This window comes from Parus major, chromosome 2 (genome assembly GCF_001522545.3).
Source record: "Parus major isolate Abel chromosome 2, Parus_major1.1, whole genome shotgun sequence".
NCBI classification, from domain to species: Eukaryota; Metazoa; Chordata; class Aves; order Passeriformes; family Paridae; genus Parus; species Parus major.
The window spans coordinates 112,272,243-112,344,331 of record NC_031769.1 but is presented as its reverse complement, the minus strand read 5'-3'; the positions used below and the strand labels follow the sequence as shown (position 1 = coordinate 112,344,331).

Here is a 72,089-nt window from a genome sequence, read left to right as displayed (position 1 = left end):
TAATTCCTGAGTGAATATTTGCCTCACTGGGAGATGAATAGACACCATATGTATGACTGAAAGCAAAAGCATCTTGAACCTAAAATCTATCTCAGTTTAGCATCTATACTAGCAACCTGCTCCAAAATTATTTTTGTCTCCCACATACCTCTGAGCTTTTCCCTACCCCTCCAGGGTATATGTCTTACCACTTTTTGGAAACAATTGTGTTCAGCTTTGATGCTTCTTTTTACAAATAATTTCAATTAAATCAAGTTAAAAAGCTGTATTTGAAAGATTAGCTCTTGGGCAGGCTGGATGAATATGTCCACTACAGATAACAGGGCACTGAAGGAATAACTTTGTGTAAAGGTTATTCAAACAACCTTACTATGAACTTAAGCGTAGAAATAGAAAGCTTATCTTCAAGGAACTGGAAGTACACCATCAGTCTTCCTTTCTCACTGTGTAATTTATTTTGTTATAATTCAGGCTTGATTTTTCTCTCCTTCTGTTGTTTTTCATAGAATTAATTTTCATGTTCTCATGGACATTGTATAGATGGGTGTGAACTGAGTTCCCTGGATCATGAATTTCTCTGAACTCAGTGGTATAAAAGATAAAGAGACAAAGCAGTGAGGACAGACCATGGCTATGTGCAAATACAGTGCAGTCAGAGATCCTTTTCTCTTTCTATACATTTCAGAGTAGGTTCTCCTTAATTTTATTCAATGCTATGAATACTTGCCTAACAGGGGAATCCTAGGTTTCAAACAATGGGACTGTCCTCCATATTTTGCATTTAAAAGTCATTGTAGGTGAAATTAATTTCAGTAATAGAAAATAGCCAACAACATCTATTGTGAAGAGGGTCTTTTAATCTGTCAGGGCCTGCTTACTTTTTTTATCCACTCCTTTCAATCTGACTGGTTTGATATCACAAATGGAGAATGAAATTCTGTATCAGGGGTGCTGGATTCTTCTGAGAAACTCCATAGGCTGAAAAGGGATAAGAACTGCACTTCCTGCATCCCAATCATCTATGGGGCAATTGTGGAAAAGGTGAGCTCTTCATCAGTGCTGCCAACACCTTTTCTTAGAGGGGGAATTGCTATGCTGGATATTAATGATGGAAGCACCCATTTGTCATATGGCCCTATAGCAGACACCTGTAGACAACCCCTCACAATCCTATTTACACACTCAAGCTATGCAGATTGTGATAAGGGACCTAGTCTGGCTCACCTAAATCACTATGTTGTAAGACTGATTGAGAAGAATTTGTTTGTGTAACTGGAAGCAGAAGTAGTTTCAGATAGATTTATTACAGGCATAAAATTTGCCACTATTTCACTAAAGCAGCAGATGTTTAACAAAGTTAAAATTTCATCATAATTCCTCACTTCATCATTTAATTTTTAATATTGTAGTCCTGTTTCAAATTTGCAAACAAAACAAGTGTCTGTTGTCGTACATTTCTTGGCATTTTCTTGGGCACTATGCAAATAAAACACTAGTTCTTCAACAGACAATAAACATATTGCATCAAATCAGCTTTGGGTGAGTGGGAAAGGATACTAAATTTAGCTCTACATTTAAGTGTTGTTTCTCATTTCTAGATATGTGTAACATACAAAAAGCTGCCTTTTATCACATAGAGTTTGAAATGTCATGCAATCTGGCAGGAAGCAAAAGGGCAACAATGAATATATATTACTTACTGTGAAGATGTCTTCATTGCCTCTCTGAAATAATTTTCCCTTCTCTCCATCAAGAAAAATAGGACCTGAACTGCCACGATCCCCATACAATGCAATATAAACCTTTGAGCTTGTTCCTGCAGATGGCACATCACTGGTGAAGACTGACACATTCCATTTCCTAGCTATCAAAAGATGAAAAGACTTGATTAATTACTTCAAGTCAAGATTCTTAAATAAAATGCACTTCAGTAATCAAAATTTTAAATAATAGCATGTCAATGAATACAGAAATATGTGTTTCACAAAATTACAGGAGGCAAATATTGAGTTTGCTGTGTTGGGCATGTCATGAAATGTCAGGTTGTATTCATCTTTTATTCTAAATGTCCTATATGACCAAGTCAAATTTGAATGAACGTAGATCACCTTTCAAACACAGATTGAAATATTGTATTAAATATGGGGTTCTCTTTACTTAGGATATATCAGCTCTCCTCAATGCAGTGTTGTGTAATGACAGCCTTGACACTCATCACTTTAAATATTAGGGACTCTGAAAGCAAATTAGCTCTGCTGAAAAAGAACTGCTTAAGGATCTGTATCTCTCCAAAAGTGTGATCAACTACACAGATGTAGTACCTAGTTTGGAATCCACTGAAGCTTCACCAGCACAAGAAGGACTTTGATCTGTTGAAGAAAAACCAGAGGGGGGCAGCAAGCTAATCAGAGGGATGAAGAACCTCTGCTAGGAGGAAAGGCTGAGAGAATCAGCCTGGAAAAGGGAAAGCTCTGGGATGGCCTTTCAGTAACTGAAGGGAGCCTAGAGGAAAGATGGAGAGGGACAATTTACAAAAGCATGTAGTCACAGAAAAAGGGATGATGGCTTCAAACTGAAAGAGGACGGGTTTAGATTAGATATTTGAGAAAAATTCTTTACTGTGAGGGTGGTGGGGCACTGGAATATGTGGACCAGAGAATCTGTGGATGCCTCATCTCTGGAAGTGCTCAAGATCAGGTTGGATGGAGCTCAGAGCAACCTGTCCCTGACAGGTCAGGGACCTGTCACTGCAGGGGGGTTGGAACTGATTGGGTCTTAAGGCCCCCTCTAGCCCAAGCCGTTCATCAGTGGAAGCTAAGTACCAATGGCCCAGAATTTAGGGAAATGGTATCACTGGTGGATACTCTTCTCAACAAGGTAAACCTGATCAATTCCAAAATTGTCATAGCTTGAACATATTAAACTGAATGTATAAGTAAAAAATAACAACTGTGAGATCTGAGAAAGAGAAGTAACTGCAGACACACATTTGCTTTCAACAGAGCAGTGTGAGCTTCCTCAAAAGTTGCTGTAATCTGCTTTTGCCACAGCTGCAATTAGCTGATGATTGAATTCCTTGTTTTGCTCTGCTTGTGTGTGCACCTTTTGCTTTACTTACTAAACTTTACTTCAATCCATGAGTCCTCTCTCTTTTATTATCTCAAATCCCACTGGTGGGGAAGTAAGCAAGCAGCTGTGTGGGGCTTAGTTCTGACTGGGGCTAATCTGTGACACAATGTGAGAAAACTGCATTGACTATTCCCCTTAACTCTTAGAGTAGATCAACACTGTGATTAGATTAATGATATTTGACATTATTAGTGCTATAAAAGTTAAGGTGCTCGTTTAATAGTGATACACTGAACAATGCATTGAACAATGGTCTTCTGACATCCTTAGAATTAAGATAAATATGCCTTATGCATTTCAGAGACTACAGCCATGATGATTAGAGGAAATGAAGAAAATATTTATGTAGGAGAAAAAGTTGAGAAAATGTCTGATTTTGTTGATAGATACCAAGGAGGAAAAAGAGAAAATTACAGTGATGGCTTTAGGACATGTATATAAACTAACCATGAGTAGGCTGAGTATGGAAACTAGAAAACATTCAAGACAGACATCAGAAATGGGACTCAAGCTCTAGAACATCTGTCTGGTGGAAGCTGTAATGACTACAGTGAAAAAGATTTAAAATGAGATTTAGTAAATAAAGGGAATTGCTTACCTAATTGTGTAGTTTCCTTCTAGCAAGCTGCTAAACAAGATAAACTGGGAGTTCCTGGGACTGTGATCTATGTTATGCTGGCTGTTTCTTTTTAAATTATGGCAATAAAAAAATTGAATTCTTTCCAGATGTATGATATATTCTCTATAAATCCCAAAATGTTTGCTGAATGCTTTTCTATCTTATTAAAGCAGCTCAGCACCTCACAGTGTTTTTGCCTCGGTCAATCAGTATGTTGCTGTAGCATTGTGAGGTTCTCACTTCAGCCTTCTCCGATCTTAACTATGAAAACAATTTTATCTGTGCATTTCAGACACCTGATATTCTCTGTCTTTGCTTCAAGTTTCACCAGGGAGGGTGCAATTGGATTTCAGATTGGATTTCAGACTGGATGACAGGAAAAATTACTTCACTGAAAGGGTTGTCAAACATTGGTGGCTGTCCAGGGAAGCAGTTGAGTCACCAACCTGAAGGTATTTAAAAGATGTGTAGATATGGCACCTGGGGACATGGTTTAATAGTGGACTTTGCAATTCTGGGTCAATGGTTGGACTCAGAGGTCTTTTCTAACCTAAATGATTCCACAGTTCTCTGATCTTCCCTGTGCTACTAATGAATATATAAACCCTATGACAGTATGATACATCTCACTGTCAACCTTTTGTCCTGCTCTGAGGTGACATTTTATTCCTTCTCTTTCAGTTAACGTACAGAAATCAAAACCAAGTCTTTCAGTTAATATTCATTCCACCACTTGCTGTGGTCTCTACTAATTGCAACCTGAGGGAGTACCTCACATCTCATGTTTCCAGGGCTTAGTTTGCTCAGTAACTCTCAGTAACTCAACAATAAGGATCTGATTAAAGATTTCTGAACCTAGATCTGGAAACCCTGAGGTTTTGTGGATGCAGCACAGAGTGCAGTGAAACCAGCAGAAAGGCTGTGAGTGATGGAGACATATACAGCTGTTAATTTGCCTATAAATTAGACATTATTTACAGCACAGAGTGCTATATGATATTCAGATGGATTCAAATTATTTTGAGCTGTATTTTTCAAACAAAGGTTTTATTTCTGTATTGACATTTAAAGGAATGAAAAAAATACCATTGAGAGTGTTCACTTGGAGCAGTCCTAAAACATGTCAAGAAGGACACCAAAAGAAGTGGAGATAGACAGAGGAACATCAAAAACAATGGCAGCAGAGGAAATAATACACAGCTATTTGTTGTGAAATATATTAGAAAATACATCTTGCTTTAGAGTTATAACTTGAGTTTATTACATAGAATACACCGCTTCAAACAACAGAAATATAACATTCATTTTGGGGGAATATATCAACCACTGGACTTCTGAAAAAAATGAGTGCTTCTCGTTTCCTACCTGTGCTATAAACCCCTTTTGCTTCACATCCAACTTCCACTTCCCTTCCACGTGCCCTCTGTCCCACACAGACACAACCAAAGCCTCTGGCCCAAGAGGAATTTGCATCAGCCTTTTATTAGGTCCCCAGTCTGGATAATCATAGGATCATGACCCAGGGATTATCACAGCATGTACATGCTAGTTATTCAAGACAGTCTTCAAAAGTACAGAACAGCCAAGTTCTCATTCCCTACCTGAAAAGTGGCACCTTCTTTTTTCAGGTATATCTCTGACTTCATTGACATTGAAGAGAGGTACTGTGTAGTAATTAGAATTAAAAGCTAACCAAAAAAACTGAAACACTCTCCCTAATCACAATATTCATTAAATATTTTCCAATTTCATGTGTTATATCATTTACTGAAAATTGTAAACCATATATAGGTACTTACTACATAGATGCAGTATTAAAAAAATGTTGTAAACAGGTATCCAAAATAACTCTAAGAGCAGACTGAAAAATCCTGGAACATATTGCATATGCCTTAGATTCTCAAAATACAACATATTTACAAAAAAAAAAAATAACACCTAAACAAAAAAGCCCACATATGCACAGAAAAAACCAAAACACAAAACCACAAATACAATCTTTAAAGTACAGACAGAGATTAAGTTAGAACACACAACTAAAACTTTCAGTATACATAGAACACTTTTAAGAGTAAGTGGTGCTGCATCAGAAGGAAATATGGCAAGAGCAGTCAGGAAGTCCATTGACAAAGAGTCTCTGTTCTCAGTTCCTAAATATGCCCCTTTTCTAGTGTCCTCTGAGTTAAAGAGGCCAGCTTTACTTGGTGTCTGGATGATCCTACATGGAAAATCTCTTTACTCACATACATGTTCAGCAGCTGACCTTTAAAATTTCAAACAGCAATTTTATAATTTTCATCTATAAAAAACTAACATGACCTCTGTTTCCTACTTGTTATTGCATTACAGCATTTGAATATTATTTCCTACTTTTCACTTCAAATTAAATATATCAGTTGACTTTCTTCTGGGAAAAGCATTTCTACTAAAAGGCAGTTTTCAAGCTCCTTCTCAACTGTCATGGAATACAAAAATCTTCTTAGAGTTTGGGCAGGTATTTCAAATTTTGGTTCTCTGTTGAAACAAGCAGCCATCATTTCTCTAAAATTAGATGATTGGTATACAACTACCTCTTAACAGATAATCTTTCAGGGAAAAACTGCTTCCTATCTGAGAAATCATTGCCTTAGAAGAAAAACTTTTCTTCATGTGGTGTTTCCCATAAAAATGTAATTAATATTTGTATTTTAGCACTGATATACAATTGTGACTTATTTTATCTAGTTATTCACACTGGGAGTTTTATTGGTTGAACCGTTCAGCAGTTTATTATGTGATTTTTTTTTTCTGAAGATGTTTTTACTAATCTAATGTGATGGAAATTCCAAGATCTTTATTATAAGTCATTCTCATCATTAATATTTCCGCTGTTCACTGTAGAAGAGCAAACTACTTCTTCTTTGTCTTCTTCTTCTATAGGAAAGGCATTTTTGTTTTTCAGATTTTCAGAGGCTTTATGTTCAATGCTATTTGAGGAAGTGTCACACTTCAGAAATGTTTCAGAATGACAGGTTTCTGATGGATCTGCCAACATAGGAGAAAATTTTTCTTCAACAATATAAATTAGATTTATTCTTAAGGTTTGACATATTTTTTTCTTTCCATTGGGTAGCTCAGTATTTGTGCCTGTGACTAGATCACTGGGTACGTGTTTGGATATACCATTTTGACAATTTCTGGTTTCCATGGGGTTTGCATTCATATCCTCTGAAATGTGTAACTTCCCTAAAATATTTGTGTCCTTCAAAGTTGAAGATGCAAGTATTCCAAAGTTACTAATAAAATCTAAGGTGTTATCAGCGTAAAACCTATTAAAGATATTATTTGCAATCTTATTGATAGAGTTATTTTTCAAAGTGACATGATTATTTTTGTCTCTCAGGTCTTGACCTGGCCATCCTAAATGTTTGCTCTTTTTGGCCAACATATATGGACCCATCTGGTTCTCAATATCAGATGCCTTTTGGTAGGCATATCCTCTCTGCTCCTCATTAATTGGTATTACTGTTACCATCAGTATTGGACAGTGTTGGCCACATATCGCATGGAGCCTATCCAGAGAATCTTCTTCATGAGGAGCACTTCTATCCACGTTACTAGCATTAGTTGGCTGAGACTGGATGGGTACAGCATTTGAAGGCTTTTCCAATGGATGCACCTTGTTATCAGGCAATCTAAATTCCACAGATGAGAAGGCTGGAAAATTGGTGTCAGCCTGTGTGGAAGTAGAACCTGCCATGGTTGATGGATTGGTCATGTCTTTGTTTGGTGCAGGAAGGATCTTACCACTGCGAATAGGTTTGCCTTTTGTATTTGACTCATCCTGAAAGGGGTCTGAATCACTATTATGAGGCATATTGAAGTAGCTGCAAAATTTTTCAGGGGGTTTTACCATGTCTTCAAGTTCTGAAGAAGGGATCTCATCAAGGGTGGGGTACTGATCCAGATTGCCAAAGTGAGAGTATGGAACTTCATCACTTTCAATTGATGTTGTATCCAAATTACCATACATTCCAATCTGTTCAGGTGGTGACCTTCTTATCAAATGATTTTCTTTCAGAAGCCATTTACCTTTATCTATCAATATTCCTTCATCTTCACCAGTCTGAATGCTAGGTTGACAATGTTGATTTGGAGATTCCTCTAAACAGTCATTAGTATAACTTGTCTCTTCTCTGTTAAGGGCAGACTGTGGTGTTGGTGAAGGAGTATTTTCTCTTCTTGATATAGGGTCATCTTTGTTTACTTTTATTGGATATTCCTGTGATGGTAATGAAGAACGCGACAATTTCTCTGCAGAACAAGACATAGATTCTTGAGAAAAATAAATTATTTTTTCCCCCACTGCAGAGTGGAATCCTTCAGTATCCACTTGAAATACTTTCGACGTATAAGGAAATCCTTTGTGAAAGTCAGGTTTAAATGAAGCTTCTGTCTTGCCATAGAGTCTTTCAATAGTTCTCTTTACATAGCCAGTATTATAATGTTTTTCAAGTGCTTCCTCCCCACTTTCATTGGTCAAGTCACTGGATGCTCTAAAGTTATAGTCACTCTCTTCAGTATCTGGTCTGTAATCTGACCAATCTGAAGTAGCAGGACTTTTTAAGCATTTTTTTAATTGAGAGGTGTCAGAACACATTTTATCCTCCAGTTCTTCTACTTGCAGTTTCTGTTCTCCTTCAGTCATGTCACATTCTGTAATTTGCTTTGATTCATAACGAAATGATAATGGAGAGACTGTAGATAACCTCTCAGAGGTTTCCTCAGATATTTCTTCATCTTCCTTGTCACCCTGTACAGAATAATCCTCATTATTATATTCTACAGAGGTTTCAGTATCTAGTGTAAGTTGGTTTTTTGGGGCTTTGTCAGTATCTGCTGAATTTGGATCAACATTCCCAGCTTCAGTTTTATCAGTAGTAACAGGTACAGTGTCTTTTTCACCTTCTAACTCAGAAGTATCCTGATCTAAGATACAATTGTTATCATTAGAAGTTACACTATGAACTGTGGAGTTAGGTTCTACTGAAGATTCTGACTCTTCATTAATGAATGATGTATCTTGAGTTTTTTCATATAGGCTATCAGGTATTTCTTCATTTCTTTCTGGTGTCTCTAAAGCTGATGGAAGGCTACAGATATTTGAATTAGTATTGGCATATTGACCATCTAGTTGGGTTGTGGGAGCAGTCATGTCTAAAGCCTCTGTTTCTTTACAAATTTCCCTCTCTATATCAAAACAGCTTTCTGGTTCCCCAGTTAATTTTAGAGCTTCTTCAGAATTGACACCATCCATTGCAATGCAAGGCTCAACTGATTCTTCATGTTCATGCAAACGTGTATCATTAGGAATTTCAGAGATGGGCATATTCTCCCATGTGCAGTCCTGCTTTTCAAGTTCCTTCCGAAAGTGTAATACCTTATTTTCTGTTGATTCTTGGAGATGTGAGAAGACAGCCTTCAGCTCATCAGCTTGTTCTATAGCTGCAGTTTGTTTCAGACATTTTAACTGTGTCAGTATTTCAGAACAGCTACAGGAATTCTTTTGCATATCATCTGTGATTGTCCCAATCAAACTCTCTCTCAGATTCAGTAAAAGTAGCCAAGCAAGGAGGGCATTGGAGGAAGAACCAAAAGCTGCAGGAGAAAGATCCGAAAAGCTGCAGGACTTTCCAATGCATCCACTATGTCCTTTCTGCAGACCAAGCAAAACTGATTGTAGTTCATGCAGCAAAATGTTAGACATGCAGTTATTCTGAACCTCAATTCCAATTTTCTCACTAACAATTGTGCAATCAGCCTGAACAGCAACTTCAGATCTTTTTCTTTTACATAGGTTGTTAATTTGAATGTCAACTTCTGCCATCTTTTTATCCTTGTCATGTGCTTCATGAAACAAATGTAGCTTACTCTCCTGACGAAATTCTGACTTTAGTGAATACTTAGCTTCTTCTACTATAGATGTGTTAGAATGAATCAAAGAGTCAGTTTGTCTTTCATCTGGATCTTTGGCTGAGTCTTCTGAAATTCTCAATTTACCAATAGGCTTTAATGGTTTTTTTGTTAAATTATCTTCAAGTAGATGGTTTTTTCCAGTTACATGCACATTATTTGTGATAAATCTAGCTTCTTTTTCTATAGAAGCACCAGTATTTTCTTTGGGAAAAGAACACACACTGCTGTTCTCTACAGTCCCTTCTTTTCTCTTTATAGGGGGTAAGACAGAATTTGATAACGAATTTTTCAACCAAGTTTGGACATAATTTTCACGTGAATGTTCAACAGTCTCCTCTTGAAAACCCTCCTGGTTTAGAGACTCTAGTGTAATGGCACTCTCTGACATATTTAGCTTATTTACAACTTTACCTAGATTTTTCTTCTTCGCCTTTTGCTTTTTCTCCTTCTTTGATAGCAAATGTTCTGAACGATTTTTTTCCTTTTCTTTTTCAAAGCCGAGACTTTTTGGCACTTCTGAAAATGGCTTTGAAGTCACTGATGAGTTAGGTGTCTGTTTGAAAGTACTGGTTATAAGATGTGCACCTTCTTTCTCAGTACTAAGTGTATCCTGACTGTGTTCAGCTTCATTGTTTGAATCAGCTGTCATTAGACCATCTTCACTCTTTGCAGATGAAATGATACTGTTTTTTTTGCCTGACTTCAATTTTACCTTGGCTAACTTCTTGTTATTACTTCTTTTTTTCTTATTAGACGACGATGATCCATTTTGTTCCACTGAATCCTCATGATAGAACTCATCTTCAGGATATATAGTTTTGTCTGAATTGGCAGACCCATCACTGTTTTTTGCAAAATATTCAGATCCTTTTTCCTGAGCCATTTCAGAATATTTACCCATAGCCTCTGTTGCGGAATCCTGTGTGATTTGCAACCCTTCACTTTTAACTACCCCTGAAATTTCCCTATGCTTTTGATTTTCATGTGTACCTTGCTCTAGCAAGCTAGGTGATTTTCTTTTCTTCTTCTTCTTTTTGGTGATGGATGATGCAGATTCGCTGTTGTCAATGAGTGTTGTCATCACTGATTCAGTCGTGGTGCAGATTTGATTCTCAATTTCAGTAACAGTAGGAATGCATCCAGTTGTTGTATTTATGTTCTCAGTAGGACTGTTACTACATGGAGGTGTCATCATCTTCATCTGGCTATGTCCAGTACAGGGTGAATGCCCTGAATCCTGAGAAATAGCTATTAAATCAGCAGCTTGGCATTTTAATTCTTCTTTTGATTGACATAATTCAGAGTATGTAATGAAAGAACTTACTGATCTTTTTATTTGTTTAATATCACATGACTTTTGGATGTGATCTGCTGTACCTGGCCTAAATGTCTGGTAAGTTTTTGATGATGGCATGAAACCATTGATGTTAGCTTTGGAAGTTGAGACTAAACTACTATATGCACCTTGTCCCACAGCTGATTTCTCCAACATATTCTGTACTAATGCATCCTCATCAGGCGCTTCTAACGTCTTCCTATTTGTGGTTTCTATTAACTCACTACTTTTGTGGCTTACTTTAAAAAGCATTTCTTCTTTTATATTTTCTGAAGAAAGCTTTAATAAACCATTGTCACTCATCTCATTAAAGTTTGGGTTACTGACACTCGATTTTTTTCTGCTTGAATGAGCTACCATGCAATACTCAGATGTTTTTTCTCCATTCTCTATTTCCTCACTGTAGGAAAACTGTCGTATTGTCTTCTCTTGAACCTCTTTCTCAGACACCAAGGTGACACTTTCAACTACTGCTTTCTTTTGTCTAACACGCCTTGGCCCAGGGGTGGGAGGCCTATAAAATCGAGGCTTGGTATTTTCCTCTGGTACATTGCCTGCATCTAAATCTGTAGAATTGTTCTTCTCAGAGACATTACAATCAGAAGTTTTCGAATCAGATTCTGATTCTTTGTCTGACACTTCCTCATTGGATTGCTGTACCGAGTCTTCCTCTTCTTTATTGCAGCTCTTCAAAAATGGAGTATTTTTTGGATTTACACACCCTGATGAATTTGCATTGGATGAGCAGTCTTCCACATTCATTGCAGAAGAACTGCAAATGGAGATATTTTTGTCATTAGAAAGGCCAGCACGACTTACAGTGGTTGTCCATTTAATGGTTTCTTCCTCTTTAATTTTGAATCGAACTTTCATTTCCACTGTGATACTGCCATCTTGATTAACATGAACAGATTTCTCAATGTCATCTTGATACTGTGCCACAGATAAGTCTTCACCAATAACTGACCGATTTCCTTCTATCCCATTATGGCTGTCAAGAACATAGGAAGACTCTGAGTTGTTATCATTTGAGTTGTTATCATTGCTGGATCCTTTATCAGAAGAAACTGAGAATATCTGAGATCTTGAACTAGAGTCCATTTCAGCTGTCACTACCAATAATTACATTGAAATACAGATGCATTCAGTAGACAGAAAGTAGAGCAGACAAATACCATGGATAAGGATCCAGATGATTAGACAGCAGACAGGCAACAAAGGAACAGAAAAGAAGAAAGGAGAAAAATTAGTATTAAAGATAATAATGAAATGTGTTATTATACATACTTTGTTGTTGTTATTTTTGCATTAAAAATACAGAAAAAACCCATGGGTAATCTTGCTATTCATCTATGAAGTTTTCAGAGAAAGAAATAAAAGTCTTAATAAAGAATTAAGCGTTTAAATACTTGTTAACTTAATTTTATTTTACAATTTCTTTCTAATGCCAGAACTGTAGCCTTATTTGAAGCTCCAAAGCCTAAAAAAGTAGTAGATGATCTCATTTTATACTTAGTTGAGAGCCGAGGTTGCCTTTAGCTTTTCAAGGGATTCACAGGCACTCACTTGTTTGGGTGCCAAGCTACCAGCTGCACCTCCTCTTCATGCTTTAGTGATCATTAATATATCATTTCCTATTAGTTCTTACAGTTAGTACTAAAACATGTCAGTCAAGGTGAATATATATGTCCTTGGGCTTAATCTAACAATAAACAGTGCATGAGCAATTACTCTTTGTAATGTCACTGACACATGAGGAAAGGATTCATATCCAATCCTCTGGACTGACCTTCTATAAAGAAGTAAACAATGAAGTTCTTGAACTCCTTGTAAAATCTGAACTTAAATCATGACATGCTGAAACACATTTATCTGTACTCTATGACATATGACTTATGTATCTGTGGTGTAAACAATGGTGCGAAACTCAGCATAGCCAGTTTTGATTTTTTTAATTGATTTTTTTTAGTGTGGCCCAAAATGGGTTAGCATACACGATATATACTCCCACACTATGTTTTCATTACTCTGCAATAACTTGGGTCTTTTAAAAAAGTTTCTCTCATCTCTCTCTCTCATAATTGTTGCTGAAGAGTTGAGAACTAAAAGAACATGAGATAAGAATAAAGTTTGCTGATTTCCAAGATCTTCTACATGTGCAAGGGAGACAGTGCAGGTACAGCCACACAAAGGTATGAACAACAGCCACTGATATCTAAATATATATAATTCACCATTTAATAGATAAGTTTTCCTTACGAAAAGCATTTTAACACATGTAATATTAACTGATCTACATTTCTCGAATTAGAGTTTGTTTTTTTAAGTGGTCTCACGTCAAGACTTTTACAGTAATATATTATCATTACAGAGACACATCTGTAACCTCAGGCAAATAGTCTTGCAAGTTTCTCAAGCAGATGCCTTACCATGAACTGAATAAGAAACAAGTTACTACAAACTTTTCTATCACAGACAGAACTTATGCTTCCCAAAGTATCTCACCTTCTCTGTCTTGGGAAATGGAATTAGAACAAAGATGCAAAGAAATTTCATTTCCCATGTTTTCATATCATCAATTATGTCTCCTGCACCTGACATTTTTTATATTCTCAGGCTAAAGACAAAAAGAGGGTTGTTTTTTCCTCACTCTTTCTGTGATTGCTGTTAACTAAGAATTAGAAACAGTAGATAATCAGGTTCAGCAGCTCAGGTTTTCTACGATTGCAAGGTTCAGTCTCTGTCTCAAAGAAAAATCAGAGTAGGATTTTTGTTTCTGCAGAACTTTCATTCTCAAAATGTTCACATTTATTCTCCCTTGACTCATTATGTTATGCTCTGCAAACAGGTCTCAAGCTGTGCAAGTCAAAGTACATTAAGGCTATAAAAACTTAAACTTAATAGCTTGGTGGGGAGATAATAAAGTGCAAGAAATGTGAATGGAACTCCCTCAAGCAAATGGAAATCAAATGTCATATATTAATGTACTCCACAACACTGTCAGGGTTACTGTGGAAAGTCCCAGTACAGTAACAATTAAACTGTTCCGTGGGTTCTCCAGTACAGCATGAAGCTGTAGCAAGAACAGCTGGGACTTAAACCTCTGGTTTAAGGAAGTTCCTGCAGATAGTACCTCAGCCCTACAAGATGCTCTGATGTCAGGAATTCCCACAGGACCTAAAGCTCTGGAAGTGCAGCATTTGATTTCCTCTACCTCAGGCTATTCATCTAGACTGGCCTCTCTCCAAGAGCTCCTCATGTTCTTGATCATCCACTGGCCACTCCACACGGATGTGGAGCAACTTCTTGAGCAATCAAAGAGAAAGTATGTATTTGTGTATCTTTTCCCAAACTTATTAAAAAAATGTATATAACAGCCATGAGGATGTAGGAACGGACAACACTCTGTTCAGGCAAAATCAGCTTAAAAAATATGATGAATTTGTGAGTGGATGGATGCTATACTAGTTGTCCTATTTATGGGGAGCATGCAACAAGAGAAGAGTGAATCAGGACAAGCCAAACCTCCACTGGTTAAGTTCTGAAAACTGAACCAAAGTTTTGCCCAAGCAATGCAATGAGACCCTAAAGTCGCCTGAGGTTTTACCTTTACCACTGTTTTTATTAATTCTGACACCAAAAAAAATCATAACAATGGCAATCAAGTGAATTAAAATGAACTATACTCAAAGATTTTTATCTGTGTTCTGAGTAAGTCTGTCAGAAACAAAATATGCATACTAGCTGAGTACTTACCAGAAACTTGCATTTTAAAAAGAAAATTAACACTCTGATCTTTCATAAGCTTATAGAGGAGTCACAGCAGATATAAACAGTTTCAACCGGCCTTTATGAATATCCTTGATCCCAGTAAGATTGTCACTGTTTATGCCTTATGCTAAGAGAGATAAATTAATAAAATACAAATTAATTTAAAGAACTTACTCTTTTCACTTTCTGACTTGGTATTTGCTTTTGGGTACACACGATTTCCGATTCCAAGCAATTTAGCAGGCCGCAAATACCCTAGAGATTCATAATTGCTTGGTTTAAAAGGCTCCCTCCCCGCTGCAACTACAGCTCCAGAGCACAATATCAGGGCCTGAAGATTAGGAACCTGGAAAAAGAAGTAACATTAAATTCTCTGCCTTAGTAACCACCAAAAAATAATGTGAGAGATTTATTCCTTCCAAGCTTTATATCTTCACTTCTTAGTCTCTACATTCATTTGCAGCAGACTATTAAATATGTATCACAGCACAGAATTAATTTTTCAATTCCTTTAAGGCAATTCCTACTTCTGTAAGGATGTATCTTGCTATATAAATATTTTGGATAATTACTTCAAGAAACAACTTGGATCCAGATCAAAATTTTCTTAAAATTTAATTGTTTACATATGTTATTTTGTTTCATCATTGCACATTGACTGCTCATAGTCATGAAATATGAATATGCATTTGGAGGTAGGTATACATATGGAGACATACTTGGAGGAAAAATTCAGAATACAGCACAAGTTGTTGACTCATACTTCCACAAAGGAATAGGACACTACCACAGAGCATTACACTTTGGAAAAGATCTCTGGAGGTCATGTAGTTCAACCCTCTACTCAAAGCAGATCTGACTGGATCAAGGTGCTCAGAGCCTTGTCTGACAGTTTGGAATGTATGTTCCAAAATATAGTACAAGATAATGTTTATAAACTGCACTTTACTAAATTGTGGCAGTGAATATGGACAGGTTCTCAACTTAATTTCAACATGTGAAGGGTAAACAGGAGTTTTCCCTTGCACTCTTGGAGTTCTGCATGGAATTCTCTTTAGATATCTGCTATGTGTAACCATATGTATTTTTCTGTGGTTAAACAACAGACAGAAAAAACGGAGATAAAAATTATAAAAGCAGCATGCAAGATTAAAATCTGGATCATTACTGCTGCACCATCTGAGTTTAGAGGTACAGAACCTGGTCCATGGTTTGAAAACTATAATAGGGACTAAGGTGTCAGAGTTTCAAGTTATAAATGGCAAACCACTCTGTCTTTGTGCAATGATAAAAATATGTGTGGGCATTTGATGCTACTTACCATGTTCTACAACATTAAAAATCACAGATAAACAGCATTAAGACTAAAGGAAAATTCTGTTCAAATGGATAAAAGTATAAAATAGGGAGCATGCCTGAAAGAGGCTTGAGTAAGAGAATGAAGTGTTTTGTTCTTTTTGCTTAAAATTAAATGTATATGTGTCTTCACTAGCTTCTCTCTGTTCCCAAAATTCCAATCTATTTCCTTCAAGCTAGTAGCCCTTCTAAAGGGGGAAAAAAAATAGAAAGTAAACACATTAAATTTAGCACATCTGGACCATATATACATCAGGACCATATTTCAAGCTCACAGTGGATATTTTTTTTTTAAATTTAAAATAATCTAGAAGAAATAATAAAAGTCAGTACTCATCCATATTCTCACCTTTCTGCCATCAGTGGTATAGAGTTTTGCAACTGGATATTGCATTAACTCACTCATATAATCCAGAAAGGCTTCAAATGTTTGTGTATTTTTCTTCCCCAAAACTATGGTGCGCCTATGTCTTACATCCCCATTTTTGAAAACAAGCATCTTTTTGGGAGTTGTTATTCTGCTTTCTCGATGGCCAAAGCCATCTTCATTCTGCCTTGCTAATTGCACAGCTCGACGACGAGCACTGACAGGCCTGCTGATCTGCCAGGGCAGCGGCTTTTTGCTGGCTTGCTCCAGATTGATGGGCTTCATTTTCCTCTGATGGGAGCAAATATAGGATTTTCCATCTTCCAGATCCTCCAGATTGGTGATGCTGTGTCTCCCTCTGGGTGTACTAATATTCCTTACTCCAAAAGGCAGCGGGACCCGTTTGGATAAACTATCCAGCAAGGCATCAAATGTCTTGTAAGACCTGCTATTAACCACCATTTTGATTCCATTAAACTGGGGATCTCCGCTTTTATAGAAACAAATGCGTTTTGCCACAACTGGTTCAGTAACATTGAAATGGCGCGTGGATAAACTCTGTTCACTCTCGGAGGAGTTTGGATGATTCACCGAGTAACTACTTGAAGGTGTTTCACTCATTTTGACAGCAATCTGGAAGAAAAAAAGAGATGGATGTAAAACTTTTCCTGTGACTAGTAAAAATATGATCTACATTTTGAAAGGTGCAGAAAGAGGATTTATGAGAAACCAACGGCAGCATGTTGTGCCAAAAATCACTGGATTTAAATGGATTCAAGCTGTTATCACTAAATTCCACAAAGACTCCAGTACTGTCAGATTAAGTTAGCATAGCTCTGCTTGCAAGTATTCCCAAAACTCTCCAATGTAATTTCAAATCTCTTATCATTTTGGTGCAAGAGAACTTCTCTTAGAAGGAGGTGGTCTGTCAGTCCGTCCTTTCTTGAGCATGAAGCTAATGACATTTCACATTTAAGATATTTAAGAAAAGTCCTTACTAAGAGGTATAAATTTGGTACAGACCTTTTTTGGCCCAAAATAGCTAAACTGAAAGAAGATGCAACTCAGTTTGATCTTATAGACTAGTTTCAAACCAAGGCAAAACTGTGAAAATCAGAGAAAAGTCTCCTGATTTACAGCACTGTAATCTATACCATAATAAGGTCCAAAGCATGTGCTAAAGTTTTATCATAAATTGACATATTATTTGCTTTTCTATGACAAGTTTTATATCTCACAATGCATATATACTACAACAGCCACATTTATACTGAGCAAAAAATAACTACTAACAAAATGAGGCATTTTTAGTAAAATGAAAGTCTTTAGGTCACTCAAAAAACCACCAAAAAATCAGGTATTCTTCAGGAGAAGTAGCCTTGAAATGAAAACTTTTAAATATTTTTAAAATATTTTAAAATATTTTTGTTTTATAAACAATAAATTATTTCTGACAACCATATTGATAGTCTTTGTGCTTGTAAATAGAGCACCAATCTTTCCATTTTAATCCAATCTAAATATAGATACTGTAATGACAACCTTTTAAGTGACTAAAATAACTATCTTAATGATTGTCTTGCTTTCACTGGAACACAGGGTAAAAACATTCAACTAATTAGCCTCAGGGAAACAGTTTTGGTAGACTTTTACTGAAAAACTACATAGCAGTCTCAGGGAATACTTGTCAACAAAATAAAATAAATTCTTTGATGATGTAATCTTAATATAGCTGCCATATTGAATAATGGAACAATCTCTGGCTACCATTTATTTGTCTGAATGAAGCTATGGAAAACAGTATTCTGATTATTTTAATACTGCATATATCAGTTCTGAAACTGATAAGAAAATGTTATGTTTCAAGACAGTGAAGGTTGAAATAAAGTCAGATTTGGTAAGAATTTATCTTATTGTGTTCTTACAGATTTTCCAATAATGCTTCAGCTGAAGTGCAATAGTGCACTGCTTCAGCTCAGGTATTTTGCCTTCACTAGGAGTTAATTATTTGGAACACTGATCAGAATACAGGAAGAAATGTCTCCTTATAAGACACAATTTATGCTGTAAAATACACTCCGCTAAGTGCTAAAACTAAAAAATAGCCAAACAGGACTGCAGCAGAATGATGTACTCTAAGGTTGATTTGCACAACCACAATTCCATTTAAAATAAATAAATAAATTTTAAAAGCCTAAAAAATGAAAAGCAAAAAAAGCATTTAATTAAGGAGCACACAAGAAGACATTTTCAAGGTTGGCAGCAGCAGCTTATACAACCCAGCTAGTGAAATGGCTTACTTTCTGCAGGAGGGAGGAGCTCCACTTCAACTAGAACCACTGGCAGCTACAGTTGGTCATCTTTTTTGACATATCTACTCATTAAGCTGAGTAAATTTTCACTGTACTTCTATACTGAGAGGCTGACAGGTGAGTTTAGACTAGGGACACAACTTGAACCAGACATTTTGTGTTGCATGAGTCATTCTGCTTAGCTGGATATCTATAAGGGCATTTTGTTTTCCAGCTGCAACACAAACTTTCCTACTCTCTTTGAAGAGCAAATGTTTTGCTGGAGTGAAAGCAGCAATGACAGAAGTTCTTCAGTGAACTGAATGTCATGTTACTCCATTTCAGCTGGCCAAGACTGGAGTTTGAGAGTCCAGTCCAGGATCTCTGCAGAAAAAGCATTATTGTCAACACTGGCCAGAGAGAGAAATGAACAGACACTGCTCCTCAGCTACTCTCTACTTTACTTCTAACAATTTGTGAAAATGGAGTGGAATTTCATCTGTGTGACTTGATTATTCACTCTTACTAGAGATAAGATAGATGGATTTTCTCATGAGACCACTGACATTAATCACTTTGGAATTAGCATCTCAGAAGCCGTTCTAGATATCTGTGCTTGTGCAAAACATTCAGTTACATAAGCATCAACATTTGAAAGAGAAATACAACATATTTCACATTAAGATAATTATTAAATTTAGTCTAGACATTGTGGAAGTACTGAAATCCAAGACAAAAAGGAAATATACATATCAAGATAGAAAAAATCACACTTTCCAGTATAAACATGAAATCATTTCAATGCACAAAACTAAGAAAAATAAGTTTTCCTTAGCAAAATGGATGATATACCTTTATATGGCACACCATGTTTCTAGCATTAATTTTAATAGCAAAAATTGCTTCTGCATCTTTAAGGTTCCTTATAGTTACATTTTATAAAGAGAAAACATTTCAACAATCAACTTATTGTAGAAGACTTTTTCATACTATGCACCACCACAAAATACCTTAATTTAATCATAAACATACAACCAATTTTCATACTTTAATGATATTTTAAAATTAAGAAATAGCTGATATTACATGAAATAGGATGCCTATTAAGATATTTCTGCAACTAAAATGTTGAGAAATTTATTCTCCAAGAAAAGAAAACAGAACTTCGTCTTTTCCCTGCATTCTATAAACAAAACTATTCATGCAGTGTTTACGCACAAAGCTAAATTCTATAAAGACACTAAGTGGAACACTTTGTTCTAAATACATAATACCCTCAATGCCATAGAGCTGGTAAGCATTGCATACAATTTTATCATACTCACCCACAGTCCTATGTAAATAAAAGAGAGTATAGTTTGTTTTCAGAGATTTATAAATTGTACATGTGGCTGTCTATGCCGCATGAAACAACATCCTTAGTCTTATTCCAAGTATCTTCAGCCTGGAAAAACATCATAATCCACTTGCTTAATCTCAGCTAATGTGAATCATCAGACCAGGTTCACCACAGGCAGCCACTGTTCAGAGCAGAATGTCTAACATCTCATCCAGCAAGTCCTCTTATATGATGTTAAAACACTATTTACCTATTAAATATTTCATTTGTATAACTTTCTATTTACTTAGATTGCTCAAGAAAGTCTCATAACCACATAAAATAAAAATGTGGGTGGGGAATGTGAGTTATCTACCTTCTTGCCAGAGTAGGTTTATCATCCAAACTAAATCCTTAAGTGAAAAAAAAATTTTAATATACTAAAAATAGAGTTTCTATCACTCACCTTCTGAGACTATTAACTGTCTCTAATTATTAGATACCCCTTGTTTTCATTCATTCACTTCCTCAGGTTGATTCTCTTTGTGCTAAAGATTCTCCCATATTTTTCTCTATTCAGATAACAATGAAAATATCTCCAGAATTTCTCCAACAATAGTTAGTAAAACATGACAATCTGAAGGAGTTTTGTAATCCATAAGGCATTCTTTATAGCATTCTTCGTGTTGGAAAAAAGACCATGACTATTAATGTGTGTGAATATAGTTCAGGAAAAGATAGAAGGATTATGTTTAACTGTATTTTAGTTATGCCCTGGAATGTGTATTTTTTTTTTCTTTTTTCAGTTGAAATACTATGTTCCTAGGTGGTAAGTGATCCATCTAATTGCCACCAGACGTATAATCTGATTTGGAGCTTCTTTGCTTAATCAGGATTACACCAAGCTCCCAAAACTAGCTGTTAGAACAGTAACAAAAACACTGCTCAGTAAACACTACTACTACATGCTGTAATGAGTTTTTAACCAGTCTCCTTAGTAGAGAATTCAACATTTATTGAAGCTGCAAAATACCACTTCAGTTCCACTTTCACAAGATACATAGGTACAAACAAAGATTAAATTATAATGTTGCACGGATATTTCGCTATAAACATTGCTTTTTAAAGTAATATATGAATATAATTATTGTGGTCCTTAATCTATTTTAGCTGTTGTGCCTGTATTCTAGTCAGTATTCTGTTGTTTACCCTTGTTCAGAAGACAAACAAGTGTAAATTCTATTCTGATGTCTTAAAACTGCTTGTAACAGGAATTGATATTGGGTTGGATTTCCCTACAGCGTAGGACTTAAAACATCTTTGCTACCCTCATTAATGTTCCAGTGCATGCAAAGACACTTTCAATAAACAGCTAATCCATCAGTGACTTCTGAGTGTCACTACAACTGGGGACTCAAGAGATCATGCTGCTGGGGCCTGGTGAAGATGACAATCAAGTGTCACCATTTGACAGTGTAAATGCCTCTTATGTCTCCAGGACTTCAAAAGGCTTGCAAAGTCTCTGTCCAGATGTATGTAACTTAAAGGTCCACTGCATTCATTCTTGTACTACAAAAACTTCATATATTATGAAAATATAGAAGAAATCATCAACTTTATCGTAAAAATAGTGTCAATAGAATTATGCTTTATTCAGGCTTAAAGCTAACAAGTCACAAAAAAATCATCACTGTTCTAAAGCAATCAATATTGACACAGAAACCTTTCATCCATTCATGTGGGCAACTTGGCTGACATTCATGGAATTATTAAAATTTTGCAACAAGAATTTAGCCTTAATATCTGGACAACAGTTGTTCTTTATATATATACACCTTTCAAAAAGAAAAATCAGTGAATATAGAATTAGTCCAGAAAATTGAAGCAAGCAAAATCAGGCCAAATGAGAAAACATATCACTGACTAAAATTGTAATGGCAAGCATGTTTACAATTTTTCTGAGTTGCTGTCATTCTCACTTTTAAATTACAAGTCTGTTTATCTCCAAAACACCTTCAATTCTATATTCTAATACTAAATGTTGCACTTAACTGCACTTAATATCCTTCTTGGTCCTATTTTTTAAGGGTTATTTACTGAGCAATAACTGAAATTAGGAACATATCACTGTGAGACTGCCACTAAGTTTCAGTGAGAGGTCTCTTCTCTCACTGAAAAGAAGCAAAAAGAAGAAAGCTCATGTTTGGCTCTTTGTAAACATCGTGCCAGATAAGTACAAAGGATCTATCCTAATGACCCCAGGCATCAGTGGGACTTTCCTTTTTTTTTTTGTTTTCCAAAAATTATCCTCTAGGAAGGTGGTGGAAGAGGCACAGCCAGTTGGAGGTCCAGTGCCTGCAGCACCACTCTATGAGGCTAAAGGCCTGAGTCCAGCACCCTAAGGAAACAAAACCTGCTGAGTTCAGCCCTACCTGGGCTGAACAAAAGCTCAAGTGGATGTTTTCTAAGTCTAAAGTTTCTAAATTATTCCAAAATTCTTTGTATGAGACCAGAAAAATACAGCATCAAAATAATTGGAACAAGTACTTTTATCACTACACTTCCTGATTTTGAATTACTCCTGCCTTTCTATGGACTTTGCTTCAGTAACTGAACTGAATAAATGTTTAAAGTGCTTAAATATAACCTAGACTTTCCACCTCCTTCTACAAGTCCTCAGTGTTTCTCAAGACCGCCATACCTAAGAAATGATGCCTGAGAAAGAAACAGTAGGTTAGCAATTACATTCACATGTTTGTTGATATATCTTTTTTTTTCATTAGCAGATAACCAGCATCCCAGGTTGAGAAACATAAGCAGCCTTTTCTGCAGCATTATCCTGAGTGGGAGCAGGGTCAGAGCCCTGTGTGATGAGGACTTCCTTGCCTGGCAGTCCTGGTGCCCTTGAATGACACCCTTTGTTTAAGTCGAGCCATATGGAGCAGCAGCTAACACTCCAGTGCTTTTATCATTCACGAGTCAGTCACTTCTTCAGAAAGGGCAGTTGCTACACCAGTTAAACTATTACTGTTGATCTCATGCCCCAAGAAAATGCTGATAATGTCCCTTATATTTCCAAGTCCCTGCAACCTCTTATATTTCTGTTTTGTTTTGTTTTTTTTTAATTGGACTGCTCAGTAAGGTATGGAATTAGGAAACTGCTATCAAGCTAAAAAGGAAATTATCACATTAGAAGCAGGGGTCTGGGTTAAGTTCCCTTCAGTATGCCCAGACTGTTTACATCCTTTCCATCAAAGCTTTCCAAAAAATGTGGCACTATTAATATGTTACTGCTGATAAGATTTTGAACCATCACATTACAACAGCATTGTACTGTTTGATATACATGAACTTCTTATCAAGTTAATCCTCACAGACTTTTATTCATTAAATTCTCCAACAGAGATTTGATAACCAACAGCTGAGGATGCAAAATGAGGAAAAAAAGTATTCCTCTGTGGAGGAAAACCAAACAAAATAAAGACAAAGCTCTGCTTTTAAGAGAACTCTGCCTGAATGGTTAACTGAACTGAAAAACTCCTGTTTGAGTTGTTCTGGTTTTTGACCACCACTACATTTTAACACAAATCTGAATACACATTTGTGTTCAGTAGACAGATTCCTCTGGGAAATGTCTGGCCTTCCAGAACTACAAATTAACCCATCATCTTTAAGTGAGCTAGAATTTAATTCTGGGATGTATAGCTTATCTCAGATTTAAATGCATAAGCATTCTCAGTTAAGTTTTCCTTATTTTCTTGCCTCAGATGTATTGAACCATCTACACTTACTTTCTGCTCTGTAGTTTATACTAATTGAAGGGAAGGGTCAGACATGTTCTCATTTTTTCTGAACGTGAACATCTGGAAAAAAGAGCCATCCTAGACTGCATTTTTATTTGTTTGCATTACATTTACACAAGTCACTGCAGTGATATGTGAATGCCTACAGGGCTCAAATTCTTTAAACAGGACAAAAAGTGACTAGAAATTTTTCTATATCCCTAGTTTTCTTCTTTTACAACATTTTTAAAATTTCTTCTCTTCCCTGAATATTTGCTTTCATGACCTTCACAACCCTTTCACCAAATTAATAATGCAGTCATCTGTGAACCAACCTCAACACACCATGATTTGTAAAAAAAAGCCATGTTACAACTAACTGCAAATCAAATCAGTGCTGTCAACTTATTAAAGATTGATTTCTTACTATATTGGTCATAAAATCTTAATGTTATTCTGAAAATTTCACTTATTAAGACAGCTAGGGTTGTCACACAACCTTTTTTTATGATTTTTTTACCTTCCTTGTATTTCTTAACAATCTGTTAATTTATAACTATTATTCTTTGCATGTCCCAAAGAGCATGGGCAAAGAAAAGATTAAGCAGGCAGCACAGGAGTTCCTTGGCTAAGTTGTTATCACCTTACCTTGCCATTTGCCTCAGTTTGTCTACCTGAAATTCCCTGCAATGGACTTGCCAGCTTTCCTATTTTGTGGAGACATTGTCAAGCATAAACTAGTCTCCAGCAGCATAAGACTATGAGGGACAGACCTTTTGGTTCCTTCCAGAGGACATCATAAAATCTTTTGCTAGGATCTGGTCTTATTTCCTTGATGGCTTAGATATTTTACAGTTTTGCCTCATACAAAATTAAAGTTTTAAAGTAAAAAAATTACATCTTCAAACACTTGCTCTGATCTGCTGCCTACTCCTGCAGGTGCCCAGGCTCCTGAGGCTCCCAAATTGCTAACAGCACAGCTTTGCTGCTGGGCACGTGTACAACTATCCCAGCTCTGACAACACTAAGCTGCTTAATGTCTTATCCTTGGTGCAACGCAAAACTCGTCACTGCTTTGCCAATCCTCCCTGAAGAAACCTGGCCATCCTCTCTCACAGCCTGGGCAGACAGCTGTTGCTCTCGCCCATTCCTCTGGCTAGTAGTTGAAGAGCTCTCTTTCCGCTCCAGAGTTCCAGTTCAGTGCCTGATTTAGAGCAAGGATTTAAATCCGTATATCTAAGCCTGCAAGTCATTGAACCAGCTCAGTGCTCCTCCTCCTGTCTAGGTTCGGTATCAGAACAGACTGATGAGTGCACAACATCTAATTCCACAACAGACTTCACAGCTACAAATGCCCAGTGGCAAGACACACCTAATTTTAAGCCTTGGTTTCAATACCCGTTTCTTTGACAGACATAAAAATAGCGTCAGATATAGACATACACACACACACTCTAAAGGCTCCGAATCCTGGGCAGAAACGTTTCTGTTTCTGCCCAGGATTCAGAAGCCAAAATATCCAACTCAAATCTGAGCATGCCTGGATGAGACAACGCATCTACCTCCAGCCACTGTATCACTGTGTCTCTATCTCCAGTAAAATCTAGATCATTTGGGTTAACTCTCGGTACAAGCAAGAAGATCTGAGAAAATACAAGTACTACTGACTTTAATTTGGCTGTCACACAGATATTAGAAGTAAAAAATGGAACCAAATAAATGTTCCTATTATCAACCCAGGATTCCCATGCTGAGATTTAAAGCTGAACTCAGTCACCACTTCTGTTACTCTAGCTCTCCAAGAGACTTGATTTTTCCCTTTCTGCATTTACTCTCACTTACATATAAACATTTTAGGTAAGTATTTCTGCATATGCATGTTTATGTCTAACTGGGTCTGTGTAGATACACAAATATGCACCTTCACCCAAAGAGAAGCTCTACTCAAATATCTTCAGTTATTTTTATATCTTCTAGATTAAATGGTCATTTTCTGGTGTTTTTCTTGTATATTACTGGACCTGTTGCTTCTTTCATTTTATTTTGGTTTGGAAGTCCATTCCTTTAAACTTCCTCATATGCTGAACTCGTGTTTTATCAAAGGATCTATATATATATATATATGTATGTATGTATATATGTGTGTGTATATATATGTGTGTGTATATATATATGCGTGTGTATATATATATATATTTTTTGAGCCAATTAGATGCATGAGGGGTTTTTTTGTGAAGATTTCCAGCCTCTATTTCTGCATAATAATTTTATCATAATTCTTGTTTCTAATCTCAAATAATGCTAAAAAGTGACATTAGATTGACAAAGAATTTTTGTTATATACTCAGTAAAAAATAGAAGGGCAATGTCTACCTGCTTCAAAAATAATCAAAACATATTAGGTGTTATCACCACCAATTCTCCATATATCAATCTTTTCTCTTGTATAAATCAAGCTCCAAATGTTTCCAATAAAATTTTTCTACACACAGCAATATTGACTAACTATTATACAAAAACATGGCTTACTACTTAATTTTAATTAAATGTTTGCTAGAAAAATTATGTACTTTTTATTTAATAAAATATTTTTGTTGACTTTATTAATTTTTAATCAGTTTATAATTAAATTACCAAAAGACATAAAAGTATTTTCTAGTAGGAAGTCTGTGAGATGAATATGTGACCACAGAGTGGTAAAAAGCATAATTGCTGTTTCCAAGTTATTTCAGTAAAATATGAGAAAGACTACACAAAGTCTCATCATGCAAGACTCTGATATTAAACTAGATAAAATATAAAAATTTTATTTTTTAAAAAAAGAAAAGCATTCATTGGCCAATTTAAAGAATAGGTGATCCACTATCTTTTTTTTCTATCTCTTAAGCAAATTTAGTCAAACAATTTACTCTGTGCTTGACACAGATAAAATCTAATACATATAATTCTTAATGGAATGGATCTGTCCATTTCCCATTTAATGGAAAGGATCTGAGCCCCAGACTGGTCCTTGTGGTGTTTCTCCTCTAATAAAATATCACAAAGCCAAGATAGAGCAGATGAGTTAACTTGGAAAATGTATCATTAAATGAAATGTATCATTAAAAACTAATGAGAGGGGAATGATGGCAGGGCCTGGCTGTCAATAAAAGTTTATAACGTTTCTGTTTCTGCTGTTCCATTGCAGCAGAAAGCTGACATGTTTTCAAGCTTCCTTCCTCTTCCTATTATTATTCTTCACTTAAGACAAATAAAACAATCCTTCTTTCTCCCATCAACTGTTAGGTTTTGAGTCAGACTCTTCTCAGTGGTGTCAACCAATAGAACAAGAGGCAACAGGCAGAAACTGAGGCACAGGAAATTCCAGCTGTATATAAGCAAGAATTTCTCTGCTGTGCAGGTGTCCATGCACTGGAACAGATTGTCCAGAGAGGTTGTGGATTCTCCCTCACCCAGGTGCTCAATCTGGATGCAATCCTGTGCCACGTGCTGTAGGAGCAGGGAGGTTGGACCGAATGACCTGCTGTGGTCCCTTCCAGCCTGACCCATTCTGTGATTCTGTGAATGTGGCCTCAGCTGGAAAGGAGGTATGTTCAGACATCCCCACTCCCTTTCAGGTTACAGCTACAATAATTGTACTACTCTGGGGAATGTGTTCATGCTGTTATCTTCACTCTACTCAATATCAAGCAGTATCTATTTTCAAATTATTTTCCAAATTAAAAAATGACAACTTTTTAATGATTTCATTTTTGTTATTGTTCCTTAATTTCTGGACAATTTCAAACACTAATTAAGAAAAAATGCTCAAATTTTCAAACCATACTGAAGGAAAACAGTGTTCTTATACAGATCTAATACTGTCTAAAGGGATGTTGAATCAGAGAAATATATTCAGATCAGTTCTTGAAACCTTTTGGTAATGATAATTTATCACAGTGACAAAAAAGGCATGCTTTATATAGTAAAATATTGGCCATGCTTCCGTAGGATTCTAAAGGCACATTTATGCAGTTACACTTTTCTTCAGAAGAGCAGCAGCTGACACTTGCTTTTTGCAGGCACAGCCATCGCTGTCTTCGGAGAATCAGAAGACAGCACAAGGCCTTAGAGAATGGAAAAAAATAGAAAACTCCTTAGAAAAAAAATAAAAAAAAAAAGGAAAAAAAACCCTCTGGAGCAACCTCTGCTTGGAATCACAATCCTTGTGGCTTTCACTTGGAACGTGTCAGGAAAAGAAAGCAGCTCGCAGAAAATCATTTGAATGTTGCTGAAACAAACCAGTAAATTTTTGCAAAATCACCTCTGATAAGGTCACCAGCCCAGGCCAACCCTTGGCAATCTCTCCATGGCGTGACAGAACAATGGGCCCTCCACTCGGAGCAAGCGGGCAGGCGCAGGCTCTATCTGGGCAGATAAGCAATCCCTGAGACTTCAAATAAATCACAGCCAGCGGAAAGAGTCGTGGTGGATAGGCCTCCTCTCATGTTTTTCTTAGCAGACTGCCACAGGGAAATACTCAGATGCTGAAGGATGTCTGTTTACTTAGAAGAGACTGATGTAAAAAGAAGTGACACGCTATAATCTGGTCACGCGAACTGTCTCTTAGCAATTAGACTGTCTTAGTGCTTCAGTGTTATTTTAGGCTTAATTTTTGCTTTTGGAAAGAAGACTTGGCACTTGAAAAACACAGTACATGTTACACCACATCATCCATGCACTTATGATGATATCAGAGGCTATTAAAGTCATTGCATCATTTTTGTAAGATGTATAACTTCAAGCTGAACTGAGTTACTCCCTTCGCATTTTTGAACTACAGAGAAAAACAAAACATAGTATGCTTTGTTCAGAGTGTTTTCTGAATAGTAGTCCTTAACTTTTTTCTCCTTTCAGAAACTGAGGGGAATGGAGATGAAAAATAATTTTGGTAAGACCCCACTACAGGGTTAAAAAACAAATTTTCATTTAGATACTGATTTCTTTTTATTGCCACTGATATCCCTTAAATTGCAGATTTCCTTAGGATAGTCTCAGACTGAAAATATAAATTGAGATAATTCCTAACATACATTAAGTTGTTTACACTGCAATAAGTAACAAACTTGTTTCCAACTCAAAAAATAGTTCCCTGTCAAGATGTAACCTAAAATAGCTGTAGAAGCAAGAATGTAAGTCAAGAGAGTACTAATAGCAGTATGTCTGTACAACTACAAAAAGAGCTAATTCAAATTAGGCTCATTTTTATTTGTGAGGACCATTTGTACCAGCTTGGCAAACAAAAACCATACCCAAGTCCACTCCACACATGCACATACCATCAGGCCCTTAATTCCCATTATTTTGCTTGAATTTTAGCACTGTTTTTTGTCCTTCCCCAATGCAGTTGTGCATTTTCTCAATTTTAAATACATCAGAGCTTTGTTGAACTGATACATTTTGCTTTATCTTTCATCTATCATCAATAATTCAGTTTCATTCTATATTGCATGTGCTCCCCATCACATTGCACACACTATAGAAATACACAAGACATATTTGTTTCTGTTGTCAATTCAAGTGGGAACAGAAGTGTAAATCTCAGAGCTGAAGAACAGAATCATGGAAGGGATAATGACTCATAAGTGATCTGCTTTCAAAAAGCATTTTTAATACCTAGTAATAACAGTCTTTGTAAAAGGACCAAATTGTTTATATATGTGTAGTCAGAATAAGATAGATAGATGATAGATGGTAGATGATAGAAGATAGATAGATAATAGATAGATAGACAGACAGATGATAGACAAACTGTTATAAGATAGTGAAAGGCCTTTTTTATTCTGTCAAGTTCAAAGTTTTGTTACTTCCTCAGCTGTTTTAGACCCTGTTACCTTTCATGTCATATAGCAAAGATATATTCCCTGGTTTATTTTTAAAAGCACTTATTGTCAGGGTTGCAGACAGACAAACTCATGCATTGGTTGTCCATTTCAAGGTTTTGCTAGCAGGGGGGATAAAGGGAGGGATGGGAGGAGGCTGAGGCTGCCCTGCGCTGGACACAGCTGATTCCTGTCAGCTCCAACAGACCTAACACAGAACACAAATGAACCCATCATGTTCACACATCAGTGACAACATATTTAAGAAAACAAACAAAGAAACTGGACAGGCAGAGGAGGAAGAAAATAAAGGGAGTGAAAAGAAGCAGTGTAAGCCCCAATGCAAGAGAAGGAGAGACGTGCTACAGATGCTGGAGCAGGAACTCCCCTGCAGCCCCTTGAACAGCCCACACTGAAGCAGAGATCTGAATGAGGGCTGGCAAGACCTCATGCCTGGGCAGTTTTTTCCCTCTAGGACTGCAGCTCATGGAAGGACCCACACTAGAGGAGAGGAAAGGTATGAGATGGAAGGAGAGACTGAGAGGATGTGCTAGGGACTGACTGCATCCGTTCCCTGTCCCTCACTGGACTGCTTGTGAGGTGGGTGGCAGGATCTGAGAGAAGTGAAATTGAGCCTGGAAGAGGGAGAGAGAAGATTGTTTTATTGGCTGCCTTTGTTTCTCACTACCTGAATCCATTTTCATTGGAAATACATTAAATTCATTTTCCCCAATTCAGGGCTGTTTTACTCACAACAGTAATTAGCATGCAGTTTCTCTAACTTTATCTCAACCCACCAGTTTCCTCATCCTATTTTCTTCCCCTACCCCCTGAGGAGGAGTGGGTGAGCAGCTGGGTGGGTGTTTGGCTCTTAGCAGTGGCTAACCCACTGCTGCTCCCCAGGAGGAACACAGATCCCTGAATTCAGAAACTGCATCTCCTGGCTTGTGCAGTTCGTCTAGATGAAAATCAAGGTGTTTCATGAGAATTACTGCCTCATAAATATTCCTTTTCTATACACAATGCCTGCTAGCAGCAGATGGAGATAAGGGACAAATGAGGCTGAAAATACTTTTTACTTTCATTATCTTCAAAGGATTCAGAGCTGAAATCCTCACTCTTAAAATAGGAAGTTTTTAGTCAGAGCAATATTTCCCTTGGTACTGGTTGATTTCAGACAACCTGTCCACAAACTAACACAAACTGTGTCCTTTGCCCAAGTAATCCCACTCAAGTAAATTAAACTAATACTGTGACCAAGGGTTTTGAACTCAGTTGTCTAAAGTGAAACTGTTCAAAGGAAATTTGATTCAATGCATTCCAATACTAATATGCTAAAAAAATATATAAATTAATCTCTAAAACAACTTATTCTGTATTTTCTAAATAAAGTTTCTGTTCTTTAGTTAAAAGACACTTTTATTTTAGAAACTTACCATATGTTTAAAATGGTAAAATAAGAAAAGATCACAATCAAAATAACATATCAAACCATTTAAATGAAATATTTTGAACTGCTTTTTTTCTTGGTTGGTGCCCAATTTTTTCCCCCTCTTTTGAGACTTTAACTCTGGATTCATAGAAAATGAGGGGAAAAAAACCCAACTGAAATGTCAAAAATGCTTGTATTATGGGAAAAGGCCATGATTTGAATTTGACAGGACAATCAGCATTATGATGACATCTTAAAAGGTAAATGTTGTTTTTTCTAATATTTAAAACAAGAACATAAAAACTACATAACTGGGAGCTTGCCACATGGCAGCTGACATAAGTTGGCCTTACTCTCCTAAAAGCCCAAGGACTTGCAGCAAAATTGCAACAACAGAAGAAGTGGATCTTCCTGTGATATTATAATCATGCTATTCAACAAATGTCTACAAGCAGCTCAGTACTACTGATGCATAAAAGAGTGAAAAAAACCCAAAGTATTACTTTGGAAGTGCATAGGTGTATAACAGAGATGCTCAAAAGAAAGGCAGCAAACATTTTTCAGTATTAACCGTACTTCTTCGAAATTATTACTGCACATTGTCCAAAGGATTAAGGTAAAGAGTAATGTCTCTTTTATACAAAATATGTGTCAAATCACTGCTTGAATCTTTTCCTCCTCACAACAATGTCAGTAATTAGCCAATATATTTAAATTTTAAAGGGCAACTTTTTCTATTTGAAGAAAATTGAGTTTAAGGTCAAATGAGGTCACTGCATAACAAATGTGTACCCATCTAAGAATCAAATTTAGCCACTACACATCCTGCTCAGTTCAGAATGTGAAATCAATGGACAAATACAAAGAAAAAAGTATATTTTCCCCAAACTTTATGAAGAAGTAGCATTGCATTACCTAGGCTTTTGTTCTGTTATTAGTGTCCTAAAACAGAAACTCTATAGCATAGTTAAATATCCACAAAAGAAAGGGTTATATCAAAACAAGGTATAGAAAGAAAACCAACAAACCCTGAGAGAACTGTGAAATGAGGGAGCAGCTCTGTCCATTCTAGGCAGGCAAAGCTAAAGTGAGTTAACTTCAGCAAAGAGAAATGCTGATGCAAAAATTTGTATAAGGAAAACAAGCCCATTTCAATTTTTCTGTGGAATCCTGCTGTTTCTTTCTAAAAAGGAGAGATTTGAGTAAAACAAATTATGCCAACAGTGAATTTAAGCTAGTGCTTTCAAGAGCTCTCTATTAACATCTAAGAATGAGACTGACTTTTTAAAGCATAAAATTTGCAGTATTTCTGGGATACATCCAATTGCAAAATGCTCTAGGTTGTACAATGCTCAGGAAATTTTCTGTCTCAGCCCCAACCTCTGGCAAGGACAAGCTCAAAACATATTAATCTGAAAATTGTAATTCATTAATTTGTCATTTTGTATTTCCTCATGTTTTTAATATCAGACTGCGAGAACAGCTAAAAAAAGTGGTACCTTTGAAATGTCATAAAAAATTATTCATATCATTTAACTTCATCAAGATATTTATAACTGATGACAAAATTTGCTCCTGTGCTAAAACTGACTAATACTGTCCACACCCATAAGCCTTTTGCAGTGCCTCTTTTCAGTTTTTCTTTGATGCCAGAGCTTTATCTGTGAAATAAACCCATCAATTTCCAGACAAAAACTGGAAAGAGATTAGCTCCCTCCCTGCTGAGATAAATCACTTCCCAGTGTACTCACTTGCACCCTTCAACATTTTTCATGTGGTTTTCACTCTGACTTGGCCTGTGAAGGAATGTTAGCTTCAAGAGAATTAATATTTCTGTGACACAAATATAGAACTGCAGGTTCAGTTTTCAGAATTGATTGGTATATTATTCTATAACTACATGTAATGCAAATAGTTATTTACTTGCTTCACATAAATGATCATACTGGGTTTCGAACCAGGCAAGAAAGAAAAAATTCTTTTTGCATTTGTTCAGGTTAAGCTGACAGTTAAACTTTAGAGGATGACTTCAGAAACTCACGTTGCACAGCTGCAAATATATTTATGATTCTACATGTGAACATCATAACACAAACACAGATCTTATAAACTTCTGGAAATATTCCAGCTTTCTAACACTCAAGATCCCAGCACAGACCCATTTCTCAAACATTATGAATGCTGTGCAAATTCTTGCTTTATAAAAGCAGCTATAGCCTATCATTACTTTAAAACAGAAGCAAAATTAGGTTAGAGCATACTGTCAAATGCATTGACTTACAGAGTAAAGAATATCATTCTTTTTTACAAGAAGGAAAGCAAGCACCAGCTAGTCCTTTAATATCCAGACTAAATAACCTGTGCATCAAAAATTCATTTATTTGTTACAAGTGCCTCTTAAGATGCATAAACAAGCAGATATTGGTGTCCATTCAGATCAGGATCAACAGACTAACTATTAAGACAGTTTGTTTGGAATCACAGAGCAGCTGATGTTGGAAAGTGGCTCTGGAGGTCACCTAATGCAACCCACAGCTCAGAGCAGCATCAGCCACAGCAGGTTGCCTGGAACCATGTCTAGATGGCTTTTGAATATTTCCAAGGATGAACACCACTGGCTCTGAGCAACCTGTGCTAGTGTTTCACCATTGTCACATTAAAATAGGTTTTTCTTATGTTTCAGTGCAATTTCCCGTATTTCAATTGGTGGTGTTTTTGTTTTTTTTTCTTTTTTAGATACAACTGAAGAAAAGTTTGGCTTTGCTTTCTTCATTCCCTGCCCATCAGCTATTTATATGCATTAACAATCTCCCCTGACTTTTCTCAAGGTAAACTAACCCAAGTCTCTGCTTCTCTTTGAATATTAGATGCTCCACCAATCACTTAATCACCTTTGTGACCCTTTGCTGGACTCATGCCAGAAGGTCCATGTCTTTCTTGTACTGTGAATTGGTTTGCCTTTTACTTTTTCCTTCTATCTTTAGATTTGGAAACATATCCTGCACATACTAAATATGTACTAATATCAAGCAAATTTTGTTCCCAGGATTTTTATCCCTTTGAGTGACAGAAAGCAAACAAGTACAATTTCATTGCAAAAAGTAATTAAATTACTCCCACCTGGGAGGGGAAAAAATTAAGTAATCCCACCAGCACAGCAGAGCCTTCTGCTTTAAGGCTTTACTTGTTTATCCTCATCTAGGCAACAGTCTAGGGGCAAAACAATATTTTCACGTGTCCTTTTCTGTTGCAAATGTATCAGGTGAGGGTTAAGGTGTCAGGGGCACAGAAACAGCCAAAAAGCAAGAGCTGTCTCAAAGAAAGGAAGGAGAGATTCTTCCTCTCCACTGCTGCTGGAGTTACCTATCAACACTTTTCCACAGGGTGTCACTGGACAGAGGATTGGAATGCAAAGACTTTCAAACAGACATTGGCATATAAGAGGCAGCAATTGTCTACTGGTTAGACTGTTTCCAGAAATCCAAATAATCCCCTCTAAAATTTATTGTAATCCCTAATCACACAGCAAGTAAACTAAGGTGCAAAGGGCAGCAGCATTTGTTATGAGTACTATTGCTTGGGGGTTTTAGCACACAAAATCATGAATTAAGGACATTAGATATCTAACACATGCTCACTCACAGTTTTTAATCCTGCAAAAGACAAGGATAGGCTTTGTCATGGGATATAAGTTTGTGTAACAGCTGTTGAAATTTAAGGACCACAGAGCTCAGACTGAAAACAGCACAAAAGCTGTGTCTGAATCTGAATAAATTAGCTAATTATTTTTTCTCTACCCTTGTTGTTATTTTGAAGCCACCATTAAACAATCTGCAGGCAACTCTCACAACACTTTGATTCTCATTTTTCACTGAAATAACTGCAGCCCCATCCTTTAAAGACTGATAATTGAGCAGCTCATGCAACAAGGTTAATGAACATTCAAATCCTGGATCTGTTAGCTTTGGAAAGACTAACTGGAAAGCAAAGAATATGCATCCTCTAAGCTAATATGTGTCGTGCTCCTTCAAAAAATATAAGCTATCTGAACACAAGTAAGCCATCTGTCCTAGTGGGCGTTCTCCCTTGTTATGAAATGGTCACAGACTTATTTCTTTTCATTTTGCCATGCTAGAGAGGCCAACAGTTTAATGTCACAAGCTAAACCACAAAATATATTTTAGTTTGGCTTAAGTTCGCCTATAAGTTATAAAACATACTTCAAACAAAATGTCTGCCTCAAAGTGTAGCTGGAGATATGCTTTGAATTTCTCATTCATCAAGAGAAGGGTGTAATAAAGTAAATCTAATGTTCTGAGATTTCAGCAGAAGTACAACACTGACAATCATTTTAGGTGTGAAAGAATTACACAGAAAAAAATGTTTCCATTAAGTTTCCAATTTGTTACTACAAAAACTGGGATTTGCTTTGTCTGAATAAAATAGTCAAGATTGACCCAAACCCCTTAAGTTGCTAGGAGCCAAAATGTAATTTTTAGGTGCATATTTGTCCATTGTATCAAAGGTATGAAACTGTACTTGTCGAGACAGTGTATGTATATTCCCCAATACTGTAATGAATACTTTGATTTTCCTGTCATATGTTGTTTTCTTCTTCCCAAAAGCAGAAGTGTGCATGATACAGGCTCTTGGTTTAATGACAGGTTTTAAATCAGGTTTTTGTTTATACTCAACACTACAAATTGTTAGTAAATTTTCAACTGGAACAACAAACTGGTCTTTTCTTCTGTAACTTGTCCTCAAAAGATGAAAAGTCAGAAAGGTGGAATATTCACATATTTGACCTAAGTCTAAAAAAAAATGTTTTCACCACAATCCAAGCCTTTTTTTAAGAGAGCTCCTTTTTCCACATGAAAGATATTAATGCTTTAATCTATATTTAAGGCTATCTGTGAGCAGGCCATCAAACGCCTTTTGGGCAACCTCAGTGAAAAGTCTATAGGAAGCCAGCAGAAGGCAAATGTTCACAAAAAATGGAGCTGCTGAGATCTCAGCAGCAGGTCACTGTCCCAAGCAGTGATGTCTAGGTTTAACACTTGCCTAGAGACAGACCAACACTCAGGCCACATTCCAACAAGTCCCAAGAAATTTAAAATCAGTGTGAAATACAGAAGTAATTCTCAACCAGAAAGCTAAAGGGAAGGTTATGAAAGTGCATCTTTCACATGAAGAAAACTGCATAATGGGCAAGAGTTTTTCAGCTTTTCCTGTTCACCAGTATCCTTTTCTCCCTGCTTCAGTTACCCTGTATTTTATTAATTATTGAATAATACTACTCAGTGTTCTGGGGCAACATGATAATAAATGTAGAGCTATAAATGACCCAAACATGTAGAACTGTGACTAGTGTTGATATAAGAGCTCCTACAATCTGAATGGTTCAGCTCCTATTATAATGCCTTACCCACTGATCTGACAGGAAGACCCAGTGGATTAAAGTATTTATTTGGTGAGTTTATGTTTGTAGCCTGGCCTACCAGAAGTCAAAATTAAAGAGAGGAAAACTCCTAAGTGATTAACAAGATCAAAGCCTAAGGTTAAGTCAGGCAGATCATGCACAATGTTTAGTACCTTCAACTACTACCAAACTTAGCATGAGCTGTCTAGTGTGGCAGCTTTCATCAACATTCCTTGTCTCCTGCTCAAACTTTTCTAGATGTTGCTCCATTCAGGCTTCCAATAAAACATGTCTTTTTCTGTTTACCCATAACAAGGTTTGAATGCTTTCTAATTGTAGAAAAATTTCAAAAGTAATTTTTTTCAATAAATGAAGCTCTACACTACATCTGCCCTAACTATTTTCATAAACATGTCGAAATAGAAATTCACAAACATTTTCAAAATTCAAAACCAAGATTATGTAAATGATAAATGACCATTATTAATATTAATTAATATTAATATTGTGGAGAAACACAAAACTAATAAGAAATAGCTACATTCCTGATCTGACTAATTATGTGTAACAAACTAATTAAGCAAGTTTCTTAAACTGTACAAGTGTAGTTGTTAAGTAGAAGAAAATGACACAGTTAGTAGAGAGTATATTCTATTTACTAAAATAGCACATGCAGTGATGTTCTAAAAGTACAGTATCTTAAACAATGCAAAAATTATAAAATGCTTTTATCTAAAATATTACAATGCACTAGAGAATCCTCTCTTTGGGGGATTCTAAGATGCTGATAAAACTGTTCTTTAGAAAATAATTGCAATTTAGGCTGATGACAATGAGAAAATACAATAAATTTTTAAAGCTTTTTTAATTGTGGAGTTGGAGTTCTCAGCTCTTTGACCTTTTCTTCCTGTAAATTTTGAGATTTAAAGGAAAATTAGGTACCTGATTCTAACAGTGAAGTACATTGTTAGAATAAAGGCCTCAGCAACTTTCTGCAAAGAACCAAGGTCAAAATATATTTGCAATGAAGCGCAAATATAACATTGAACATATTACAGTGTCTCTCCTCCTAGAACAAAACAAAATTATGGTCTGAATTTGTCAGAATGCACCATCTGAATTTGGGGACCTAGCTCCCTACTTAACAATAGGACCTCTGCTGACTGAAGAGACTATCAGAAGATGCACAGTAGATACTTAGAAGGGGACCAAAGCACCCTCACATTGAGAAGAGCACTGCTTTGTAACAGAGCTGTCACAGGAACAAAAAAGACAAACTCAAAGCTGAATTATTTTTAAGATGAGTGGGCCTGCATATTCAAACAGTTGGAAAAAGTACACTTTTACTGCTTGGCAAATGTAAACCACTGGGAAAAAGATCTGTATCACAGATGTGCTGTTGGAAAATGCAGGTAGTAGATACAGACATTTTAGGACATATTTTCTTGTGTTGTTGCATTGTCTTTGGTCTTCTCAGTTTGATTGTTTCCTATTTTTTTTTTTTTCCTGATGACTGTGCTCTTTTTGAGGCACAGAACAAATTCATGACACCTTTGTGACATTTAAAAAGCTAAGGCCCAGAACTGAATTACCTCCAATCTACTAAAGGAATATATCAGAATGAGCAATGTTGGCATGAGATACAGCAGAATGTGCTGTGGCTAAGGGGCAGAGAAGGCATGAACAGAACAGAAATTATGGGGAACGTGCTGCTTCAAAGGAATGTTCCTCTGAAGGTTGCTGCTAATGTGCTATGTTTCAAAGAGTTCACCCTAAAAATGTGTGGTAGAAGGTATCTATTAGACAGCTCTACTGTGACATGAAGTCTTCAGAAATCCTTCAGCAGCAGACATGTGGGTATGTGGTAGAATAAAACAGTTCTGTTGGGTCATCAGTCAACAACAAAACCTGGGGGTGGAGGAAAGAGTGTTAGCTTTAAGTCACTGCAATAAAATACCATGACTTATATGGACCTTCACAGCAACAATACCCAGTTTACAGGCTGCTGTCCTCCTATGCCAGGATGGCAAAAGCAAGGTTTTCATCTTTGTGAAGAAATGAATCTTAAGACCTTTGGGGCTAAGCCAGACCAAAAAGCAGCTTAGCAAGAATCTCTGACCAGCAGAATCTTAGGGATAAAGAGCATAAATACAGCATCTCTCACAGATACTTTCTCTGGCCCATCTAACTTGCCAAATTCCAAATTATCAGAGGCATCCTAAGAGGTTGCTTACAGATCACAGTGTTCAACAGTTGTTGATGAATATATTCTCCATTAGTTTTTCCTCATTCCTTCCTTTATTTTTACTTTTGAGCATCCATGAGACATATGACAAAGATTTTCACAATATCAAGTTCTGTGGGGAAAAAAGTCCCACTTTCAACCTTTTCCTTTCAAATTCACTGCCTGAAAACTACGTTGGCCTATTTGCAAGAAACAGTAATTAATTCTCAGTATCATTCCTGTTAAAAATTATTTTATTTTACTTTTCTTGTTCATTGCTTTTGGCTATTCCTTTTACTCAATCTAACCAGCACAGATTATGTTATTTAAGGTCTGAACAGACCAGATTCCAGTACAGTGAAGAAGGTATCACTGTCATGGTTTAATCTCAGCCACCAGCCAAGCTTGCTCACTCTCCCACCAGTAAGATCAGGGAGAGATTGAATGGACCAGAAAAGAATTCCTGAAATAAGCCACTGAATGGAGAGGTTTTCATGAAATATGAAGGATTATGGCCAGCAGAGCAAGACAGACACTGAAAAGGAATTATGAGGATTAAAACGTTTTTAAAAATTATGCTCTAATGTGTCTACAATAATGTTCCAGTGCACACTTTCAGTTTCTTGGGAAAAAAAGTTCTCTTTTACTGTTTTTAAACCATGAGCAGGTAGTTATTCTCAAATTTTGCCTTGTTCTGGATTATCTGAAATGTCCACACAACATGTGCATATTAGATAGAAAGAAAATTAATTTTTACAATTATTTATTAATTTGAAGTATTTCATAAAGAAAGCTTAAGGAAAACAAGCAAACCAGAGCTGTCTTACAGTTTTTCTATCATCTACTTTCAGTCATATTTCTATTGTTAAAACATAATCTGTTCCTTGCACAGCAGCAAACACTTTTCTGTGCTATCATTTGGGTCAAATCTCATGGGTAGCAACTTGTATCACTGAATACCGTACAAGTATGACTTGACAAGCCATTCCCGGGTGATCTTTATCACATATCAGAACACAAAATGCAATCACACAGACTCTGTGGTGTTCCTGTGTTTAGTTTACAGTCTCCAAGGATGCTGTTTGTTTTCCAGGTGGTGCTGACACAACAGATACCAAGGCAGTAGAACACATTCCAAGAAACTGAAAGCATGTTGTTGCCATGGCACAAAGAGTAAATTTCTTCAGCAAGGAAATGGCTCCTTATGGCATTTTTTAAAGGGTTATAACTGGACAAACAAGCCATTCCCTTTCTGATGTGTAAACAAAATTGCTTATATCATAGGAAAGAAGATAATAATATCTGAGAGTGTGTTTTTTTGTAAACATTAGGTTAGCTAAGATAGCCTCACCATTATAAACAGGAGTATGGCTATGTCATTCCCCTTAATATTAGCAATCACCCCTAAGCACAATCAAAAGAAGTAGAACATATTTTCCTTTTAAGCATATCAACAACACTTAAATTCACCTAGCCACTGTATCTGCATCTAGGAACCCCACAGGAGAATTCTGAGTCTCCAGAATTGTTTGTCTAGAAAGGCAAAGACAAACTTGCTGTGTTTGTATACTCAGATTTGGCACTGACATACATCTCAAAACTATCTCTGCATGGCATAGCTGGAGCAAAATCAAAATAAAATCATGCTGCTAAATTCAATTCTGCAAAATGGCAGGTCCATAGCATCCCAGTCTCAGTAAAATGCATTTACTGCTGCTTATTCTGGAGTGATTATTTTTCTTTTCTTCTTGTTTCTTGTCCTACTTGGCACAAATATTTTCATATTTTTTAAACACAGACTTTGAGTTTGACTTTCAAAGAAACTCAAGTCAGGTCTCTATCATCCTAAAGCAGTATAAAAAGCTAAGATCATTCATTCACTGGTTCCCATTTTAATTTACTGAGTCCAAAAGTGAGATCAATGATAGCATCATCCAAGCATATTCTTTCATCTTTGTTCTTTGTCAATGGGGATAACAAAATACATCTCTCTACACCAAGATGCAAGTCCAGCTGTAAGGAAAGGCACCATTTTCCCAGCCTGGCACTTTGAAGGCTTGTATCCAAGAAATTTTTTGCAAAAATTTAATACTATTAAAATTGACACATTGATTTCTTTACACAGAGCAACTCCTTCAATCAAACATTATCTTTTATCTTCTGAAACCACTGTATGTGTTAGCCATAAATTGATACCTCATTGATTTTGAGTACATTGGCTTCATGCACTACAAAACAAAAATAAAGTACCTGACTGAAAAGGTTCCACCTAACCCCTTCCATCTAGAATGATTACATTATCTTTTTAGATCTCTGCTTTACAACCTTAATCCTTACAGTTCTTTGTGGTTCAATGTTTCTAAACCATGTCACTTAGACTAAAAAATCAGATCTAAAGGGTATGCCAGGTAAAAAGCTTCTACCCCTTCATCACTCTTTGCCTCTCTGTATTTAGCCTTTGAGTACTGAGACAGAAATCATGTTCAACAAGTTGTTTATACAATACCTAGCACAGCGAAACCCTGATTTCACACTGGTAGGTAGGCTTTGCTCTACAACTGCAGTTGCATGTTACTGTTTATACTGTTCATCATTTCATCAAAATCATTATGCTTTTCCTGTGTAGACAAGAGTGGTCTACATTAGCATGTGCTGGGTGAAAACTTAAAGGCTGGTAAAACAAGATTTGTACAATTAAAGAAAAAACAATCATACTCCAATGGAAGGAATATAACTTTCTTCTCATTTCAAAATAGAACACTTCAAGCAGATCACTGGAAATTCATGGTAAAGCCCAACCAATACAGCAAGCATATCATGATGTCTGAATACAGAAGCTTCTAATGCAAATACCTGGCCTCTCAGGAGGTTTTTCAGAGTTTTTCCTCCAATAATCACACACAGAGCTTGTGTGTTTTGTCATCCTATTCTTAAAGGAGGTACACAGCCATAGATGCAATCTCCCAGAATAAGATTTTGGGACACACAAAGATGGAGCACTTTGCTGCAGATCTTTCAGGCAGTTTTTTTTTAATTTAGAGAGAAAGAAGAGGCCGTATTGTCTGTTTTTCTCTAATGTTGAAAGCAGTATTTTTAACATGTATCTGGCCACTTAGCAATGTCATTCTCATGGATTTTGGATGGAACACTTAGTATATTTTGCCAGGCTGGAAAAATCCATGAACTTGAATTTACAACACTATATAACAGCACTGACAGATAGCTACTATTCCTTGGTAATGTAAATCCCATATTCAGCCAAGAGGCAATAACACTATGTGACAAAAAGAAAAAAAAAGAGAGAACAAAATAGGCAATTACTGTGCTCAGGATCACTGCTGGCACCCTGAGCATAAGACACTATCTTTTTCATGAGCTAAGTAAAATGTGGGAGAAAATTTAACACCTAACCTAGGAAGCCAATTGTTTCAGTTTGTCTATATCCCAACATCATTTATAGGAGGCTTTTTAATTTTAAGTTAAATTTAAGTTACATTTTAAATCAAAGTTTCTGCAAATTAAACTCTTAATTTCATTTGAGATGTTCAAGGGGTGAAATTGGTAAAACCTCTGAAAAAATAGTTTTCAACAAAGTAAAGTATTGCATCTTCACTAAAAATACAGTTAGAATAGGAAAAAATGCAATTACAAAACATAGTATGAGCTGTTCTTTCTCATGCTTTAGCAGCATGTGCTAACCTATAATTTTTAAAGTGGCATCTCTTAGTCTGATCTATTTTGAAGGTGTATTCATAATCACACAAAATATTTCAAATATAGGCACCTAAGGTTAAACAGTTAAATAGAAATAGTCACTTTCTGACGAAAAAAGAGGCTGTGGCTGAAAGAAAGTTGCTTGGCCTCTGATCCTGTGGATATAGAATTAAAGAGTAAGAATACATAAAGTAATGTGATTAACTTTCCCAGTCAAATTTAAAAGTATTGGTACATCTTTCCTAGGCTGACAGAGAAAATATCAGGTAGAACCATGTATGCATTAAAAAAAATTAACATTCATCAAAATGTTAGAATCAAATATTTTGGCACAATCTCTTAAAAAATACCAAAATCCAAACAACCAAAAATATAATACGCTGCAGTGTAACCAGAATATAAATTCATCCTGATATATTATCATGCTATAGAATAATAATTGGGAAACAGGTGAAAGAGGTATTACCTGGTGCTCTGGAAAGCAATTTGATAGCAACCACGATCCTTGAAGTGTTATAACAGGTGAGAGATAAACCAAGTCAGATAGACAGTGTTTAAGTGATGGATACTGCTTCTTTCTGCTCACACATACTCCAGCCACAGTGTGTTCCAAATGCTATTGCCCTACCTGAAAACAAATGTTGATGTTAGTTCAGTATCATTTTCTATATCACCTATAGCAACAGCAAACACATCTTGAATACTTAAGCAACAGCCTGATTATTCCCTGGTCAGAGTTTCAGTTGGTAATCTTTGAATGCTGCACAAATGATAGCCTGAAACCCGTGTCTTTTGTACACTTTGCCTTGTACAAATGTTCTCTTTTGCAATATAGTTCAACACTATAGAGAAAATTGTTATTTAAGCTTTTGAAAACATTGTTTACTCAAGATCTTATTCTACACCTCCAAAAGTCATATGATACCTTATGGGTATCACGTGAAACATTGCACAAACATTAGTTAATGAACCTTTATAACATTTACATGCAAAACTGTATTAGATGTATGAAATGTGGGAAAAGGCAAAGATTAAGGCATCAGAGGTACAAATTATTTGAGGGTACAGTGACTAAGAGAAATGCCATATGCCTCTGACCACAGTGGGACAGATTTATTTGCTAAAGTAAGACATCAGGTAAAGGACTTTGCTGTTTCAAGAGTACAGGATTTGCTGAAGGCTCAGAAACAGTGGAAATCCAAGTGAAATTTAGGAGAGTTTAGGAGCAGTTTTAAATCCTACACTCAGGCCTAACAATCTATGCAAATTATGAAATTATGTAACAATGGGCTATATTACTCATTTGGTATTACATGACAGGTATGATAATGTATTACTGAGAATATTACAGAGAATCACTCTAGTTTAGAATATTGTTTCATTTAAGTTGTTGCAGTTACATGCAAGTGGAGGAACAGGCCGTTCCTGGGCATAATATAATGCCTAAAATACACCACACAACATATTCATATTTCAGTGTGTAGATGAACACTTCTTGTCTGAAATAGAAACTGGCTTTGAAGAATAAGATACCAAAGCATATATCCTGGCCAAGTCCTGAGGTATTTTTTTCCTTCTCTTTTCAGTATTCTTTGCAGATTTTTTTCCAGCACCAGAAGAAAATGAAAAATTCAGAGACGTATAAAGTAAATTAAATCTACATTAATTTTTGTAAGAGTTACAAAATTTACAGTGATCTACTATTAAAATAAATACTCATCTCGTAAAATTTTATTTTTGAGTGAAGCAAAAATTCCTCCTTCCCCCACTGTGCATTTGATCTTCTTCAGACCTCTTCCCATATCCTACCTCCACATTTCATTAATAGATCAGTAACAGACTCTTTTAAATGCAGAAATAAAGTAGCCTCTCCCCTGCCTAAGTAAATGACTGCAGAATCTAGGGAACACCATAGCTCTGCATCTGCCCTAAATTTTCTCTCATTTAAAGAGAGGATCTGCTGTTGAGTTGGGATTACGGAAGCCAAGGTGTAAAAGGTGACAATGTCCTAGCAACCTTGTGGCTAGGAAACACAACCAGTAGTCTCAGTTTGCTTGGGGTTTTCATAGTCTGTGTTATCATCCTTAAAATAGCAGAAAAAGTGATATTTCCAGCTTTCATTGAGAATAACTTCATCTCCACTTCTTGTAGTCACATGGGCAGTTCTGAAGAGACTAACACAGCAGTGCCCCAACAACTTGCAAGCCAGATACAAGTAAAATGAGAATCAGAATTTTTTCTTTTAATATAATTTTTTATTTAAAAAAATTATCAATTTATTTATTATATATTTTTTATAGATTTTTTTTTTTTCAGATACTGAATTATGACTTCTAAGAAGCTTGGAGACAGAACTCCTTCCCTGCTATTGGGTATAATGTTTGTTATAAGTAAGAGCATAAATCACAGTATCTGTCCTGTACAGGTAGATGATCAGAAGGGTATTACCTGGTTTTATTCCCCCTTGATAATTTATCAGCAGGTATGCATAACTTTATATAAATAGGGCATGTAAAAACTGTAGTAATATCTTTATCAAGTAACATACAGAAAAACAATCAGAATACTCATAAAATGTCTTCAGAAAAACAGCAATGTGAAATTGTGGTGTATGGAAAATGGGCACAAAGTGACAAAACCCTTGAGATCCCTCTGTGGTTTGTGATCAGAAGCTTGCCTCACCAGTTTATCTGTTGTGCATGATGATGCCAACTACTGCAGTTGTGAAACGTGCCATGGACAGTTTCTACAGAGATCTTTAAAGCAAACAGAAGTGTTTTTAAGCAGTGCCACCCGGAGGTGAAAGAGAGCTTTTCATCCCCCACGACATCAGGGCTCATTTTTTACAACAGCTATAAATATATCATAAATGCAAAAATCTCCTCGTGGTCTGAGTCCTACAACAGAAATGGTCCTGCAGAGAGGTCACCAGTGGGTGAGGGAAGGAGTGCAATGTGCACTGAGACAAGTTCTACCCTCAATTTAAAGTGCAGTTTCATATACTTGAGTCCCACAGCTACACTAAGGGCAGAATCTTATGGTTCATTTTGTTGCCCAAGGAAACAAGCCTCTCTGCTCTGTCATAGGGCTGTGCATTTCTCTTGTGCTACAGGAAAATCAGTACTGAGACCTCTCCTCCTTAAACAGCCTGTCCCAAGGAAGTCACACGAAACAGGCTCCCCAGGTGCCTCAGTGGCCCTTTGTGAACACACCCCAGTTAATTGTTGTCTTTGTTCTGCTGGGCTCCTAAAAATGGACATAGTACTCTAGCTGCAAGCTAGACAAACTCTGCCAGGAGTGATCCTCCATCTGCAGTCAGGAAACTGCAGAACCCCTTAAGGTCCTGCTCCATCTGTTGACAGACTGACCTACAGCGTAATAATATCTGTGACCTAACAAACATGAAGTCTGGAAAGTTCTATCTCCTTGTGTATTACCAAGGGAAAATCTGTGTCCAGAACCTATAGCAACCACCCCATCAAAGCCTGTTTTCAATAAAAACTCCAAGAAGCAGCAATCCCTGTAATGGCACCTGTGCCAAATAGCACAGTCTGGTGGCATGCTTTGTTTCTAGAAATGTCCCTTGTAGCCTCCCTCCATGGACTTACCATGTAGCAAGCACATCTTAAAGTAATCCATACAGGAAGTCATAAGAAAACAAATTAGAAATAGAACATAAATAACTGAAAGGAAAAAAAAGGAATGAAATGTTCTATACTGTCAGAAAACAAATTACTCCTTCCCATTACCTTCTCTGTTGATGCAAAGAGGTAAATGTCAACAGAATGTGAAGGGGAAAAAACAGGAATGAAAGTAAAATAAAGACAGAATGAAAATATACAATTTGGTGTTAAGGTAAAAGAGGAGTTATTTGACAGTGTACTGATGCACCAAATCAATATACTCTGCCAAGAGACAACTCCTACTTAGCCACAGAAGAAACAAGAGCTGTTCAGTGTAAAATTCACTTAATTAGAGAGGGCATAAACCCCAAGTACTCTGTTGGCACAAAGAACTGAGTTCAAAATCTGAACCAAGAATAAATGGACAAATGACACAAATACTTTTTTGTCAGACTTCCACTGAAATTCCATTAATGTAGAGAACATTCCTGTTTCAATAAACCAAATTAACAAAGCTATCCTTTCAGCTTCCTTTCTGTGAATTTCTATCTATGCCTTATAAAAGGTATTCTTAAAGTATTAATGCCTGCTGACTCAAATTAGAGTCAACTGATATTAGAAAAAAACACTAGATTTGTATTCATTAATTTCAACTGAAGAGAAGATTTTCAAGCACAGTTGCACCAGTTTAACTGTTAAAAATTTGAGGATATACATAAATGAAGTTTCTCATCCCCCTGCTAGACTTTATCCCCCAAGCATTTCCCACTTAGCAATTGATGTAGAAAACATCCTGTTTATACCCTGAATTTTAGTAAATAGTGTATGAAGTCATACCTGCTTGCAGGAGTGAACTATGAAATGGCAGAAGATTAAAAAAATTCAGTGGCACTTTTAACACCTTCCAAATTATCTCTTACAATTGGGATGCAAGTCTCATACAGCAGCTGTTTTCCTCCAGAAAAAACTTGTGTTTTTAGCAAAAATGCAGTGAACTGCTCTGTGTTTTTCCATATTCCAAAACTGCCAGATGGTTTTGAATTTTCCCCACATCTTTTTAACAGGGTCTCTACTGAAATGAAACTCAAAAAATATCAAGAATCAAGTAGTGCCAAGCCATTCAATGCTGGAGCTTTGATGGCACTAAGAGGGTTCCCTGGCCCTGACCAGCATCATCCAGGACCCACGCTCTGCCCAGGTCTCAGAACCCCATGTCAGCTCCTGGGGAGGTCAGACCCTGTCCCAGTCAGGCTGCAGCAGGGCTGGTCTCCATCCCCTGGGAGGTGCCAGGGGCTGCCTGGGGACACTGTGCAGCCCCAGAGGTCAGGGCCTCAGAAAGCCACCTGCCTGTCTCACACCCTGACATTCATAATTGGATAATCTGTTCAATCTGCTGAGATAGCTACGGCACTGTTCTGCTACATAAAATCAGTGAATGGCAGAATAGCCTCAGTTGTGCAATTCCTGTGAAAGACAACACAGAAGTACTCAAGCACAGTGACACTATTGCCTGTCAGACACTACATCTCAAATCTACTACAAATATTTCAAATGTGAGAAAGATGAAGGCAGAGGAACATGAGAAGCAAGGCTATTTGATTACAATTATGGTTAATCTTAACATACACCCTGTTAAACTGTGCAGTTGTTGGTTTTTGGGAGTTTTTTTTGTTTATTAGAAGGTTTTCTGGCTCACTCACTAGTGTAGGCAGCTATACAGGACAGACTGTTTCTACAGTCCTGTAAAAGTACTCAACCAAAAATAAATGTGTTGATTATGCTCTGAAGGTTCTGCTACACCACAATGAAAGTATAAAGAAGACAAAAATTAAGACAGGCCCATACGGTACAAACTTCTAGAACAGGGAATAAAATCTGTTTCTAAAAGAGAATTACACACAAACCAAAAATTCTTAGATTCATGATTTCAAGTTGCATAAAACCAGACATGTTTTATACATCTCTAGAACAAAGCCTGTGGCACTAAAAAGTTAAATATAGATTTATAAAAGCTTTAAAATTAATATTAGCATTGCCCCTACAATAGGCTGCATTTCTGTGCTCTTCGTAATAAAGATCTTACATATCACCTTCTTTTTTGAGTAAGTAGTAGGATCAATAAGATGCCATACAAACTTCCAGTTACAGGCATCTGTCCAGCAGCAAAACAACAATAAGCAACACACAGTGAAACAATGAATCCCAAATACTCCTTTTCTTTCTCCTTATTAAGGATATACTGATGATATAAGCAGCAGAATGTACAGGAGTAGTTGAAGAACAACTAAGAGAGAATGCAAAATACTGAACTCACATGAACCTGCTGTCAAACACTCTGCTGCTCCCTAAGTTAGGGCTTTTGTGTCCTCTCACATCAATTTTTAAAACAGGTCAAATAGTCTGGAAGACTCTAAACTCCATCAGGATACTTGACTTGGCGCCACAATGAAACACAGTGCTTAAAACAACACAGAATTCCTCTGTTGATGACACTCTTCAATCTAACCAGTGGCAGGAGCATAGAGCAGGCACAGAGGAAGCATTTGACTTAATTATTGGGGGAAAGAGTTTACTGTATTACCAGTGTCTTAAGAGAGGACATCCCTGTTGTCAGGATAAGTGCTTCTACTTCATAAATTATTCTTTGCTTCAGAGAAAATATGTAGCTGGACATAAATGCTGATCTGAATGCTTTCTTCTTCTTCCTTTGCTGAAATGTGTATCACAGCTATCAATCACACATCCCTAAAGCTTTGTGCCAAGGCAAGCAAAGGAAAAAAATATGTTCTGACTCTAGAATCTTACCAAGTGATTTCCTGGAACAAGACTAGGTTTATTCATCTAAGAAAGGGCAGTGCTGGGATCCCAGCTCACTATCACTGAAGAAAAATATTTTTTTTAAAATACAAATCATCTTTCACAGCTGTAGCTAAGTCCACAGAACTTCCACAAACAAATACCAGAAAGGTTTTAGCGTTTGCCTGAACAGCATTGCTCACCTTACAGATAAATTCATCTGTGATAAGTTAAATGAAATGGCTAAGAGTTTCACAATATTTGTTATTGAAAGAAAAGCATACCTATCACTTCACTACAATTATCTGCAATTAGGTTGCACTCTGTATACAAACATTATAAATCATGTAACACACACTTAAATTGCTTTAATAAGATGCAGCAAGCAGAAAGTTTCATCAACTAATGCCTTTCACTAGGCCTTAAATTCTTGTTCTTAGCAACAAAACTAGCACAGGCACTGTCCTAATCCCTTGTGAGCCATTCTCCTTCTGCCTTCTTGTGTTCTCAGTCTCACAGCTGTGAGACCCAAGTAGCAGAGGGGCTGACCAGGCACGTCTTGCTCAGCTATAGAATATCATCATATTGTCAACAGAGACTAACCAAGAACTAGCTTTTCAAGTAAAACAAGCTTAAAATACGAGCTTAAAATAGACAATAATTCACCTGAAGAAAGAATATTATGTATCTATCACAGCATTTACATAATGAATTGTAATAAGTGTTAGAAGTATCTCTCTAGTAGTCTAGTCCCAACATGCTTCTTTTCCTATTACACAGTTTCAGCATTTTTGCAACCCCAGGACACCAGATTCTAAATGACCAAAATATTAAATTTTTGGTGAGCAGACAATAGCATAAAAATGGTAAAAAAAAAAAACACTGAAGAGTTAGATCACACTTTGTACAACACAAAAAAAAAAAAAAAAAAAAAAAAGAAAACAAAATAAAAAGAAATAAAAAGCCAATCTTGCAGCCATGACATTCAGTAGGGTGACATTCATGACATTCATCTTCCATCTGAATTTCCTTAGGAGTAAGGGCTGCATAACTTTGATAAAAACAGTGAGGTTTGGCAAACAACTATATAAATTTCCTTGAGCAATGACTGAATTTCACACCCTACCCTTTGCCAGATTCCTACAATTTCTGCCAAACTCATCAGTATAACAGAAGACATCATCTTTGTCTCCCCCTTTGTCTAAAAGGGCCTCTCAAAACACTCAACATGTCATTGTTACTCCAAATCCTGTTCTTCTGTAGCTTTTGTTCATCCACTTGAAATCAGCACAACCATCCTCATTCCCCAAATAATCCACTCTGCCAGATGAAAACAATGCTGCTGTCTCTAACTCTTAATTCTAAGTCACTGAGTCATATATATTGAAATACTGAAAAACACTGAGATCTGAAACCCAAGATCACAACTTTTAGCATATTTCAGGCACCCAAAAGTATATCTATATTATTAGTTCTGTTAAATCCATTAGCTCTTGGTTCACATTCCAGCTTTCTGCACAACACCAAGACCTTGCCTCATCTATAAAACATAACTTTTCAATTTTTCCTTTAGTTCATACCAATCACGTAAAGATGTTTAACAGTTTCATAGCCAAAAACATCACTACAGAACTTATTTCATCTCTTTATAAATTCCTTCACCTTAATACATACAATGTATATTGCATATTATTTAAAGTAACCCTTAGATACTTTATACAAATTTCTTCACACAGCTAATTTCTTCTTAAAAGCAACTTTAAACATCTCTTTCTGCCTTTATCAGATACCTCTAGGCACATTCTAGAGCATTTCTAGAATCAACAAAGATTGATTGTTGATCAACAGATCAACACAACACAACAGGTTGGATAATATTCACAGGTTCAGAAGCAGTACATTCTCTGCTCAGTTGCACATCAGTCACAGTGAGTCCTGTGGCCTCCCCTACATTCCCTGGACAGAGATATCTCCAATGTTTTCAAATGTATTTTCCTTGATCAGAAAATATGATAAATAAGAATAGTACTGTCCCACTGAACATCAGGAAAGTCTTTCTAAATCTGCCAACTGCACGTGCTTTGGGGAAGTGTATTCCATGAATTCAAGAAGAGTTACATTCTACAGCTGTGATGACACTACAAATATAGAACAAAACCCAGCAGGCCCTGCACAGCTATTTATAGTCCCGGGATTTACCCTAGTGGCATCTCCTGGATTCAGCTACTGAATTTAGGTTTACAACTTTTGGTGCAGAGATTGCCTTTCTTTTAACTCTACCATTATATCTCCTTGACTTACACAGAGATTAAAAAAAAAAAAAATAACTGAAAACTGTCTATTCAATAGCATCTCCTTGCCCCAATGGCTTAAAACTCCTGTATCCTCTTTAAAATGTTTATATATAGCCTGGTTGCTGAGCTATACACACTGCAGCAAGTCTTCCACCTGCTGGACAAAAGGCAGCACTAAGCTTCCTTAACAGGAAACAGATGCAACAAATATCTGAGAGCAACACAATGACAGAAGAGGAAAAAAAAAACAAAACAAAAAAACCAACCACAAAAAAACCCCACCACACAAAAAAGCATCATCAGGGTGCCCTTGTTCTTGTCTAAGTGCAGTAAGTAGCAGTAAATTTATAGTTAAAAGTAAGTAAATAAAGTAAGTTAGTTAAAGTAAGTAAATAAAGGTGAAAATGCAGCCATCTGAATAAGGGGATACAGAGGTCAAGCATCTGTGGCCAAGGAGGAGTTGTTCTACTTTCCCAGTGCTCCTCTTTTTACAAACTGTTTCTACAAGGTCTCGTAATTTAATTTGTGCTTTTACAAAGGACCAGCATTACTTGAAATGGAAATATTACAGATCTGCCTTTTGGGCTGTTCTGGGTTGGTAGGTGCCCTAATCAAGCAAGTAGAGAAATTTCCCTCTTTGTGTTTTTTGCCTCCCTCAGGTGGCTGGCTAAATCAGAGCATCATGTATTCTGTGATGCTAAACCAGCTGGGCAATTGCCAGATTCCCATGCCCTGGAGCGGATTCAGACAGGCTGCCAGACAAAGCGTTTAGGCTTTTCACTCCAGGATCCGTGTTCCCTGCGCTCCCAGGGAGAGGAGCCATGGTGCTGTGCCCCAGGGTGGGGAAGGGGGAGATGATGCTTCCTGCACAACCTGCATCTCAATCAGACATGGAAAAAGCTTTCAGCAGCATGCAGCTCTGTATCAAACTACAGGGTGTTATCTACTCATTCAAAAAAACTGAACATGGCCTTAACTAAAGTTCACCCAGAGCTTTCAAAGCTGAACTACTTTTTTTATTATGTAACTTGTTTTGAGACCCCTAGCAGCATTTTTCCCTGAGGTATTGCCTAAACCTTGAGCCAATCAAGGATGCAAAAGGAGAGGCTGCAGGTCTCCTTTGGTGTTATCCGCTCTCCTCTAAAAGGCACACTTCATCAAGAGGAGGGACAGCTGTAAAATTACAACCAAAGTCAGGAAAAGACTGGTTACAGAGCCTTGTGGGATCATTCCAAAATCTTAAATGGGATTAGCAGACATTACCAATAATGAAAGCTGAGCCAATAAAATGAGCTTTATCATTTGAAGATCTTGGTAACAAGAGTTCTACCTTTTTTTTCTTTTTTTTTTTTGCATAGAAAATTAAACTCATTACACTGCCCTTAATGGTCACAAGCATGAACAGGTCTCAGTGTTTCAAAATTTATCTTCAGAAGTTAAAGACCAAACAAAAGGTGCAGAAGAAGAGACCTCATAATTTATGTTGCCAAAGACACCACAAAAGAGCCCTCCCCATCCATCTGTACACATGTGCAAACAAAAGCATATAGAGATTCATATCTGTATCAGCCACGTTTAAGGGTCAATGTCACAAAGTTAAACATAGTTTAGTGATAATATTTGCAAGAAATTATTTTTTAAAGCATAGTGATATGTAAATGTGACACTTCCTCAAGAACCCACAATCTGAGAGAAAAATAATTTCAAAAGCAAATAATTTTACACAGAATAAAACTAATTACAACCATAAAAAATCATAAAAAGCACAAAAGAATCATAAAAGAAATGTGATGAGAAAAGACAATCATTTTTAACTAAACTAAGAATAAAGACAATGCAATGGTGTTATAATAAATTTTCTGTGATAATTTGGCACAGAAGAAATATACAATGAATAGCTCACTAGCCTGTTTCATGCATTGTAAATTAGATGTAGTCATCCATAAGGCTGATGAAATTCTAAATTTTTCAGAAATATTTAAGGAGGTTTCTATATAAAGCTTTAAATTTGGATATTATTTGTTCAATCAGGTTGGAACCATGAGTTGGAAAAGCAAGTGGCAGAGGAATACTTCACAATTTTCAGGCCAGAGGATGCCACAAAATACTCAGACTTAAAGAATGTCAGTCTGTGTCTTTAATAGCAAATATTACTGATATATTTTCAATGTTATATTTTCAACTTTTAAAAAATTCTGGATAAAATAAAACAGAGCCAGCAGCAGTACTAAGTGAATAAGAAGGCTAAGAACAGCGATTACATACAAATTTATGTGTGTTTACGTTAGATCATGGGAACTGGTTTGATAGCTTTTTTGATGTCATTACAAGTCCAGATGATAGTAACAAACAGGGTCAGTGCAGCGTGTTCAGATCCCCAGATTGAGGCAGTTTGATACTTGCTCCAGCCGTGCTTTCACCACTCTTACTGTGATGGCAGCCAAAGCCAGGCTGGCTGCATCACTCCCATCCAAAAGCACTGGCATGTGTGCATGTGTGGCATGTGGCATGCAGGGTGTGCTGAGCCCTGGACTAGCATAACCACAAGGCATCAGGACATAAACGGTGTTTTTCATGGGAGTCTGTAGGATCAGTGATTATCACCTCCAACCTAATGCCTCTGGAAGAAATAAAAGTCACTAGAGAAGATGTTAAGACTGGTAAAAAGGCAACTAACAGAAAGGGCAGAGTCCACTGATACAGAGCAATCAAGATCACATGGCAACATGGACACAAGCAACCCCAACTCCTTTTAAGATAAGCAAATTAAAGTCATGCATAGGAACAAAGACAATGACTTCTGCTCTGGTGATCAGAAGCACCGAAAAGAGTTGTCAAATCAACGTGGATTTCTAGTGAATTTTGTGCCCAGAGGGGCTACTGTGATTCTGAGATGCTTAAAATGAAGACTACTAAACAGGAGCAGAAAACAAGAGCACAATAGTTCCTCTAACTCTGTGTTTGGCAATGCTGCATATTCCTTTTGTTGTATTTTTTTTTTTTTTAAGCATAACCTGTTTTCAAGCTAATACGTTAAAAAGAAAATCTTCTTTAAAAGATCAACTACAATTACATCAAAAATGTGTACAGGGATGATTTAGAGCTTTGATGGTGCAGGATTCAGAGACTTGATATTTTCAGCTTAACAGAGAAAAGTTGAAGCAATGATTTGATCATTTTCTTTAAGAACCTGGATGGAGAACAGTGGCACTACAACATTTTTCAAGCTAATAACAAAGATGCAGTAAGACCCAAAGGCTGAAAGCTGAAGCAAAATATTCAGAAGATAAATATTAACAATGACAGTACTTACCTGTTGGTTAAACCATTTTTTTCCTAATATTGAAGAATAAATACCTAAGACTCACAGATTATTAATATATTGGGGTGTTTTAATTGATGCATTTTCATAATATATTGTATCATGAATTATTCAATTGTAAATTACCTTAATTTTCACTGCAGGACAGTTTTTAAATGACACATAAACTATCAGATTGTATTAGATCTAATTATGAATTACATAAGGTTATCTTATTTTATTAAAATAGACACAAGGTAATAATATTGTAAAAATAAATGTCTTCAAGATGCAAATGCCTAGATAAGCTTTATGTCAAGGTGCAGTTCAATTTTTGACCAAAGACTACTAACAGTGTAAGATGATTGTTTTTGCATAGACTTCCAAAAAAACAACCCTCAACTATAGATGAGATCTGGAAAATAATATTTCCAAGGGACAAATCTTAACAATGGAAGGTAAAAATGTCTTTAAAATAAAATTCTTGGAAAAGCTTACAAGTTCTGCAGTATGACTTGGGGGAAAGGAAATGTACTGGGAAGGTAAAGGGTAGTTTAAGCAAATAAATATCCTGATTTACACACCTTAGTTATATAAAACTCTCAATATTTCATTTGCAGAGAGAAAATTAAATATTAAAAATATTATCATATCTCTTCATGTATGAATATGTGTGCATTGAATACACTAAAATGGTATTTACTGGCAATGATTTGCATCACTTTGTAAATTCTAAATTAAAGCCAAAACAAAAAAAAAAAAAAAAGGTTAAAATTAAAATATCATTCCTGTCCTCAAAGATCAATTGTTTGGCCTTTTTTAAACTTCCTGTTTTGCTCTATAGGAACTCTTCTTTATCACACTTGATTCACAGAACATGCTATTATTGTTTTGCTTTGCTTTACTCCCCATCAGCAAAAAAACTACTGCACCTGAACAGGACTCTAAACCCCTTTTCCATGCATGTTTTTCTCACAGAATTAACTGACATCAGTAGATTGTTTGCTTTTAACCCTGACATCCCCCCTCCAAACTATTTTTGAAACAAATTTTATTTTAGGATGTCCTGACTCTGATACTAAATTGGAAACCCTGGTGTGAATTTTATAGAACACTATTTCCTTTAATAGAGGATGTTCACAGCTAATCTGTCATCTAAAGGGCAGACAGAGGCCAGAAGGTTAGGAAACCAAGACAGGTGGCCCAGCAGCAGCCTGAAATCTAAACTTTTTTGGCATTTTGTGTTTAGTCATATTAGAAGGAATCAGTTTTATCACTGTTCCATGTTTATTAACACTAAAAAAAACCTCAGCTTTGTAACAGAGTAGGCAAACATTGAGCAGAAGAACTTCCTTGCAGAAAATTCTTCCACCTGGGTTAAGATGGATAGCAAATACCCTGTTTCCCACAGATCTTTTCCCAAGAAGTTATGCCAGGAAATGAAGAATCTGGGTTTGTTCAGGCTTCCCCTCAGCCCTGCAAACACATACTTGTGTTTCTATGTTTGCAACATGCTTTCAAAAAAACATATTTACCTCATCAGCAAGTGATGCCAATCCCTCCTCATTCTATTATTATTAATAATGTAACTGAATTAAATTATTGTTCTATTCAGTACCACTTTTCAATCACTAAAAACTACTAGTTTTGTACTTGCCATCTAAACCAGTGTAAGCACACAGCCTGGCCATGTTGTCACCAAAGCAGCCACAAACTGAAGGTTTTTGAAACTCCTCCCTTTCCGAAGCACATCAGCAGTCTCCAGGAGGGCCACACATGTTTTTCCACAGCTCTTACATCCTGCTAAGACCAAGAGATTCTGCAGACAAAGCATGGTTTGTCCTTGTGCAGACAAGACAAGTTGGAGAAGCAGGAGCTAGTTCTGTAGAACTGACCATGCATGGAGGACAGCAGCAGAGAGAAATGGGTTACATTGAAGCACATAGAGCTACTGTGCCAAGATTGCACTTAGCTCCATGAGCTGGTGCATTTAGGCAGTAATCAGGAAACAGGATTTCTACTTTGACCCCAGGTGCAATGTAAGTATCACCCAAATTATGCAGCAAAAATATTCTTGCTCCCAAGAAAACATATGTAGAGCAGTAGCAAATTCTACTTTGGACTTAAAATGCTACATGTATATCAGCTCAACACTCGCAAATCTACATCACCCATGGCATCAAACACCAGCTCAAAGAGAAGGTGGGGTTTCCCACAAACCATCAAATACACTGCAACAGCACTTTAGCTTTCACATCTCTATCACATCAGCCTTCCATTATGTTGAGGGTTTTTATTTGGGCACACAATCTGACTTTGAAGGCATCAGATAGCAAGTCCAATTTGACTTTGCAGACCCCAGCTAGAAAGTCTGCAGAAAAGTTCCTCCTGAAGGTCGTCAATTGCAGAAAAGCAACAGATACAAACTTGTTCAACAAATGTCCTGAAATCAAATGCAGAGATATTGCTAAAGATACAAGGCAGAGTAATTAACCCACTGAAAAAAAATCCAATATTGAACAAAAGTAACAAGTTACTTTTGTAACTTGTAACAAAACTTTGGAACAGAAAAGTTACTGTTTTCATGTTAAAGGCAGACATCAATCTAGTATTTGGGGAATGGGCTTGCAAAACATAGAAAGAATACAGAAATGTCTGTGTTTATGTGTATGTCTGCAAATGGGATGGAAGTAACTGTTAATAAAAATAATTGCCATGACACAAAATAACTATTCATCTGTATTACATTGTTTCCATTTATTATCTACCATGTATAAACTATTTTACTAAAAAGGATACACACTGCAGACAACGCATAGAAACAAAAGATAGGATGTACATTTGGAGAAAATTCCTGACTTTCTGTTCCTTACAATTTCTCTGTCTTCCCAGACACGTGAGATAAACATAGCTAGACTGACTTCAGCATTTTATGGTTTATAGCCCTCAGTCCCAAAATCTGACAAAACCTGCATGCACAGAGATATCAAGAATGAAAGAAAAGAAATGGTTTTCCCCACTGCATTTTTCTACACTATCCCACTTGTTAACAGTTTCTCACAGAAGTATATTCTGTTTGTAGATGTATTCTTTCTAAGTTGGACTTCTACAAGTGACACCAAATGAAATAATTTGTGCATCTATCAACAAATGCTGGAACTTTCAAAAGCGTATCTTCCTAATAGTTTTTCAACACTTCTGATTTTAACTTGAGAGGTCTTTAAATACAAGAATAGGATGTCAGACAAATGGAAGACAAGTTTTATAAACTTGAGAACCATGATACTTGATCCATAAATGCCAAACTAATAGGCTTCTTGATTCTCTCTCCTCCCAGTGGCTCTATACTCATTTTCTGCACAAAATTTTTCATCTCTTTCTTAAGGTAGAAATAACAGTTCTACTAATTAAAAGGTTCTTCTAATTCAAAGCTTCTACAGTGACTACAGATTTTTCTATTTGTTGAATTCAGGGCATGCCATTTTACGTTATCTTAAAACATGTTTTTACGCCAGTTAAATATGATTTGCCAGCAATTTTGGCAAATTTACCTTTATTTTGGTTTAGCATGTACTTTGTTAATTAGAGTTGTCCCTAATGCAATCTTACCAAGTATTTTAGCTCTGGAGTTTGCAGGCCCCTAAGCTATCATCAGTTTCACAAGTTTCTTAATTTACACCTGCTGAGATAGGATCAGCAGACTTGGGTTTGTTTAAATGAAAATTTCTGTTTGGATTACAGAGGGAGGCTGCCTACCCATGTGCATCCACTTCAGGATAAACAGCCACCATAGGTGGCCACTGTCCATGTGAAAAACATTACAGAAAGTTGGCTGTACAGTAAAAGAAAATAAATGAAGGTACACTACAAGACAAGCATTTACATTTACTGTATTTCAAACAATACAACACTGATTTTGTTAAATTCGGCATTACACTTCCAGAAGCATTATAAATGTCAAGATACTGCAGTGATGTGTATGAGAGAACAGTTACACACAGACCAAAGCTTTCAAAACTGACTAGCAGATGTTAGCCTATCAATTTAATGTCTTATTTTCAAGAGTCCAAGTGTTCAGTTTTTGAGAAACACAAATCAAACAAAACCATTTCCACACATATATGACATAAAGGCATGTTAGAGTATTTTAAAATTAATAGGAAATTCATTTTCAGGTTTGTTATTAATAATCTTTACCCCAAATGTTGGTTTTCAGTGAATCTTTTTAATAGAAAGAATCAAGAACTGTTATTCATTAATTATGAAAATATTTTAAAATTAATTTCCAGAAAATACCTTAATGCTGTTTCTAAAGAAAGAATAAAACAATAAAAATAAATCAGAATATAGCTTTGTTTTACAAATTAAAGAACCAGTCAAGTATTATAAAGTCAAATTTACAACTAAAGAAATTAGCATTAAATAAAACTTTACATAATATTATCACCTTTTTTTGCAAATGCATTTATGATAAAAACAACTAATTTAATCCAGTTTAAAGTGTTTGGATTAATCTAAAGAAAATGTACTCCTTATTTACATTACCTGAAGACTTAAATGCTTAATCATGACTGGCTGTGTTAGAGACTTGTTTATATTGGGGTTTTTATCCTAATATGATTAAACTACCATGTTTGATTTAGAGATTTTCTCCCTACTGCAATATATTTAAATAAATTTGGCAACTAGGGGCATAACATGATAACCTGGCCCTGTAAAAGGTTAAAGTCAACACTTACAAAGCTTTTAGTTGTGAAAACAACCAGTAAATCTTGAGGCAAGCCAACAACATTTTCTTCTACTTTCTCACCAATTAAGTGAGATCCTGTTTCCTAGTCTGAGGTGCATGCAGGTTATCAGGTGTGTGTGTGCCTTTAGGATTAGTCATGTTCATGGCAATAAAATTAGCAGGAGGAACTGGGAAGAGTTTACACAGTCCAAGTCCAGCTTTTCCATGTTCCATCTCTCATGTCACAAAATACTACACAGTCGTTTCATTTCCACTGATTGCTGCCTGGACATTCACTACAGGAATAATTATGAATCATGTGTAGAGTGTATCACAGAAGGCCATTGTCTTTGGCTCTAATGGATATTAAATTACTTACCATAAGTCATCTCTGCTTCTCAGTCTCTTCAGAAGGCATGACTGTAGAAAAATTCAGATACATGAGGATTGAGTCAAGAGAAACATCAACAATGAGCAGACTTTATCAGCAGTGGAAAATAGCTCTAGGGCTATGATATATTTTTTTGCAATTCAATTACTATTTCTCTCTAAAAAGAACCTCTCCAGCAGTGATCTTGTACTTAGCACTGCTGTGGCCACACCTCAAATGCTGCACTCAGTTTTAGGCCCCTCACTACTACAAAGATATCGAGGTGCTGGAACATATCCAGGGAAGGGAAACAGAGCTGGTGCAGGGCCCAGAGCAGGAGTTCCATGAGGATCAGCTGAGGGAACTGGGGTTGTTTCATCTGGAGAAAAGGAGGCTCAGGTGGGTCCTTATCACTCTACAACCACCTGAAAAGAGATTGTAGAGACATGGGGTTCAATCTCCTCTCCCAGGTAACAAGTGATAGAATGAGAGGAGATGGCCTCAAGTTATGCCAGGGGAAGTTTAGATTGGATATTAAGAAAAATCTCTTCACAGAAGGCATTGCCAAGACTTGGAACAGGCTGTCCAGGGGTTCACTACCCCTGGAGGCATTTAAAGGATGTGCAGTTGTGGCACTCAGGGACATGGTTTAGTGGTAGGCTTGGCAGTGCCAGGTTAGCAGCTGGACTCAATAAATAAAGTATTTTCCAACCTAAATGTTTCTACAATTCTAAGACCATGCCCTTCTCTGTTCAACAGAGAGAACTTTGCTAATAAGGAGCTCTCTACAGGAGACTGTCAGCAAACAGAGGTATCAAGTACTTTATTTAATAGGCACTAAATTGTGAAAAATACTTATCCATTCATTTTTCCAGGTAAGGTGCAGTGAGAAAAAAAAAATGAAAGGTGATATTTTTTTAATATTTCTATTTACATATATACATATTTCTTTCCACTGTAATGTCTGCAGAAAAATATAGTCCTGTGATACTTAGTTTTGCTCACTATGTGCTTCCAAAAATCATAACTTCTCTTAAATAGGAGTAAACTGAGTATTATTCTTCCTTTACTCAAATCTCTGACTTTCATTATGGCTGGTCTCTTCATTGCAATCTCTTGCTGTGTTAGGGGGATTTTATACTTTACTTAATTATACAATATCCAGCTTGGGGATCTTTTCTGGTCATCCTCTTCCATGACACAGATGATAATCTTAAAACAATGTCATGTTATATGATTAAAAATATAAGATTCAAACCACTTTTTTACTGACAATTTCCCACTTGCTCTTTGAGATCATATATAAATTCAGTGTCTGATCTTTACTTTAGAAAAATTTTCACTTTAAACTTGCAGAAACAGCCATGCAGTAGATGACTTAAACTTTCCTACCACACATTATGGAGATTAGTGAGGTCAGGTACACTCTAGGAATAAGATGTGCCCCTGCATGCACGACTCCTCATGTTAATGAAAATATTAATATAAAAATAATCATGCAAATTATAAAATGGAGTCATACAGAGCATACATTGTAGGAACTGATTATAGATATTCAGCAGCATGTGGTGCTCCCTGTGAGATACTACGTAAGGTATTTAATAAAGTAATTTCTGTAAAATTACATATCTCATGAACAACACAGTATATTACCTACCACTGCCAAGAGGAGGTGCCTGCTCATGTACAGGTGCCCTCAAGATGGAGAAGCGTGTGTGAGGTTACTGATGGTGAAATGGGAAAGAGTCTGAGGGAGCTGAGTACCTGGATTTAGAGGGTTTATTATCTAGAATTTAGAAGAGCAAGTGAAAAGGGAGGTAGTAGAGTCCTTTCCTATACAGCTGGATGAGGGGGATGCCCTGAGGAGCCACCAGATAGGAATTCCCTGTGGTATTTAGTCGTACCTAGTTGAGTTATTTTGCCTACAGCACACCATTCCCTCACTGCTGAGATCCAATTCAGGAAACAAGAGAGCAGCCCTACTGTTGTACCCTGTTAACACATTTGAAGAACTTCCTGCGGTTTTTTTAAAAAAGCGAAACATCAAAATGCATGTCATGACAATCTCTGAAAAACTAATTGATCACACCATATTTTTACATTGTGAATGCTATTTTTTAAATCTAGAACAATTCCCTTTGCATTGAAAGAACTAATGGTATTTTAGCTATGCTGGGGAGGAAATCAGTTTAGACAAATAATTTTGCCTTGTGACCAAAGAGAACAAATGGTCACCATCATTTGTAAGCAGAAATTGAAACTTCAGTCTCTACTCACAAATAATGTTTTCAAAGCTCTGCCCCCACCCTTAGGTTATCTCTTTCTTCAAGTGTGGTGTGTAAACATAGATGCAGTGCTCACCTGAGGTCTCTTATAGTGAAATAATTAACTCCTGGGTGTCACACATGTTCTTCTCCATACTTGCCAAGATGACCTCTGCTTTTTTTTTGCTTTTTTTTTTTTTTCCACAGCAGCTCTGATGACTCAGATCATCAGGAATGTGATGAAAAAAGAAAGAGATTAAGATAATGTATTTTATTTTACACTGTAGGGGACTGTGAATGTAACTGCAGTCAGTTATGTCTCAGATGAGGTGCAGTAATTCCCCACCAAGAAACAGCAACCAGTCAAACTGTTCTAATTGAAATATTTATAACTCACAGTATTCTGCTGAATAAATGGCTTAATTCACATTCAGCTGTTGCCTTAAGACTTAACTGCCTTCTCTTTTGTAACAGCATTCACCAATTCAGTTATTCTTTTATTTATACTTGTGCATTTATTGTTTGTGCTTTCCTTAATTGAAGTTCTTCTTGCTGATATCAGGCTATTTCTCCAAATTACCAGGATAATTTTAGCATCTAGTTTTACAATTTTTAATGTTTTCAGCCCTACCCAAGCTGTCAAAATCCAGAAATTTTGTTAAGTATAGTCTTATAGTGCTCTGACTCATTATTAAATGCAAAAAGTGAAGAAATGGGCCTGTATAATGATCCCATCTGAAAGAACTTTTATAGGTAAAGGCACTGATAACTGTGATTATCTGTGATTTAATCTGGTCCATGTCTCCCCAGTTTAGGGAAAGCAACATATAACAACATTAAAGCTTCTACTATGATTAAGCTACATATATTGCTTTTCCCTTAAACACTCAACCATTTTGCTAACACAGGAAATAATGCTGAATTAATACAATCTTGAAAAATCCGTTTATTTTTATTTTGTTTCTTTATCTTCTCACTACTTGTAATGTTAGTTATTTGGCTTAATATCTTTCTGATTATCAGCATTAGACCAAAGGATTTGCAAATGTCAGGCTTTCCTTAAGAAAAATATTAAGTTCCTTTTCTTTTTTCAGGGAATCTTCTTTAGGGCTATGAAACAGAATGTCACGGCTATTTCTCACTAAGTTACCTCATTTTTAAATTTTCCACCATCAGTTTCCATCAGTGTCAACATCATTATTTTCAGAAAATTGGAGATTGCAAAACTATCATTTCTGAAAATTTTAACAGCTAGAAGTATAGAGCTACAGATTTAAAGGCCTAATACAGACAAATCTAATTGCTTAGTTACTTTTGCAGCTGGAACATTTTTCTCCTCCTTTCTTGACTACTGTTATATTTCCCATTAGTTTTCTTTCCTCAGTGCTTTGCATTTAAGATGCTATAAATACAGTGCAATGGTTCAGAGGATGATCTCCTTGCTCCTGCTGTAGGAGGAGGAATAAAAACTTGTTTGACAAATGAGCCTTCCAAGCTGAGACACTCCTAGTTTAAACTGACACTGTTTGCCTTCCTGTCATCAAGGATAGCAGAGATAAACTTTGGAAATCAGTTAGTTTCTCTTGCTTTAAAGTAAGTCATGAGAACTCATGGAGGTTACAGATACTGGAAAGTTTCTGTAATTCCTGGATATTACTGTAGTTCCAATTTAGGAAGTATGAAGGGTCGAGTTAATGTGGTTTGTTTATATGGGGCGTCACAACATTGTCATTGTTATTCATCACTTGGCACAAAGGGGAACTTGGAGCATTTCCAGGCAATCTACAAACTGGAGTAATTTCACAAAACAGAGACAGCTGAAAAGGGAACATCAAAAATGGAGATTCAGCTAGCTCAGACACCAGGAATAACTCTCAGGTTTTAACTTAGGGAGGCCTCAGATCTGTGATAAATTTAGCTCCAAAAGGAACTACTTCTGCTATGGGAACAATTGCAAACTCCAGTCAGGATGCTCCACCACAATGATGCAGATCTTCACATGTCCTATGTGATGTTGGCCAGCTTTGTGTCACTGTCTTGTATACCCCTAGGTCATCTCAGATTGTGTCAGGTATAGCATTATCTGGAAGGAATCAGAGTCACAAAAGCCACTGATTAAAAATATAATGTAAACACTGAAAGAGAATTTCTCAGGATGAAGATGAGAACATAGAACACCAGAATGATTACAAACTTTTCCAAAACTCAGGAGTATGCTGTGGCCTTATTGTTGATATAAGTTCAACAACAAAGTAAAACTTACAGGCGGCCAGCTATAAAATGTTTTAAAATTCCACTCCTTGTTTTGAGATTTACAGTTATTTTATCCCTATCAGAGGTAAGGATTCTCTAAACCATGAATAAAAAATTAATAGAAAGTCTGAAAAGATTAGTACATACCACAAGACATATTTGCCTATGAAGACCATTTGATAAGATTTTCTCTATAGGAATACAATGTTACCTGAGACAGGAGATCATAGGAAAAGTCTGTTGGGTTTTCTTTCAGCTCTCTAACCTCAATAGAATACAAAAACATTCATATTGAGAGAGGAAGAATATTAAAAAGGTTCCCTGAGAACCTTGTGAAATGTTTATATTTTGGTTACAGGTCATCCACAGAGCGTTTCAGACTCTAACCCACAAAGGAGTGTCACTAATGGCAGCACCACTGCTACAGACATGAGTGGTAACCCTGCTGTCACGGCTGCAAACCAAAATGAAAGGGGAGTTGTCACTACCAAGTGCAACTGGCAAAGTGTTCTGGAGGTTTTGAATGGAAAAGTGACTAATGCAGGAAACACAGCAGCAGAGAAAACCAGTCTTTCCCTGACTGCTTAGTTTCTAGGTGGGGAACAGCGTAGCAGAAGGAATCACATTAATTCCTAGAATTTCACTTCAGGGAAAATTCTAATCTTGTGTGTACTTTCAGTCACACCAGCCATTAGCAGATCATAACTAAAGAAGAATACCAGCAGCCAACGTTTCTCCTACGTAAAATAAATTCTTAGCAGTGTAAAGTGAAAAGCTATAGTATTGCACAGATACAAACAAAAATGTAACAAACAAATGGACTGTGGATGACGGGGGGCAGCTAACTATGCTGCTGAAGCTGGGGATTTCTGTAGCTGTTTCTGCAATACTGCACTCATGTGTGCACAGCAAATTACGTGAAGGCCATTTGGGAACAGTGAAATGAAAAATCTTGCCCAAGGATGTGTGTTGTAGCCAGGGACTGTTAGACAAATAGAGGAAACAGCACAATTGTGTCAAGGTTGTCAGGCAGTAGAACAAGTCTGAACATGTTTTGTTGTGTTACTGCTGTAGGTGGATTCTCCACAGCAATAAGATCTTATTGACTGAATTATTCACAGATCATATATTTTGATAGCAGTAAGTAGTTACTCTTAAGTACTTCATGCATTCCAGGTCAATCTAGATACTTCATCCTGACTGGCAGAAGTATTAAGTTTGCTAGGAATGCAAGAATATTCATCCTCTACCTCTAAAAGGTTTCAGTTATCCATCACATCAATATTTTTAAATTATCCTAAAACTCAATAATTATCTATAAATACAAGCAAGAAATTGCCTCTCTGGTTCTAAACATAGACTACATACAAGACATTGCAACTTTTTCATAAGGAAATGTAATCATAAATCATAATTTAAATAATAAAATCTAATCTAAATCATAACCTTCTTTTACAAAAATTAAGACTGTGTTACTACAAGTTGTTGTTAAGTGAATTTTATCCTTTCTCAGCCATCTAGTGGTCATGTTCCCCTGTGAAACTTCCCCTGAAGGGAGGCAGCATGGCTGGATCTTTGCATCAGCCTAACTACATTCTCAGCACAAAGCTTCCTGAGGGAAAGCAGCTATTCAGGCTTCATTGTGCATCTTTGACATTTTCTTTTTACGAAGAAATAGAATAGATAATTGTGAATTCTACTCCACATATTTAAAATGTGCAAAGTATGAAGCCAAATTAGTAATAATAACATGCACTCTAGCAAAGTTGTAAGCTGCTACCCTGTTGTTGTTCTGGTACTTTAACCAGAGGGTTCCATGATCACTACTGTCAGAGCAAAACTGGACTAAAGCAAAAAAAATACTCGCTTAACATGGATCAGTGTTACTTCTTTCATCACCTTGGAACACAGTGGAATAAAAACCTCAGATTTGTCAGTCAGGGTAAAGCCCTCACACAAGGTTTTCGAATCAACTGTTTTCTTCTTTTAGAAGTAGTGCTCTGAGTTTGAATTCATTGAAGAAAATTTTTATTTACATCTTTTACTTGACATCTTGTCAAGGTTGTCAAATTTTAAAGGAAGTGTTTCACTGAGTGACAGACTCTTTTGGTAAATTGTATGTCCTGAGACTAAATTCATCTGGATTAGGTTTTTTGCAGATTTGGAAAGACAAAGACTAGTTTTCTGCCCCTCCCAACTAGGACAGCCTGTAAATGACTACAGAACAGACTATACTGAAAAGACAAGTGATTACCTAAGCTTACTTACATAAATAGACCCATCCCTGAGTACAATAAACCCATCTGGATCAAGGTAGCTATTCCCCACACTAATGATACAGAGTATAAGTGATGCTACCCTTGCTGGGAAGTTAGTAAAGCAGACTAGAAGGGCTGTAACTGGAAATCAGACTCATGAATGAAACACACCTCTCTCTCTAAGATTCCTTGCAGGATGCTAAGAACTGGTTGAAGGAGAAGATGATCTCTTGTAGTCATTTTAGTATGCAGCAACAAAATAACAGCCTTGTTACTTTTTACATCTCCTGGTGGGGATTTTGAGACTATAGGTGGGGTAGGTACAAACCAGTGGGTAATTCCCTGAGGCATTACTCTGAACTATTCAGGAATAGCAAAACAGATCTTCTCTTGTTTCTTTTGGTGGGGGGGATGGTTGCCTCAGGTTTGGCCTTTCTAATATTCTACTCTGCAACAATATTTGTGGAGAAATAACTTCTGAGAACAGAAGAAACAGCATTTGTATCTTGATAAATTCTAGCAAGGTTTCCATGCATTAAATAGCTCTCTACAGGTTTAACCTCTAACTCCAAATCAGTGGTGAATCGAGCCCATTATTGTTAAAGCAAACCCAGGACATTGTGATTCAAGGTTCTTGTATCAGTACTAGTGAGAGTTCTTGCAGTATTACACTTTTATTCACCATACCCAATTCAAAGGTATGAGAAATTTGTATAAATTGCACTTTTCTGAGGGTAAATCTGCTTCACCTTGCTCAGGGAAACCAATTTTCACTGTTGATTTTGCACAGGCAAAATTATCAATAGGTTGATATACAGAAAGGCTGTGTGTGTAAATTAAGGAAACACATGTATTGTAGGAGTAATACCTTTCATTAATATAATGAAAGCATAAAACAAAAAAAAAATCAAGAGTACATAACCTGACTCTACCTTAGCTATTCCCCAGTAGTACTAATCTGTGCATTTGAAACCAGAATTAGTGTGGTATCAAACCATTCAGCTCCATGAATTCACAAATATTGGTTCACCTTTCCAGTTAATTTGAACACAACCTTTACCCAGAAAAACATTCTAATATTCTTTATCTTTGTTCAACAGGGGACAAATTTTTGTTTTAAACAGGATGTGTGCAGGATAAATTTTGTTTCTACATGGCAATAACAAGAAGCTTTAAAGTAAATCAGACACCATAAAGTAATTCCACAATGCCTTGGAAAGAACCCAAGACTTGCTGGTACCTAAATATATTCTTTGTGGGTAAATGTAGAGGCCACCCTCAATGTGAACAATAACTATATTCCCCTGATAACTCTGTGGAATACTCCATGAAATGAGTTCTCTCTGATAAGGAGAAGGATGGAAATCTATTTTCTCTGAACTATTGCTTATTAAAATGCAGAAGATGGTGGTATCCTTCCTTAAACAAGGTAAAAACTTATTTTGATAAAGATCTTTGTTTCTAAAATATTACTACAGCATTTTCCAATGTCAGGTATCTGGAATAAATTTGTTTCACAATACAGCTATGATATAAAAATGAATTATTTAAAATGAGAGGTAAGAGCCATAATAAAAGAGCCTCAGTAGCTCAAATATTTTTACTTTGTTTGTTACTTCTCCACTATAAGTGAAAAAAATTCCTAAAACAAGTACTCTGAAAGAGTCTGAAAACAGCTGAAACAAAATTGCAATTTATTTAATTATGAAATTTCTGGAGACAGCATCAAGTCTCAGATATTTACTGATATATCAAAGGGCATTTCTAGATTTGCATTGAAATGTTCCATATTTTTCTCCTTATGCTCTTTGAGATTCTTTTTACTGAAGGACTCATGACAACATGAGTAGTATTTCACTTTTATCTGAGTCAGGTGACATATGCCATGACATTTGGGTATTTCAGTTTCTTTACCTCAAAATCCCAAACTTATTAACACATTTTAAGAGCCATGGCATTTTCAATTCATAGTGATACAGAGGCTGTATTCATGCTTGAACTAAATCTAAGAGAGATACCTTAGAACTACAATTAATCTCAAACTATACAAAATGCAATATATGATGTGGACATTAAGATACTTCATGAGAAATCCCTTTTCTCCACATGACCATGAGCCCATTTATTTAAATACATTTTATATCATTGGGGTAAGAAAGTGCTTATTTGTAATTTAGCTAACAAGAAGTGTAAATTAGACATTAAGACTATGCTGCCATGGTTACATTTTTTATGCTGCACTGACTATCCTAGTCTTCTTCATTTTATACTGCAATCTATAACAATCTAAAATTTATGTATCAATTTGTATTAATGTAGTAATCATTGCCTATGCAGCCATGAATGTAGTGATTGGTAAAATACTAAATGAATACAGACTTGGAAGAGGAATATATTAAGAAAAGCTAAGAATTTTAATAAACCGATCAATAGTTTCAATAATATCTGCAAAGGGAACATTATTGCTTTCACCATATTAATTTTGAAAACTAATCAAAGCAATGTGTTGTCTGCAGAACAACTCTAAGGAATGGAATAAAACTACTTTTACATGTGTTTAAAATAGCTAAAAGCCTCTACACCACGATTTCCAGCTTATTAGACTGGTGGCCTTGGATACATGACATTTACCATGAGAGAAGAAAACAGTCCCTTTAGGAGTTCCAGAAACTGCTCTGATAACCTGAGTGGATTGGGGTAGCCAAGAGATAACATGTACACCATTTACCAGCCCATAAACTCCTCATGCAGCAGCTCCAGGAGAGCAAGAGTGACTCAGAGCAAGGAACACTTCAGCCTGCACCACCCACACTTGCACATCAGCCGGGCCAAAGCGGGCACTGCACAGACAAACCCCAGCTGCTGCAGGGAGCCAGGCAGCCACACAAACCAGCCTGGTACCCACTGCACACAAGGGAAGCTGCCAAACACCTTGCACACAACTGAGAAAGTGCTCAGTGTGGCCCAAGAATACAGGACAAGTTTGAACATCCCTGTGTAGGATTTTCTGAAAAATAGTTGTTTTACACTTGAATTGGAAAATGCATGCTTTATGCTTGAACCAATACATCAGAGAAATTATTTTCCCATCCTTATATTAGTGCTTAAATGCATTTGAGAACTATACTCGGATGATTTTGGAAGTGATGCAGGTGCCTGCAACTAAAGTAATCTCAGATTTGTGACTCTATTGAAGTAATTTTAATATTTAGCATTCCCTCAGTATCAGAGGTGTGATTATCATTGTCCTCCATGGAAAGCTGCTCAAGGTTTTTAGGAAACTAGAAACTCTAAAAACCATGAAGAGAGGAGAACTAAACCATGAAATGTGAAGCAGAAAGGCAGGAGAAAAAGCTTACAGAAATGAAGCTACCTCATAGGAGGTTACAAGGAAGTAGAAAAGAGGGCACAGTAGGGACTGAAACAATTGGGAGACACTGAGGAACAGAGGTAAGGATAAAGAGAGTGGGCAACTAAGAACATGAAAAAAAATAGGGGTCAAAAAAAAAGACAAGCCATGAAGGAAAGGGAGAGGATACAGGTAGATTTCTGACAAAGGGGAAAAGCTTGGTATTTTGAGAACAGGTGGGAACGGGGTTAGCCTGTTACAGAAAAGGAAAAAAAGGTTGTGTGAGTAATAAAAGGAGCAAAAGAGTGCAAGAGGAGACTACAGCAAGAGGGAAGGTACAGTAAATACAGAGGCAAAGTAACAGATGTCATTCCCAGAATGAGAATCAAACCAATTATTCCACAGCCCCAGCACCATTTTGTCATCCTATGGTATTATCTCAAAACCACACGGACAGTATTTGTTCCTTCACCTTGCAGCAGATTAAAATACAGGCTCACAGAGTGGAAGAGAATTACTTGGTGAGGGATTCCTCATTTGCTGGTTCATTTCATGCAGATAACAGACAAAGTTCTAGGTGGAAATCAGTATTAGATGGTCAACTGCAAGGCAAAGGGAATTTAACTTGGGAATTAGACTTTGGAAAAGAAAAAGTGCTCCAAGTACTATAATTAGGGAGCATTTTAGTTTCAAACCTCATGTATGACTTCTGTTTAAGATAGGGATTAACTGCACTGGAGTTGCATTGAAAATGTGTGTGTCATTTACAATTAATACTGATTATAATGGTATTCACTAGAGGTTAATTAGAGCTGCACTGGTAACCTTAATCCTGGAATTTGTTTAACCTTACTTGGGAACTTCTTAAATTAAGCTTACTTGCCTTTCTTCACTTTCTTTTACTGGAGGATTTTTTTATTTTATAAAAAAATTCAGCTAGGTACTGAGGCTATACTACTGTATTATTTAAAAAAGTGTCTTATGATGCATGTAGTGAATCAATATAAAAAACAATAAAACAAAATTAATATTATTTCAATAAACCTAAACATATATTCAAAGTACATAATTTGTCTTTGCTATTATTCTGAGGGGATTGTTTTAGAAAATTTCTGTAACAATATGAGAAAGAGTTCCTGCTACAGTTTAAGCAGCCCATAACTGTAGGAGATTATCATGATGGAGACAACTGGAACAATCCAATTGTTCAACTAGAGTTTTCACTGTTCTTAGACCTCTCCTAACCTATAATTATACCATGTCAAATATTTCTATCTGGACAAAAATGTTATACTGAAGTAACCATGCTTTTAAAACAGAGACATATATGCAGTTTTATTTCCCACCCTGTACCCAACCTCCTTAATATCAGGCACTGGCTTTCACACTTCTTTCACTGTCAAGTTGAAGGAGGAAAAAAGATGTTATGACACTGAAGACAGTGCGATTTCAAGTGATTTTTCAGTATTTCATTGACATGATGTTCAAAAACCATCACTGAAGGCAGTGGACAATCAGGATTTCTTGAAACCTAAACAAAACTACATTTTCTGAATTAATAAATAAAACATTATCTGATCCCATGTTTTGACTAGATTTGTTTGAAAATACAGATAGCTCTATGTTCATCATGGGTTAAAAATATGGTCACTGTCATACAATTTTTAATAAAATTTGTGCAATTTATAAGCATAAATTTTTGCAGGATTTCTCCACCCACAATTTGGCAGTCCAATACACCATGTAGGACAGTAAACTAAATAAGATAAAGTACACTTACCCATAAATATTTGTTATTGCCTATCACTTTTGATCTGTCATTTACAATTTAAAAATATCTGAAAATCTCCTCTACAATAACTGTAAGTTGACTCCAGCCAGCATCTTCCAGACATCAGAAGACTGGATGATGTAGTTGTACCCTTAAAGTGGCAAAAGTGTCACAACAGAGCACAGGTGCACATGCTAAAAAAACCCCAACATTTTAACAGTCAATTGATACTCAGCAGTAGCTGATAGGAGCACTTGGGCTGCACTGATTTTTTTTTTCTCTCCTCACTGGTATAAATTAAACATGAACCCCATGGCACTAAATGGAATTAACAGACTTGAAGGCAGGTGGCAGAAAGTAATATAATTTCTATATACGGCTTCTGTCTGTGAATTCTTTGGTTCAAACAAAAATTCACTATGTACAGCAGAGTCACATTTTCATCAAAAACTTCCCAAAACCAGTGTATTTCCAGGCAGATTAACATTAGTATCTAAAACTCACCTA

At 36.4% G+C, this 72,089-nt stretch overlaps 1 protein-coding gene and 1 long non-coding RNA gene across 2 annotated transcripts; both read right to left on the bottom strand.

Annotated features, from left to right (window-relative positions):
- Positions 1-4,841: 4,841 nt before the first annotated feature.
- RP1 (RP1 axonemal microtubule associated) lies at positions 4,842-17,160 on the bottom strand. The gene is made up of 3 exons (XM_033519417.1): positions 16,516-17,160; positions 14,985-15,156; positions 4,842-12,151 (listed from the first exon to the last, which is right to left on the bottom strand). The coding sequence occupies exons 1-3, from the start codon at positions 17,152-17,154 to the stop codon at positions 6,585-6,587; spliced, it is 6,378 nt and encodes a 2,125-aa protein (XP_033375308.1). The 5' UTR covers positions 17,155-17,160; the 3' UTR covers positions 4,842-6,584.
- Positions 17,161-37,925: 20,765 nt separating this feature from the next.
- LOC117245498 lies at positions 37,926-59,921 on the bottom strand. Its single transcript, XR_004500224.1, has 3 exons — positions 59,697-59,921; positions 43,041-43,202; positions 37,926-38,544 (listed from the first exon to the last, which is right to left on the bottom strand). It is a non-coding gene; the product is annotated as an uncharacterized LOC117245498 (long non-coding RNA).
- Positions 59,922-72,089: the final 12,168 nt, after the last annotated feature.

What these genes read in the sequence shown, in the direction of transcription:
- RP1 (XM_033519417.1), bottom strand. Translation starts at nt 17,154, where the DNA reads ATGAGTGAAACACCTTCAAGTAGTTACTCGGTGAATCATCCAAACTCC. An exon ending in ATACCACTGATGGCAGAAAG is followed by an intron (nt 15,157 to 16,515) that starts GTGAGAATATGG and finishes TTCTTTTTCCAG; the next exon opens with GTTCCTAATCTTCAGGCCCT. An exon ending in CAAGTCAGAAAGTGAAAAGA is followed by an intron (nt 12,152 to 14,984) that starts GTAAGTTCTTTA and finishes AATTATTGGTAG; the next exon opens with TGACAGCTGAAATGGACTCT.